A 72089-nucleotide genomic window follows, 5' to 3' on the forward strand; every position below is an offset into this window, starting at 1 on the left:
TGAGTGGGAGACCAGCTGCTTGAAAAGTTCTGCTGTTTGAGAACCCAGCAAGGCACTCAAAATTAGGCTTTCTCCAGCGCACCATGTATTGTGGAACACACTTCCTAGTGTCTGCTTGTTGCCTCCTGGAAGCAGAAGGCATTTCCTGTTCTGTTTAGGAACAGGAATGGAGGAGAGCTGCCATGGCCAGTAGGGAGCTTCTGGAAATGGTGGGGCATAGCTCTGATTTTATTTTAGAGGTATCTGAAGGTCCATGTGTCTTACGCCTGTAATACGCCAGGCTATCCCCCCCTGCTTCCAAACGACATGGCAATTCCCATGGCTTCCTCGGAGGCACTGAATCCAGGATGGCCACAGAACAGGAATGATCAAAACCTACCATCTAAGCTTCCTGAGTGCTGTGGCCTAGCATTGGCTGGGACATTAGCTATGCTTGACACCCGTCTCTGCAGGCTGGGCCCTGGAGCAGGTGTGTTTTCAAGACAGCAATGACCATAGGTGTGAGTGACACAGGCAGACAAGTGTGAGACATGAAAAATACAGGCTTTGGCAGCCTGGCCAGGTGTATCAGGAGCACATCTGGCCACAGAACCCCAGGGGATGCTCTCCTAATGCTCAGAATGGAGCTGAGTGTGCAGGCTTCCCAGGGGCAGAGTAGAAACCCTGTGGAGATTAAACACAGAGACTCCGCGGCCTGGGGAGTGGTAGGGGATCTTCCTGATTCTCTCACAGTCAAGTGGGCACTGAAATTGGAGGAAACTGAGGCCTGCCTGCATGGCTGGAGATAGAAGCATGATATGCGGTTCTGGATAAGAGAGAGGTTTTGAATACAGAGCAAACACTACGAGGTAGAATGTTGGGGTCCTGCACAGAAGGGTACCCCATCTTCAGACAGTGCTTTCTCCTCCAAACCTCATCTGCCAGCACCAGGTGCATCTGTCTAGGATGGCAGCCTGCCTTTAAATAGCAACCTCTATCACACAAGTCACGTGACTCTTGGCTTTCCTTCCTTCAGTGTACCGAAAGAGATCTCTCCATGGCTGTTGCTGGCTTTCACACCTTCTTGACATCTGCTATTTTTACTTTGTAACAAAATGAAGAAAAAGAAAGTGGCAAGTAAAAAAAAAATGTTTGTTTTAGAACAAATGACATTGTTGGGCTTTTGCTGAACTTACTTTAATTTTTTTTAATTACAATTATTAGCACATTTTAGTCATACAAATGAGTGGCTTTGGGGTGGCTTATAAACATGAACACACCAGGCTGCACTCATGTCTACCCTGTCTCTTCTCTGCTTGCCCCAGCTTCTTCCCACCACCTCCCCACCCCTTTATTCTTCCCTAACAATTCCAGTTCTACATTAAGTTCATTATATTATATTTATTTTTGACACACAATCTCAAATAACCTATGCTGACCTCAGACTTTCTATGTAGCCCAGGCTGGCCTTGAACTTTTGATTCTCCATGTCCACTGCCCAGGTGCTGGGATTATAGCTATGTATCACCACACCTGCATTTGCTTCTTATATTCAGTTTCTACATAGGAAAGAAGACATGCTCTTGTCTTTCTGCATCTAATTATATCACTTAGTTCCTTTGAGTTTAGATAAGGGATATAATGTAATGTAAGGGACAATTTAAGCAACATACAATATACATATAGTTGTATATATATTAGTCATATCAGCAGAATCTTATAGCTTCTGGAAATTGGGACATAAACATCTTTTAGCAGTGGGAGATCCATATATATATATATATACATATATATGGATAAATATTATATATGTGCTAAATAGATCAATTCAAGGAAAAATACTCAAGAAAAACAAATATGGATGGCGATCAGATGTGGCATAGTCAGACCATGAAAGTGTCTTCATCATGCCAGACAAGAGTGAACACTATAAGGTAGAATGTTGAGGTCCTGCACAGAAGGGTACCCTATCTTCAGGCAGTGCTTGCTCTTCCAAACACCATCTTTTGCTAGCAGTACAATCCTGCCTTTACAGCCCAGGTCCAGGCAAATGGGAGTGAGAGGATATTATCTTCTCAAGGTTGTATCTCACATTAACATCAAAACAAGAAGCACAACAAAGTCTTCCAACAGACAACTTAGCTGTCATTGTCCATCATCCCAGGTGAGTCTATAAGCTTGGCAATATAGGACTCATACTGCCTACCTATGAGCTATGTGCCCTTTGTATCTCACATTAACATCAAAACAAGAAGCACAACAAAGTCCTCCAACAGACAACTTGGCTGTCATTGTCCATCATCCCAGGTGGGTCTATAAGCTTGGCAATATAGGACTCATACTGCCTACCTATGAGCTATGTGCCCTGAGTTGGGTGCCAGCGAACTAAAAGAGCGGTGTGCTTTACGACACTAAGTGATGCCTCTTCTCCTACTGTCAATTCATTCCTTTCCCTTTCCCCTGCCATATTTAACCAAGGAGGCCACTCCTTAGCCATCTTTAATAAAGGCACACGACAGGCCTCTGTTCACCAATATCTGTGTTCTAGAAGACAGGCAGAGGCAATGAATATAGCAAAAGCCTGGGCAGTGTGAAGAAAAGGAATCTCTCTCTCCTGTGGATCCCCAACTCATAATGATGCTCTCTGTCTTGGGAGGATGAAGGATGAGTGGAGAACTATGTGAGCTCATGTGACAATGACAGTGGGGGATGGAACCTGACTCCCAGGAAGACTTGCTGAGCCCAGGAATCCTGATGGGTTTGTAGGGTCTGGGAACAGATTGCCAGTCTTCTCTGGCAGAGTTTTGGGGAAGGAGCAAGGCTGCAGAGATGGAGTAGCCAATTAATACATCTGCAGAATAAGGATGAGGAAGCTGTAAGAGAGACCAGGGAACACCTGTGGCACAGAAGCAAGGGATATGAAGTGATGGGTGACCATGCAGGAATAAGGATAGCGACCAGCAAGAACTTGCTGAGGAACAAATAAACATGAGAATCCCAAAGAACTGGATTATAAGAAGAACTTGACCTCAGCAGATTTGGTGGACTGAAATTCATGTTTGACTTAAGAAGTAGAAAGAAGGGCTTGGCTCGACTCTGAGGAAAGAGAAGTTAATAGCTGGATCCATGACATATCTGGGGCAAGCCCTAGGGGAGAGATGATTCTAGAGACTCAAGGGATGGGAGGTGGACAGGGATGCCATCAACAGAGGGGTTTTGTTGTTCTGTTTGTTTGTAATGTGAAGAAATGTTTCCTAAGCAAAGCTCAAAGTAACCAGACATGTGGAGAGATAAATGACTGATTCCCCAGGACACTTGATGAAGACTCATGCTAAAAGGATGGTTATGGGATCCAGATGCGGACATGTTTGCAGAGCACATTGTCTGTGGCTACATGGAATCTGGGACGAAGTTCCCCAAGTGTTCCAGTTGTCTCTGGAACCTGATGTTTTCTACCTTCTATCCCATTCTGTGGCTAATCTGGAGAGAAACAGTTTGGAGCCTGCTATGGTGGTGTATGCCTGAGACTCCAGCACTTGGGAGGTAGAAGCAAGAGAATCTGAGGTTCAAGATCACACCAGTGAGGCTGAGGCAGTCTAGACTTCCTGAGGCTCTGGGTAGAAAAAAACAAGGCTAAACAAAATGAAAATCAACTCCAAATGAAAGGTTTTTGGACATTGATCAAAGGATAGATGAATGAAGTCATGAGGTAAATGACTTCAGAAGTTCACAAGCCAGGTTTCAAAGCAATAATTTCTGGAACCTCAGCTTTCATACATAGAGGCACACCTGCAGTGGGGTGAGGGGTATTAGACAATATAGAGCTGCACCTGGAGAGCAACATCTGTATTGAGTAAGGTCTTGGCAGCAACTGGACTTTCTTCATTCTCCGAAGGGAGAAACACTTTGTTATCTCAGTATCCATCACCCTGCCTAATATTTTGTCTTACACATACAGGGGGTGATGGAGAATCGTTTCCTTTGACCTGTTCCAACTCAAAGAACATGAATTGCAGGCAAACAGACAATGCAAACAGCAATGGTGAGAGTGCCTGCCCGAGAGATGAACAGATCAGAGAAAGTTTTCCATTAAACAGTGCAGTTTCCGTCTCTGCCTGTCGGGCAGCGCGAAGATAATCCCAGGCATCAAGGCACTGGAAAGTGCATTTCTGGCTGGAGTGATCACAGCAGCCCTGACATCATACAGCTGCTGCTTTCCATAATCAATGTCGGAGCGGAGTTTATGCACCTTATGAGTCCCTCATGAGATCCCAAACCCGGAACCTGGACGGTAACATTTCCCCCTAATTGATGTAAGTTTGCTCAGGGAATTACATCCTGTTTGATTAATTTTTGGTTTGATTTCCCTCCTCCTGCTATGATTTCCATGGACAGAGTGGTTCTTTTGATGCATTGCATGTGGTAGAGGAAGATGAATTTCAGGGTATAGAGCTGGGTCCTAATGCTAGCCTCCTGATTCGGGGAAAGTTTTCTATGGAAAGAGGCCTGGGTATGACTGTCCTGCAGTATCTCCATATAATGTTTCCATTTCTTGCTAGGAATGGAAGAAGAATTTTATAGCACCCCAGATACTGGATTAGAATATTTATGTGCAAAATTACGCCATCATTACGAGGCCTGTAACAAAGAAACAAAACCACAGACTCAGTAAAAGTGAGGCTTTTGATGTAAGGCTGCATTTGCTCCATCACTCTTAGACTAATTAAACCAGAATCACATAAAGACTTCAGGCTTTAAAAGGTGTGTGTATGTGTCTGTGTGTCCATGTCTGTGAGTGTGTGTGTGTGTGTGTGTGTGTGTGTGTGTGTGTGTATGCGCATGGGCTCCTGGGCAATGGCATTCATGTGGAAGTCAGAGGACAACTGGCCAGAATCAATTCTTTGCTTCCATCATGTGATCCTGGGGTTCTAACACAGGTTGTTAGGATGATGATAGGTGATGTGATTGGCTGAGCCATTGCTAGCCCCCAAACTCAGTGTTTTAAGACTATAAAATAGCTTTATAGCTATTTTTATATTTGTACATGCTCCTAAGGAAATATTGCCTTAGAAATTACTTTGTAAGATTTCCATGAGTCCCCATTTATTTATTTCATTAAAAAGATTTATTTATTCTTATTGTTTATTAGTATAGGCATTTTTTTCTGAATGTATGTTTGTGTTCCACATGTGTTCCTACTGCCTGAAGAGACCAGAAGATCACACTAGATAGATCACCTGGGACTCACATTATAGATGGTTGTGAACCGCTGTGTGGATGCTGGGAATTGATCCTGGGTCAAGTGGATGAACATCCAGTGCTCTTAACTGCTGAGCCATCTTTCCTTTATTGAGCCCCCTTTGGATCTATAGGTCTTAGGAGATGCTAGAGAGTTCCTGGTTAATGATGACTTCAGGATATGGAATGCTCCCCACGGTGAAACTATTCTGTCCTGTTGTTCTATCAGAGTCTCAAATGGAAACTCCTATGTGACATGCTTCCTGGGTTCTTGGGTATCCAGCCCTGTGTGCTGCCATATTTTGTATGTTCCAGTATCACTAAGAATGTCTCCTTTTGATGAATTCTCCCACTTTCTGCATTGTAGCAGAAAGCCTTAGGATTTTAGAATTAAAACTTAGAGTTGATTAGCTTCTGTATCTTTCATTACAACCCAAAGGGTCAACAGCTTCCTTATGGAACTAGCAAAAGCAAACAGTAAGATGATGTGGGTGTTGGGCCTTTCTGTGTGTGGTGATGCCATTGAGGAAATACTGAATTCTCATTCTAGCCTCCTAATAAATCAGAGTCCTAGGGAACAAGGACTGGGGTAGCTTCTCCCACAAAGCATATACATTCATTGTGAGGATAGAGGGAAAGAAAGGGGAGTGGAACTTCAGAGAGCTGAGGAACAAACACTGTAAATGCAGCACAGAGTGACCTCTGTGGTTCATTCCTGGTGAGATGCCCAGGATGGGTGCAGGGGCTGAGAAGCTTGGGCCACCTTTAAATCCCCTGCATTTTCAAAGACCCCCAGAACTGTCATGTGACAGATGGCATTAGTAAGCTGTGCAAGAAAGTGCAGGAGTTGGATGTTAGCCACAGGGCTCCAGGGACTTTTCCCGATCAGGCAAGAGATAAAGTCCTCAATATTTACCCAGCAAGTTCTCAGCCTTGTCTGATTTCAGCAATCACTGCTCAATATTAGTTCTTCAGAAAAATCTTGGTACTTCAGAGATCCAAGTCTTCTACCTAAGACAGAGTTGCTAAGTTTCCCTGGCTATGGGCAAGCTTCTTAAAGTGGACTCAACCCAAATTAGCCAAGAATTGAATAGTAAAGACTCAACAGCAACTGAGCCTATGGTGAATCCATGCTTCTGCCTTCCTCAGGAATCAGTGGTCCTGAGTTTGAAGACATACCCGTGTATCTGTGGAATAGCAGAGGCCACGTGAATGAGTGTGCAGGGGGATCTAACTTAATTCAGAATAAGGACTGGGGATGGTGGTGAAAGGGTGTAACAAAGGGGGAGAGCTGTCTGATTCTGTCTGCAGAGAACTCACACTACAGCCTGAGAAGCTAATATTAGGTTTGTTACCTGCCCAGAGCAGTTCCCATTTATGCCTCTTATCACTGCCTGCTTCATCATAGCTGGCTCTTCCTCTCTAAAAGCTTTTTTTTTTGATTCAGAAAATAAACGGATAGGCCACCTGGCACTGGTAGTTAAATGACATGTACAAATGATTACATGAAAGAAGATAAGAATAAAAAATGTTCTAAGGATTTGAGACAAAGAAGTCAGGCTTTTCTTTAGGATGCCTGGGGGAAGTCTTTCAACATCTCTGTTGCTCAGGTTAGTGGTTAGGGCTTCTGTCGCATTTAAGCCATGGACTTGATCTTGTCTAATATAACCTCATGCAAGTGTCACTGGTGATATGCCCTGAGATAAAGGCCTGACTCACTGGCCTTCTAGCTTTCTATGTGCTTAGACATAAACAGTTTCACTACCCAGTGCAAGGGATTGCCCTTAAGCTCTTGGCTAATTGTTCCTTCTTTATTTTTTGTTTTTGTTGTTGTTGGTGGTGGTGTTTGTTTGTTTGTTTTTTGTTTTTTCGAGACAGGGTTTCTCTGTATAGCCCTGGCTGTCCTGGAACTCACTTTGTAGACCAGGCTGGCCTCAAACTCAGAAATCCGCCTGCTTCTGCCTCCCAAGTGCTGGAATTAAAGGCGTGCACCACCACCACCCGGCTCTTTACATCTTAAAGTAGTTAACTATAATAATGCAATATGGGGTAGGGTTGCAAGTAGCGAATGATAAATGAAGGATGGTATATGTGCACAGCCATTACCTGTACCAGGCTGAACTGGGCTTCAATTCCGATCAGAGCTCAGGTAATTTGTACTATTTATGTGCCTGGGACATTAAGGACAGTTAGAGCTTCAATTTATTTTAAACAGAGAACAAAACATGAACATCGTTTCACTTAGTGAAAATTGAAATTTTCCAGGGGAGGGGATTAAGTATGCATGAAATTAGAAAGGTCAAGTCATTTTTTTTCTTTTTGAGACAGAAGAGAAGGAAATCCATAATTCACATTTTTACAAGGAAGATATGAAGAACCATAGCAGCTCAAGTGAAAGATACCAGCCCACCATTGCTTTCCATAATGTCCTTCTATTCAAATGGTTGTCCTCTTCATCAGCTGACCACTCAGCCTATCTCTAAACACACAGGGAGGGTCTCGTATAGGCCCATCTTCTAGGATGAGTGGCGATGACACCCAAGTCCCCTCTCATCAGCAAATTCAGCTTCCATATGGAAATGACTAGACTCTGCTAACATTTGTCTTCTCCAGACACAACTATAGTCAGCTCCTGGCAAGTCCTCACTGAGTAGGCAGAATGGCAGAAGTCTCAACCCTTCTAGCAAGCACTGAAGGGAACTAGACAGGTAGTCAGCAGTTAGTGTGCTTGGGGTTCAGTTTGGACCTCTGCTTCCCCTTGAACTGAAGAAGACCGTGAACTTCTGCTTAGACACAGTTTAGACTAGTGTTAGTATTAGGATTTGCTAATATAACATGACTCAAAAATGAACATGTGGAAAATGAACATCTGGACTTTGGAGTCTAGTGGTTCTCATTTAAATCTTACCTCTAACACTTTCTATCTGTCAGAACCAGTTACCATTTTCTGGGGGGAAAAGGTGGGGTATCCTTCCAGACAAAGAAAAGATGCTAGCTTCAAAAAAAAAATCACAGAATTTTCCAACATAGAAGGTGAAACCATTTCCTTGCAAGAACAGCCCATCCTTATAGCTTATTTTAAACCAAAAGCTGGCTGGAATACCTACCCTACTTTCTCTTTTCTGCATGCTGTTACCATGATCCCGTCATCACTGCTGAGGCAAATGGTTCACTCTTTCTTTCTTGTTAATTTTCCTCATTGCTGTGACCAGTTCCTTGACATGAAGGGATTATAGGGAAAGGTTTATTGTAGCTAAGGTTTAGGGCATATCCTCTCTAAGCCTAAAATGTGCCCTTGCCTCCTTGAATCAGCTTCTATGTGCTGACTCTGAGAAAATACTTTCCTATTGTCCCACCGAAGCCTGAAAACGTCGTTCTCAGTGGTGCTGATATCTTACTAAACACAGTCAACTTCTCACCTCAGCTTGATCAGCATACACTGATACTTAGCCAAAATCACACAGGTAGCACCCAGTCCAGTTTTCCGCAAAGCCTTGACTCCCTTCTGAAACAGAATTTTGGTGTCTGCTGTGCACATTAGACTCAGCATTATCTTCCATGCTCCCACTAAACCGCTCAGTAAGTTCTAAACACTAAATGGCTTGTCAAGCACAAACAAAGTCTTGCACATTCTTTTAAAAAGACAGCACTGTAAAGTTCATCACAGCAACAGTCCTGCTTCTCTGCTACCACTTCCTGTTCTAGTTTCATTTCCATTGCTGCAATAAAATTTCCTGGCAAAAAAAGCAACTTGGGAAAGAAAGGGTTTTGTTGTCTAACAATGTCAGATTACAGTCCATTATTGTAGGGAAGTCCAGGCAGCAGCTTAAAGCACCATATCTACAAAGCAGAATGAGAATAAACACAGATCCCTTGCTTACTTGCCATCTTAGTGGTCAGTTAGTGTTCTCTGCTTTTATACTGCCAGGACCCAGCCTGAATAACGGTGCTGTCCACATCGGAGCGAGTGTGTTAGGGGCTGGGAGGGTTTCTTACCTCAATTAACAGTCAATATAATCCCCTACAGACATGATCCCAGGAACCAACCTAGTCCCTTATAAAGACCCTACCAGGAGATTCTAGGTTGTTTCAAGATGGGAGTTTAAATAAACCAATGTCTTGTTGTATAACCAGTTAGCAGGCATTGTGGCAACTTGCTCCTTAGAACTGATGATGCAACTTTGAGGCAGTTTTCTGATGCTGAGGCTCAGAAGTCACCCTGTGGGGTCTGAATCTCTCTCCAGGTAGTGTCTCAAGTGATGTGACTTAGATGCCATGGGGTTGTTGTTCACTCCAAAGCTGCTTCGTGTGTGTGTGTGTGTGTGTGTGTGTGTGTGTGTGTGTGTGTGTGTGTGCACGTGTGGTGGAAATATCCTGTACATCTGCTAAAAGGGAAGTGAGTATTTGGTTATGTGAGGGTAGAGACTGGGGAAAACACGTTTGTTTTTCTTACAATCAGAATGAATTCTAGCAGACAGATTCTCCTCTTACTTTGTCTCAGGCAGAGAAATCAGTCACAATAGGTGGAAATTAGATCTTTGTCTTTGCTTTTCGTAAAGAAATGTGATTGCCTGCCTTCCTCAATTTGGTAAGTTCTATAGCTTAACTTCATCAAATTCTCAGGGGTCTATCACAACCATATTCCAAGAGATTAAACATTTTTCTAGTTATTTCAAGAATGATTGTGTTCAATAGAGATAAATACATGGAATTTTTCAGGAATTAGAGGACTGGATGGGTTGCAATTTGACGTTATTTTGAGTTAAAGCATCTTTAAGCCATAGGGCCTGGATTTTTATCTCTTATTTAAAGTTCAGATGGCAAGCAGAAAGTTGAACTTGCCTCTGAAGTAGCCATAATGTCTGGTCCCAAATCAGGAGCACCAAGTCTAGATTAAAAAAAAAATAATAGTTTGCCTCTTCTTTAGTTATTATTAAAATTCTAACTGCACTTAAATACCTTATATTTCTTTGCAAATATTGATTTACATAGAGTATCAAAGCCCTTCTGGGAAACCCTCTAGGGAGGCACAAATCTCTGGACAGTTTTCTTCTGTCCCTTCCTGGGTAATGCTAGAGTCTTGATTCATCCTCTGTGGTCCTTCTTCAACTTTATGCTTACTCCTAGACCAAGAAGTATTGTGTATATATGGTCCTGATTGCTAGTCATTACTTTATACCAGGTCCATTTATCTCATTTTGTTATTAGTCATTGACCTGCATATTAACACCTTACTATTGAAGGAACACTTAGAATGTAAGTCTTGACAGGTAACAGCGTTCTGTTGCCACAACAGTAGATGGATGGGAACGGCAGGAGGCTGCATTTTCATCACCTTATCTACAGTGACCTGTGCACCACAGACTTAAATAGCATTGGTTGTGGCTGCTCATTAGGTGACCTCTGTAAAACTCCAGTGCTCTCTCTTTATGTTAAAAAAGAAAATGCATGCTGAATTTGGGCAATTCCATCATTCTGGGCAACGACTGTTTCCAGACAGCTGGGATGAGATAGTGTGACTTCAGCTTGTTTATCACGCTCAATTTTAAAACTTTGGATCTTAACAATACTAGGGATAAGACAACTGGGGACTGTGCCCAGTTGGGGCAGCACTGGTACTCTGTGTCCAGTGGCAGCAACAATGTAGTGGCAATGCTTTCTGGTATGCAGTGGCAGTGCTCTCTGTCTGGTGTGCAGTGGCAGTGCTCTCTGTCTGGTGTGCAGTGGCAGTGCTCTCTGTCTGGTGTGCAGTGGCAGTGCTCTCTGTCTGGTGTGCAGTGGCAGTGCTCTCTGTCTGGTGTGCAGTGGCAGTGCTCTCTGTCTGGTGTGCAGTGGCAGTGCTGTCTGGTGTGCAGTGGCAGTGCAGTCTATGATGCAGTGGCAGTGCCATCTAGTATCACTGATATCTTTAGGAGGCTAATGCCAAAGCCCTGTGGCTTAGAATATTTTAATTATGTGTAATTATCCATTCACTGTCTGAGTTCAACAGGTACAAGTACAGCTTAAATGAGTGTTTGCTCCCAGGTCTCATGCTGCTACAACCCAGGCATGAGCCAATCTCATTAGAGGCTCAGATGGAGAAGAAACTGCCTCTCAAACCCACACACATTCAAAGCTGTTCATGAAGTCTAATTTTTTAAAACTATTTTTTAAAAAATATTTTTATAGTCTATATGTTTAGGTTTTACCTATATTTATGTATGTGCACCACATATGTGCAGTGTCTGTAGAGTCCAGAAGAGGGCATGGGATCTCCTGGGAATAATTATGGATGGTTGAGCTGACATGTGGGTGCTGGAAACCAAACCTGAGTATTCTGTAAAAAATAGTAAGTGCTTTTTTTCCCCACTGCTTCAACCCCCCCAGTTATAAATTCCTGAAGGACTGCTTCTTTAAGGATAGTGGCAAAAGTTATATTTTTGTGAGTAGGACTGTATTCTAAGGTAACAATAAATAGTATAGAGAGAGCATAAACCAGGAACAAGAAGTGTAAGCAAATTCAAAACCATCCTTGCAGGAATGAACTTTTGCTAGTTGACTATGGATTCATTCCGTCACAAAGAAGTCTCTGATCAGGAAAGACTGAGCCTTCATGAATCAGAAGGGGACACACGGATGTGAAAATGCCGACTTACTTTACTATTCATTTATCTCTGGCTCCCTTTGCTGTGTGGGACATCCTTTCTTCTTGGTCACATAAAGCTAGTTTATCACTCTCTGCTCCATAGCCAGACAGATCCACAGTTTCCTGTGTTAGTCTAGTCTTCCTGCCTCATCATCCCAAGTGCTGGCACTGCCTGCAGGACCCTTCACATCTGGCTTTCTCCATGTGTAGATCTTGAAAGAGAAAACAACTGATTCTCTCATGCCTGTAACCTACAATTACAGGCAAGCAGTCGGTTTGACCCTGGAGCCCCTCGCCCCACAAGCCTAATCACAAATCAAACCAGTAAGAAGCTTTCTCACAGAGAAATTGAAATTTAGGGTATCTTCTCATAATGAATCAAAAGTTCGCTGTCTTTTCATTCTCTCTGACCTATTAAGATTATAAGAAATCACAATGTCCATTGGTGGTCAGAGGGCAAGGGAACAGCAGGGAAAAGGATGTTTATATTTGCATAAACTTTCTGGATAATTTGGTAAAAACACACCAAACAACTTTAGATGTTTATACCCTTTGAATTAGTGATTCCACTTCTAAAAGTAAATCCTAAGGACATAATAATGCAAATGGGAGAGACTGAGCCACAATAATGTTTATCATGCTATTAAAGTAGCAGAAAATTGGATAAATCTAAATTTCCAACAGAAAGAGATTAGTGGAATAAATTTTGGTATATCTGTGCCACAGAAATTCTTTCTGGCTATTAAAACAGTTCATTATGGAGGAGATATTTATTGGTAGGGAGGGATGATCATTAGATGATAATTACATTTTTAAGGTAATCCAACAGGTTATAGCATAATATGCATACTATGACTTATGTGTATTTAATGTGTACGTGTGTATGTGTGTAAGAGAAAGAGAGAGTCTTGAACATAAACATAACCAAATTTTTATAACATCTGTCTTTAAAAGCAGTATTAAGTCTTGTGCTTTCCTTTTCTTATCCTCATTTCTAATCTCTCCATGGACTTTGTATCTGTTTTGTATAAGGAAACAAATCCAGTTTCAGCCTGCCAGATATTAGATAGTCTGCCCATTCTTATCTGGCATTGGCCATCTTGTATAAATGCTCTGAAGTCTGTCTCACCCAACATGCCTACTTTAGAACCTTCAAAGCAGAAGTTTGAAAGGAATGCCCACAGTAAGAACTCATGGATAAAAATGAATTCCAGAACCCTGGTGATCTAACTGTAGGCTCTTTTTCAGAGACGTTGCCTGAAATCATGGAAGATATGGTCAAGGTCACGTCAGCCTGTGGTGATCAAAGTGTGCTTTCAGAACTTAGGTGAGAGGGAGATGCTTCAGGACCTGTGGGGACCAAACCAGAGATGATCTGCTAATCTGAGCTGCACCCAAAGCAGACACATCTGTGGGGACATTCTGTGTTGTTCTGATTGTGGACTGGCACAGTGTTCCTTAGCTTCCATTAGGTCCCGTTATCCACAAACTATATCGCCATTACACTTTTGTTTGAAACACTGATGAATCTAATTCAAACTGACTTACATGATAGGAATTTATTTGCTTTCATTGTTATAAAGTCAGATGTGAAGTAAGGCCCTGGCATGCTTGTATCAAGCCTTCAGTTTGTTTTCTGTAAAAATATCCTTGGTCCCATCTCCATTTACCTGCTTCTCTTTCATCCTGGCTTGCAGAACAACTGCTCTAGTAGTTAAGTCCAAGAAAACCTACATTCACCTCAGTCCTTAATACTCATTATTATTAAACTATCCCAGAAGCTTCTCTTGGGCAGAATGAATCACTATAGTACCTGAATCCTATACAACATTTGGTTCAGACAGTATTATGGAAAATGGGTCCTGGTATTTTGATGAGTTGGGCCAATATTGGCCCTATTTGTCCTCTTGCCTGTGCCTTTAAATACATTTGTACTGGAACACATGCAGAGGTTTACCTAGTGCCTATGGCTTTTTCTTTATCCAATGGTTAAGCAGGTACAAGCACCTGACTCACACCACAGAAAGTGATTTCTTACCCAGTCCTTTGTAGGAATGTTCTCTGACCCTTGGAACAGGCCATGCTCCTAGAGTTGAAGAAGTCTTTCTGATCCAAACTTTTAAGCCACTCTAGAATATAAATAGTAGGTGTGGTGGGGTAATCTACTCTTCTGTGTTTTAAAACCATTGGAGATTATCTTTTTCTGATGTTTGCAGTCAGTTTAATTCAGGTGAATCCCAAGCCCACCATGCAATGTCTTTGCTCACTATTACCTAGAGGGGTATATTTCAAAGATTTCTAATGCCACAAACCTGTGTGGATAATTTATTTTTTAGCAAGCTCAGCCCTACACCCTCTGTCTCACACATACTCCAGTATGGTCCTGCTCTTCTCTGGGTCTTTGGCTCTTCTGGATCATTTAAAGACAGTAATTGTTAACCTGCAAGTCATGACATGTTTGGGGGGTTGAATGACCCTTCCACAGAGATTACATGTCAGATATTCTATAAGCATATATTTACATTATTATTCATAACAGTAGCAAAATTACATTATGAAGTATCAGTAAAAATAATGTGGTTGTGAGTCACTGCAGCATGAGAAACTAATTGTATTAAAAAGCCACAGCATTAAGGAAGGGTGAGAACCACTCTTCTAAAGGTTCAAATGCGGAATGTTTCTGGTAAAAACACACCTGGAGTTGCCTGGGCCTCCCTCAAGTGGATGACTGTGTAGACACCCCCTTCCAAGCACACTCAGTTGAACCTGCAGTATTTGCTTCTACTTTGTAGAAATGTTCTTGTTATATCCAGTATCACTGTGCCTGCTTTCTTCTGAAGGTGACTATAATAGCAACCACTTGCTGTAGGATAGGCTAACATATATATTAATGGATTTTAATATATTTTAAGATTCACATATCTCTACAATGTCTTAATCATAGACATTCACATTAAGTGAAGGCATTCAGACTTAGCTGGGTTCAATTTTCTCTATACTGTCATGGTTTAGTCCTGCATAAAACAGAACTTTGCACCCATATCTGACTATATATATGTTTATATGTTTATATGTTTATATATATATATGTGTGTGTCTGTGTGTGTGTGTGTGTGTCTGTGTGTGTCTGTGTGTCACAGCTTTCAGCTCTGTACTACATTGGATTGTTTGGTTTCGATCACAAAATCAAACATCTCCAGACATTCATCTGGATCCTGTTAACTCTCATTTTATTCCCTCAAGGAACCCATGAAACCAGGCTGACCCCATTCTCCCTATGCCGCTCAGTTCTAACCTTGTCTTCCTAGCTGAGTGCAAAGGATTTTCAAGACAGAGAGGTTCATATCCTTAAATTAGAATTGGCCCATGTCTCTGGAGGCTTTGCTTTATAGACAACTCAGTACAAGAGCTATATAGACTTGGGTCAACTAACTACAGTTCCTCAGGATTTGTTGCTGTTCACACCCCACTACCGAGCTTTATCATCTTCTAGCAGGTGCAGCTCTACAGTGGGTCATTGGCAGCATTCCAGTATCTAGTACACGGTTAGCTACTTCAGGCAATTTGATGGTGGCTTCTCCTTTCCTTGGATGTGTGGATTACAGAAAAACTAGCCAAACAAGCTCAGAGACTAGAACTCTTTTATATTTCACAAGAATAGAAAGTTAGGCTTACCTAAAGATGGAAAGAAGGCATTGAAGTCAGATACATGTGTGAGAACCAGGCCTGCCACTTTCTGGCTCTATAGACTGGCAAGAGACCTCCATTCTTGAGATCACGATTTCTATGTCTTCCAAAATGGAGGCAACAGTAGTAGCCACTGCATAGAACTGTTGGGAACATATTTTGAGATAACAATTTTCATGGGCCAGATGCATATTAAGGGATTGTTAAACATTAGCTTCAGTTAGCAGCTGTGTCCTTTGCCTGCCTTGGCGGGCTTTTTCTTCTTCCTAAGCATTGATTTTAGTTGAGGCTGTCCACATCTTTTTTTTTTCTTTTCTTTTTCTTTTTGGTCCATCAATAACCATGGAGTATAGTCTTGTCCCACCCATTAGTGCCCCCTTGAATTTTCTGGCCTCGCTTTTGAGCTCAGCTAGGATTCTGATGACACCAATTGACCAATTGCCCAGCATGGCTTCCATTAGCGCTGAGCATTTGCCTTCTCCTCCCTCAGAAAGACCCTGTATCCAGGGAAGTGAATGTCAAAACACCAGACCTGTTGCAGAGCCCTCTTTTACCCCCTTCACTTAAGAGTCCTCAGAGGTCAAAAGAAAATAGATTTAAATGTTTCCCAGTCAAGTGTGCAGCCCTCACTGTGTTCCACAATGGAGTCGCAGTGGGAGCAGTCCACACCTTCCCCAGCCTCTGGCCGAACAAATTGATCTAATATTGACTTGCCTGGGGTTGTCTCACATCATTGTAGTCCAGAACAGCAGAGCGCATCTTCCATTAGTTGGAATTAGTGGTTAAAGTTCCTGGGTTACTTTTTTTTTTCCAATGTGAAGAAAAAGGAGTTTCTCTGTGGAGAAGAGAATTGAGTGGTGCACTCACTTTGAGTTCTATTTTTCCCCTTCACAGTTTTCAGGTTGTGATTGATGAAGTCAGTTTTCAATAAAGCCTCTAACTGAACAGACAAATATCTAGAAATAAGTTCAAAGAAGGATGGAGAGAAGAAAGGCTCGCACCATAAATCATTCATTTGATTCCCCGAATGAGCACAACAGTGCGATTCTGCTGCTCTCTCAAAATTACCAGTTGCAGAGACTGTGGGCATGAGCTCTGTGGGCTGGCATTACAGGTGAATAGACTGAGGCATACAGAAGAAACCAAGGGAGTCTCCAACTACATCTAGACTCCATACCCCTCCAGTGCTCTGGAAAATGCCCACCTTACATATTGCTGTTACCTGAAGCTATGTCCTCGATGCCAAGATGTCAATAGGATTAGAACATTCCTCTCCTCAGGCTATTGAGAAAATGGCTGAGAATATGAAGAGTAACATGCCTGGGAGAATATAGCATTGAACATCATAGATTAACAGCAGGTAGACATTGATTGAGTGAACATGTTATTTTTTGATGATGGATGAAGGGTTATTTGATAATTTGGACTATTTGTGGTACATCTTCATGAAATTGACATGGTTAGTTTTAAATGTCAGCTTGCTGCAAGATAGAACTTCTTGGAAGGACTGCCTTAATAAGGAATTATCCATAAGATAAGGTTGGCCTGTGGGCATGTCTTTGGGGGTTAGTTTTGTTTAATTGAAGTAGTAAGATACACTCTGAATAGAGGAGGTACCATTCCATGGGTGGCACCAGAAGCTGAGTGAGAATAAAGAAAGCTAGCCAAGTGAGTGGGCAGGTAGCCAGGAGCACTTGTTTCTTTCTGCTCTTGATGGTGGATGTGATATGACCAGCTGTCTCAAGATCCTGCCTCTGCGACATTTCTGCTGTGTTGCACTGTAATCTGGGACTGTAACTGAATAAACCTCTCCTCCCCTAAGCTGGCTTGGGTCAAGGTGCTTTATCCCAGCAACAAAAATGAAACTAGCATATGGGTGCATCTTCATTTTTGGCTTTGGACCTTGGGCACACACAGCTGCTCAGAATACAGTATTTGTTAGAACCTGCTGTACCATCCTTCCTGCTTCACCCAGGTCTCACTGTGCACTTGTATGCTATAGCCTGACACATCCTACATCTCACTGAGAAGCAAAGGCTAGCTAGTACGAGGAAGTGGAGAATACCTGTGGCACTTGGCTTTCCCTCAGCCCCAGCTCCCCTCACAATCCTAAAGAAGGTAGGCATGGCTGATTGCAATATTACTTCTATGCTTTAGGAAGGTAACTTGGAGTTTAGAAGTTTTATACACTCACTGATGCTCATGTAATAGTTGGACAGCAAAGTCTTCCACTAATCCTTGAGTTCCAGGGCAAATCTACTACAAATGGATCAGAAGAGAGCATGTATGAAACCAGGCTTTCCTGCAATCTCTAACTCCTTTCTGAATGTAATTTCGAGCCAACAACTCAAGTGAAATATTCACTATCAAAAATGTAATGTATTTGTAAATAAGAATCTAATTAACATATCAAACCCAACACACACACACACACACACGGGGGTGGGGGGAGAGATAGAGACAGAGAGAGACAGAGAGAGAGATGATTTTTTTTTGAAATTCCTAAAACACTTTCATATCCTTTATCTCACTTGTTCTTAGAAATAGGCCCGTGAGAGGCCTGGGTCTGAAATGTTCCCATAGGCCATGTGTTTGAGCACTTGCTTCCTAAGTGGTGGCATTGTTTTAGGAAGCTTGTGGAGACTTGAGAGGGATAGCATTGTGCTGAATCACTGGCATTGAGTCTTGAGGCTTAATAGCCTGGCTACCTCTGGTCTATCCTGTGCCTCCTCTCTGCTTCTGGCTGCTCATGTGACCAGCTTCCTTACACTGTTGCTGTCATGCCTTCCCTTACATGTCATGTCTTCTTTCTTACATCACGAGCCAAAGTACCCCCCCCCCTTTCTTAAGTGGGTTGTATTGGGTATTTGTCATAGCAATGAGAAAAGTGGCCAACACAACCAGATTGGGGGGGGAGGGGGAAGGAGAGGGGGGAAGGAGAGGGGGAGAGGGGGAGAGAAGGAGAGGGAGAAGAGGAAGAAGAAGGGGATGAGGAAGAATAAGTTACTGTTATATTATTCATTTTTCTGAAAAAAAATGGAGAAAACTCCAAGTGAAAAGGAAACTTGTTTAGGCCCACATAGACACATAAGCTATAATGTTGGATGCTATGTTCAATTCTGCCCTAAAAATCCTCTCATTTTGTATTACACCTGACTACATGTAGCATTGTATACATAAAATACTTTAGGAAAACTTTTCTATGATATCATTTAATATTATATAGCTCCTTCATTGTGCCAAACTCTATGCTGGATGAATGTGAATAAGTTGTTAATTAAATATCCCAATATACTAAGTATACAGATTATTTCGATCAACAAAAAGGCATTGTGAGATGTTATTCTTGAAAAAAGATAAATAACAACAAATCCTCTGCTTCCAGTTTATACTTGTTACTAGTTGACCCTATAGCCAAGTAATCTCATTCCTCCAAACGTCAGTTTTCCATGTTTCTGTACCAAAAGTAATAACAGAACCTAACTCAGAAGCCTGTAAGGAATATGAAGTAGGTTACTATACATACAGTGCTTGTGGTAATTATTTAGTGAATGTTAGTCATTCATGCTCTACACTAACCTTCATATAAAGGGAAAGTCTCTTCAGTTACTTCCTGATATCATATTCCCAGGCTGGGTTGTTGTCTACCTTTTTCTAGGGAGGCCTAAACTTTTTTCTTCCCTCAAGGTAGGTCTCTTAGGATTTTACTGCTGTGAACAGACACCATGACCAAGGCAACTCTGATAAGGACAACGTTTAATTGGGGATGGCTTACAGATGTAGAGGTTCAGTCCATTATCAACAAGGCAGGAACATGGCAGCATGCAGGCAGGTATGGTACAGGAGGAGATGAGAGTTCTAAATCTTCATCTGAAGGCTGTTAGGAATGACTGGCTCCCACATGGTTAGAAGAAGGGTCTCATTGCCCACCCCCACATTGACACATTTCCTCCAACAAGGCCACACATCCTAATAGTGTCACTCCCTGAGCCAAGCATATTCAAACCACCACAGTAGGGTACCAATTATAGGCCAAATGACTATTCCAGCTTAGTTTGGTGCACCCCTGAGGTTACTAGGGTTACTACCCAGACATAACAGATTCAAAAGCAGGTGCCCCTCTGTAAAGACAGCCCCAGCATCCATAGATCTCTGATGTCCCAAGCAGTTGTTTACTGTTTATATGGCCTAAGATAGGGGCCTCACAAGTTTGATAAATTTCATGAGTTTAATGAGTCTTATGAGCTTCCATCCTTGAAAGCTACACACCAAGAGCACACTTGCATTCAGCTACTTGTTTGGGAGCCCATCAGACTCTGCTTGTAGCTACGCTTCACGGAATGTGTCCTATATATTCTGGAATTATTACATAACTGGTTATGTTCTACCTTTTTTTGATCTTTTATATTTGAAGGTCCTCCTACACCCAAACTGGTCCCAGATTGTTTCCAAACCATATCTCATCTTCCCCTTCATGTGGAGAAAGTAATTTAGGGCCCTTTCTTGAGGGCTATGAGTACTAGATCTTTGAGTACAGCTAGACCTTTTTCACATATATAGGCCATGTCCCATATTTGTAAGGCTATGGGATACAAGGGCCAGGGTAACTGGGAGGGAAAAGTTTTACTTCCTTATATGGATTGCTTTTGGTTCTATACCCGAGTGTATACGGAAATGCAATTGAAGCTGCCATTATATTTTAAAAAAAAAATCAAGACACTCAGTTATAAAACATAGAACATATAATTAACTTTATTGAGCAGAACAAAGCGTTTTATAAAAACTCACTTAGACTGAATTAATATAAGGATGCTTAGCATAATGTGTATAGTTCAAATTACCGCCTACTAATCATCAAGCAGTTGACTGGGAAAGTTGTTAGACTTTCAATCTAAAAACAGGCGGCAAACACTAAAGGCCTGTTTTTGCTTTCTAATGATCAGATAGGGCAAGGGATGTGTGGTTCACAAGCTGGAGAGAAGGCTTCTGCTCAGAGATGTGACGTCCTAGGTTGGTGTCACTGCTCATCACTTTTCATGACTGTCTTTCAGCCACTGTCAGTCTGGCTTCTGGCCCCATCCAGCCACAGTCTTTTTATAGGGAGTCTCTCCCACACCATTATGGGAACAAGTTTCCCCATCTTACCCATATCCCCATGCTAATCCTGATCCCAAATGATGCTGTAACTGTATGACTCAGCCCCACTAGGTGGACTAGCCTGGCTCCCATTGTTGTTTCTGCTGGTAATATGCTTTTTATTTCTTTTTCTGACAGCCTTTAATCCTGGAGTTCTACGTGAGTGTTTCCAAGAACATCAAAGTCTACTTGTTTGATCTCCACGCCTACCATCTTCATATAAATTTTGCTGGACTCATCAAGGACACAAGGGATTAGAAAGCTACATTTATACAATTCAAAGGCCTCATATTGCAGAGAAAGTAGAAAGGATTTGGGACCGAGGATTACTCAACTTGGAGACTAAACACCTCAGGGATCCTCAATAAGCCTATTGCTATAAGCAAGCCAAAAACCTTAGCATTCTTTGACAAAACACTGTTAAGACTATCTTAAGAAACAAAGAGGAGGGAGGGCTATCCGCAACAGCTAGAGAGTTAGCTCAGCACAGGCTGAGAGTTGTTAACAGTGCAGGCTGCTTTTGCAGAGGAACTAGGTTCAACTCCCAACACCCACATGGCAGCTCTAATTCCAGTCCAAGGGGAGCCAATACTTTCTTCTGCTCATATATACATGAGCAAAATGCTCATACACATAAGATAATTAAATAAATCAAAAAATAACTAAAAAAAAAGGAACAAAGAGAAATTTGTTCCTCCTGCAGAAGCCAAGGATAGACTTTGCTCATCTTCATCCAGGTCCAAATGATACCACGAGATTTGTCTTGTGTCCATCTCACTGCTCTACAATCTTCTGTGATGGTGAAATTCTCAGGTGAGCTTATTTCCAGGGATGACTCTGTCCTTTCATAAGTATCTCATTGACTCCAAAGGGTTCGTACGTATTCATCTATAAACCACTGCCAGCTACTCAGTATGTATGATTGCTAGCTTAGTGTAACCAGAGTTACACTGGACCTAATTGTCATTGAACTTGAACAAATTGGACTTTTATCCAGAGATCTTCTGATTCTGCAGTGTCTTCTGGAACTATACCCAAGAGAAAAGGATATCATTCAGGCTTTTAGGGAGACAGTGGCCCAGTATCCTTCTCCTTCTCTCTGTTTCAAGCTCGTTAGTAAATTTATCAGTTACTTTCTAGTGCATAGCAAATATGAGAAAGCACAGTGGCTTAAAATAAATGCAGCCAGTGATTCTGTGTCTTTAGTTCATCTTAGCTGGACTCACCCTAATGCTTACTAAAATAGGTGCTTGGTGAGTTTGCAGCATCCTTGATTGGAATGCCCAGGATGGCTGGGATAAATGAACCTTCCTCTCAACATCCTGTTCTGTCTGAGCTCATTCCTATGATGACTTATGAGTTTCAAAGAACAGAAAAGGATAGCAAATTACAATGATCAATTTCTGGAAAGACATTTGTCTATTTCATATTTGGTAATATCCTATTGATCCAAACAAGCAACAGGACCAAAGTAAATTTAAGGGATAGAGGCCAAAACTATTTTTTGGAAGAAAAAAAAAAAAAACTTCAAAATCACAAAAACCAAAGGCACAAGAAAAGATTAGTATGATTTGAAAAGAGAAACGAAAAACAAAACAAAACAAGGATATTTCAATCCTTCTTAGAAGGGGGAACAAAATACCCACGAAAGGAGTTACATAGACAAAGTTCAGAGCAGAGACTGAAGGAATGACCATCCAGAGACTGCCCCACCTGGGGATCCATCCCATAAACAACCACCTTCTACTTGGCAGATGCCAACAAGAGCTTGCTGACAGGAGCCTGATAAAGCTGTCTTCTGAGAGTCTCTGCTAGTGCCTGACAAATACAGAAGTGGATGCTCATAACCATCCATTGGATAAAGCACAGGGTCCCCAATGAAGGAGCTAGAGAAAATACCCAAGGAGCTGAAGGGGTTTGCAGCCCCATAGAAGGAACAACAATATGAACTAATCAGTTCCCCCAGAGTTCCCAGGGACTAAACCACCTATCAAAGAAAACACATGGTGGAACTCATGGTTCTAGCTGTATGTGTAGCAGAGGATGGCTTCAACGTTGGGCATCAACGGGAGGAGGGGCCCTTTGTCCTGTGAAGGTTCTATGCCCCAGTATAGGGGAATGCCAGGGCCAGGAATGGAAGTGGGTGGGTTAGGAAGTAGGGGGTTAGGGGCGGGAATAGAGGATTTTCTGAGGTGAAACTAGGAAAGGAGATAACATTTGAAATGTAAATAAAATATCTAATTAAAAAAAAGAAAAAACAAAAACCATGTTTTTATAATCTACCAAGATAAACTTGAATGACTATAGAAAAGTGGTTTTGGTTTTTGTTTCATTTTGTTTTGTTTTAATGTTTGGGAACTTTTACCACAACATCTCTAAGAACTTTTCTTAATTGAATTTTTAAAAATTGGATTATTCTATAATAAAACTCTGGACCTTACAACACACCCAATGTTCTTCAGTCACATCCCCACCTTCCCTGAAATATCTATCACAGCTTGGGGTACCCAAAGTGTGAAGGCAAATTAGTCTGGTCCAGGTCGCTGACCTAATTCAGTGTGAGTCTCCAATTCATGCATACAGTAGGAGACTTGTTAATTTATAACGTGCTCCACTTTAAAAGTTCTCATCCTAACTTGATCCAGATTTTATGTTTTTTTTAAACTGAAGTCTTTGATGTATAGGCAAGAGCTTCACATCTTAAATAAATAACAGGTCAAATTCATATTTAGAGACATGAACCCAGAGCTGTGCAGTTTTATCACTAAGATCTACTTTATGCTCGTTTCTAAATTAGAACGCCTCCCAAGGAGCTTGCAAGTTCCTCTTTTTCACGACTCAAAGTGGCTTTCCATGAGTCTTCAGTGTGGTCTTTCACCTTTTATCCATAGCGTGGCCATGGTAACAGTTAGGGCTGTTCTAAGTGCCCAAGATCCTTCCTGTCTCTGAACCTTTGCCCTTTTTTTGACTAGTCTGGACCAGACTAATTGACCTCCACACTTGGGGTACCCAAGCTATAACAGAACCTTTCTGTCTGAGACTCATTCTGAGAGCTCCACAGGGTTCACTTCATCTGGACACTTCATTGTGTTCTCAAGTCACTGGTTTCTATGTGACCTCCTTCAGTAATCCTTAGCATTTTAACACTGTTCATAGGGAAACTGTGTTATTCTAAACCTAGCCCAATCAATGCAGCCATATTTGTCTCTTGTCCGGACTTCTAGACTGTGAACTTTGGGAGACAGTGTTTATTTACAGGCTATTGCAATAAGGTTTGACAGATATAGAAGTCTCCAGATATTTATTGATTGAACTAAAACTCTGTGCCAGTCATGAGTGTCTCTTAATTTTATGGGAGAGAACTACCATATGATTTAATAATAACATGGCATCAATGGCTCACATGCATTGGACAATTATTAGCTATTATACTTTCTTATACCTCATTTAATCTGCCTAAAATTTTATGAGGCAAGACTTAATATTTAAAAATTATAGCAGTGTTACAACTACAGTTAAACTTCCCGATATTCAAGTATTATTATTAATACTTAAAGTATATTAGCTTTCATTTACAAACTAAAACCCAGAACAATTAACTTTGCTAAAAATAGGTACTTTGATCAATTAATGTTTCTAGATACAAATATTAGAAACCCCAAAGTAAGACGACTCAAAATATAGATGATTTTTTTCTATTTGACTTGTAAAAAGTTCCCCAATTGGCACCCCTACAAAATTAGATGCCTCAAAGGGTTAACAATTTTACTAGAATCTTAGTGTTTCAGCTCTTTCTTTCTACCTTACTGTCTGCCAATCCCATCTTCATACTGACTTACCTAACAGTAATTAAAGTTCCAAGCCAACACACACCCAGAACCGCATCAGCAGAAAACAGAAGGGGCTCCATTCTCTAATCACTGGAAGAATCTCTTTCAGAAGCCACACCATGGGTCTCCATCCTTAACCCACTGGCCATACTAGGTCACACTTCTTTAAACCAATCAGTGAGAGGATGAGAGGTTTAAGTCTCAAGATCTGCCTGGGGTTGGAGAGGGAGTCACCAAAGAGAAAGGTAGATGTGAAAAAAAAAAAAAATCAATGGATTCCTGTCAAATGCAGGGGCTTGGGAGAAGGTAGAATCTTAGGTAAGAACTTTCCTTTTGCTGAAGTTTTCAAACCAACAGTTGAAAATGAGAAAGTTTAACTACAGAAGTAGCATTTCTATTATGTTTAAAGTTTAATGTTTCCAGTTCTTTAAGAGTATGTGAGGCTGTTGACTAGGTTTTTATTGAATCTACAGATAAATTTGGGGTGAACTGATGTTCTAACAATATTGAATGGAACATTTTTCCTACTTATTTAGGAATTTAATTTCTTTCAGTAATGTTCTGTGTATTCTGTATAGATTCCATATGTGCATTTGTGATTTTTACTCTTAAATTGTGCTTCTTGATGCCAGTATAAATAGCTCTAGTGGGTTCTTTAATGCTAATTATTTGTTGCCAAATATAGGAATGTCATTGATTTTTGTATGAGTCTGTGATTTCACTAACATAACTTATCAAATCACTTTTGAACGTTCCTTGAGATTTCAATATAACCATGGCAACCAAGAATAAGGATATTTTACTTTGATGTTTCTGATCTATATGATATTTTGTGTTGGTTGGGCTTTTTAAAAAATCTATTTATTGTATATGTATGAATGTTCTGCTTACATGTGTGTATGTGCACCACACGCATGCCTGGTACTTGTGGGTATCAGAAGAAGGAGATCCTCTGGAACTGGAGTCATGGATGGTTATGAACCATCGCATGGGCACTAGGAATTAATCCTGATACTTTGAAAGAGCAGCAAGTGCTCTTTGCCTCTGAGCTATCCCTTCAGACTTGAAGTAACTAGACTCATTTGGGAAGAGAGTTTTAATGAGGAATTATTTAAATCAGGCTGCGCTATGGGCTTCTCTGTGAGGACTGTCTGGATTGTTCTTTGAAGTGGTAAGACTCACTCTGAATGGTAGCACTATTTCCTGAGCTGTGTAGAAGAGAAGAAAGCTAGCTGAGAGTAAGCAAGCAGGTGTCATGGTGCATGCCTGTCTCTAGCCTCTTGATGGTGTGTGTGAGATGAGTAGCTGCTCTAGTTCCTGCCTTACCTTCCCCACAGTAATGGATCACAGCCCGGAATTGTAAGCTAAATGAACCCTCTCTTCCCTAAATTTTTTTTTTTTTTTTACCATTAACAGAAGTGAAAATAGGACACAAGCTACATGATAGTTATTTTATTTCCTTACCCATTTTGGTGGCTAATGCCTCTAACATGATTCTGGATAGAAGTCATGAAAGCTGATATTTTGTCTTAAGAAGCACACAGGTTTTCACCACTAAATATGCAAGTACGTGTACTTCATATGAAAAATGTACTTTCAATACAAGGACATTTAATCCTAATATCTTTACTTGTTCAAGTCATAATTAAATAGTCTTAGTGTTTATTGAGATGATCTTATTATTTTCTTTTGGGAGTATATTGTTACAGTAAGTGATAAAGATAATTGTGAGTGTTACTTGAGTCTTGTATCTCTGAAATAAACCCTGCTTAGCTGTGGCCTCTCACTCATGTATGGGATTTGATTGGCTGGAGCATCATTGCAAATTTTGACTTCTCCATGAAGCCTAGTTCTCTCTAGCTTTCTTTTCTTACATTTCTATTTTGGTTGGAGTAATGCTGGCCTCAAAATGGGTTGAGAAATGGCCTTTCTCCCACATTCTGGAGGAGTTTATATGTGATTGTGACAATTACTGTATTTTACTTCCCAGACTTGTGGGTCCTGGCAAAGAAGCCCCTGAGCTTAGGCTTATTGTGTAGTGTGTGTAATTATTTAACAACTATAGGGATATCTAGGCTATCTATTTTGTTTTGCTAACTTAATTTTTCAAATGTATGGATATCAAATTTTCATAATACATGATACCTGGCCTGGTGGCATTTCTCAGCAAGAGAGTAATCCCTTCATATGTGGAGGCCTTCATTTTAACTGGCAGTGCTATAAAAACAACACTCAAAGGAAAAATACCATGATTCCCGTTCGTATATCTCAGTGCACTCAATTTCTGTGTCTTCTTTCTTCCACTGGCCATTGCTGTTTTCTTTCTCTCCATTTTTTCTCCACTAACTTGCACACAGTATCACCACAGTGGTCACATAGAGCCTTCCCTTTGTTCCCTGGCTTTCTTACTCTTGACTATACTGTTATATTTACTCTGACTGTTGTCTTTTCATGCTTTGGATTTCTTCTTTGCTAGCTGCCTGACATTGAAACTACATTTATTGGTTTAAGAAATTTGTTTGGTTTTGTTTTTCAAGACAAGGGCTCTCTGTGCAGTGCTAGCTGTCCCGGAACTCACTCTGCAGACAAAGATGGCTTCTAACTTGCAGATCTGTCTGTCCACCATGACCAAATGGCTTAAGAAATTTGATTTGAGAACTTACTTAGTATCTAACAAAAATGAGATTCTTTCCTTCCTTTTGTGTCAAAGAATTGACTTTTTTTTCTGAGGGAGTCAGATAATAAATATTTTAGACTTGGTGGAATACACAATGCCACCATCTTGTCCTTGTCATCTCCTTGCCCATCTTTCTTATGTGCAGCCATTTAAAATCACAGAACTTTCTCACTTTGAAGTACATATCATTATAGTTTGTTGACCTTTGCTGTAAATGCTGCCTTAATTATACAACACAAACCATAATACATTGTGATTTTATTGCTATCTAATTCAAACTCTTTTTTAGTTACTGTTGATACTCCCTTTTTGACCTAGATATTATTTTGGACTAGATTGCTTAATTTGCAAATTCTTGGAAAGCACGAAGCCACCTTCCTGGTGTTTGTCTGTAGCTTAATTGAATTTTGTTAGCCGATGTGCTTAACATGCTTTCAAAGCCTTAGAACCTTGTTACTGAGTGTCGTATGGTCTGTCTTGTTTGTACTAAGAAGGAATGTGCTGCGCTTATCTGGAGTGCCCTATATATAAGTGTCAGTTCACTCAGGCTGGTTGGTATAATTTTTATTATTGTCTCAATCCCTACAGATTTTATTTTCTCCTGATGGCTTCATTTATCAAAAAGGATATTGAAGTTCCACACGATAGCCATGGATTTGGAATTATTCTTTTTAAAAAAATATTTAATTATTTAATTACTTATTGCTTAGTCTGTCCTACATGTCTGTATACCATGTACATGCCTGATGTCCAAGGAGGTCAGAAGAGGGAGTCAGATCACCTATAATTGAATTTACAGAGTGTTGTGAACTGCCATGTGGATGCTGGAAACCAAAATGCAGGTGCTCTGCATGGCCAGCCAGTGCTCCTAACTGCTGACCCAGTGCTCCTAAGTGCTGGTCCTGTGCTCCTAACTGCTGACCCAGTGCTCCAATAGCTCAGAATCACTTTACTTCTTTCAGTTGTCTATTTTAAGAAATAATGGGTGAATATGGCATTTGACTGGCTTCTCAAACATATAGGCACTTCTGTTGGTTTGTAGACTTCTTCTTTATGTATGGTAATATCACCTATTTGAAGTCTGTTTTCTTCTGAGATTAGCACAGACAATGTGCTGATCAGTTTTGCATGGTCTGCTTTTCCCAGCACTTTATTTTTACTTTGTGATTCTTTATTGAACATGGACATTATATAATTATTTCTTGATTTTTAATCTCCACATCACAGTTTCTGATCAACTTCCATTTGACAATCCTGTCAGAGTTGAACTCTAACTTACGGTCTCTCCCTTCGATTCCTGAAGACGGGGTTCCTGCAGGTGTCTGTAGTAGGCAGGGAAGTATCTGCAAAGAGGGGAGAGTTAAAAACTTGGTTCAGCCTGTCTTAGTCTGCCAGGCTGGATCAAACTTACAGATCAGTGGTTCTCAACCTTTCTAAGGCTGTGACCCTTTAATACAGGTCCCCATGTTGTGATGACATCCCCCACCACCACCCCAAACATAAAGCTATTCTTGCTGATACTTCATAACTGTAACTTTGCTACTCTTAGGAACTGTAATGTAAACATCTGATATTCAGAATATCAGATATCCAATCCCTATGAAAGGGTCCTTGAACCCCCAAAGGGATCATGGCTCCCAAGTTGAGAACCACTGTGCTGAAGTCTCCTGCCAGGTGCTTTATTGTCAACATATTTAAACACAATATAATTGGGGTGGGGGGGAAGTTTTCTGGTATAACACAATTCCCAGTTCACAAGGAGACAATAATTAAATCAAAACTTAATTCAAAGTATATGGTATTTTTTCTAAGAAGATGAGTTCTAGAGATAGACTAATTTACTAGCTTAAGGGTCTAAGAAAGATCTGGGCTGGTCTCAGTCATAAAGATAAGTTAGAGGTCATTTGCGCTAGTAGCCACATCTGATTCTGGTTGTGGGAGCTTGAGATGGCCTGGCCCAATAGACATCGCAGGTCACCTGGCTATTAATCACTTCCAGTTCCCAGCTTCTGGATGGAGGAATGGGTTTTACATCTTTTCAATTGAAAAGACAATCCTAGGTGCTTAACAGTCCTTCTTTCCCTGGAGATCTGTGGAGGCAAGGACCTTTGTAGTCCCAACAGATCCCTAGTTATACAGATGATCCATGATCATTACTGTTTTAAGTAACGCCTTGCCTTTTAGGGGCATCACTTGGCTTCGTAGTGTTTCCCTTCATCAGTTATTGGATATACCTTGTGCGGTTGTCTCAGGGTTTGCAATGTGGATCTTTAAAACATCACAGTCTATCTCAAAATTTTATAAATGGTTTGTGTATCCTGAGATCTATGCCATCGTCCCTCTACAGTCCTGCGTCTGGACTCTGTGTCGCTGCTCTGCATTGATCCCTCCACATACATGCTTAAATTCACAAGACAGTTACCTTTACCCGTTTTACATACCCATTACTTTTAAGGACACTAAAAATATAGAATAACAATGAAAGAGAGAGGGGAGAGAGAACTTTAATACATTTCTATATACTTAATGCTATCTCTGATATTGTAAAACTCTGAATTTTCCATAGCTATCAGTTTTCATTTGCCCAAAGAAAATCTTGCTGAAATGCTAGCAGTAAATTTTTTTTTCTAGGTTTAAAAAACAAATGCTTTTCTTTTGCTTTCACTTTTGAAGGATGGTCTCCCTGGGCTGACAGGTTTTTTTTGTTGTTGTTGTTGCTTCCCTGCCCCCTCTCAGCATCTGAAAGATGTCTCTGGTCTGAGTACATTTGAACAAGAACTCAGTTGTCATTCTTGTCTTAGCGTCTCTGTGTCCTGCCCCCTCCGGGTTTGTAGGAATTTGATTGTGTTCTACTTTCATTTTCTTTCCATTTTCTCTGCCTGCATGCAAATGAGTGGCTTGCATATATAGATTATTTAAAAAATAAACTTGGACATTTGATGAGATTTTATCAATTTATATCAATTTTGGAATAATTCAGCTATTAATTCTAATATTGTCCCTGACATCCAGGCTTACCCACCAGTCTGGGTTTAGAGACCCGTGCGTGCTGTGCACTTGATCTTCCCTCATAGTGCACTGAAACTCTGTTTGTTTTTTTCCCATTCTTTCCCCTTTTACCAGTAGCAGCTTTTGTGATGAAAAGCTTCAAAATCTACCTCAGTCATGTTCAAGGATACAATACATTATTAACTAGTTGTGATAGTCAATGCTGCTGCAGAATTCTTCTTTCTGAATAACTGAGTTTTCTTTGATCAACATCTCTCCCAAACCCCTCACTGAATCTTCACTATGATAGCCACCATTTCTCTGTCTCTGTCTCTGTCTCTGTCTCTGTCTCTGTCTCTCTCTCTCTCTCCACAAAGAAGTAAATCTCACGGTATTTATCTTTCTGTTATCTGGTTTATTTACCATCACAAAATGTTCCTCGAGTTCATTCATGTTGTACATGATCCCATGGCGTCCTTAAAGGGGATTTTGCCCCAGAACAAGGACTCCTTTCCTTTTCAAAGCCTGAACGGTATTATGTTGTATATCTGCTCCATTATTTGTGTTTGTGAATCCACTCCTCTGAGGAGGTGTGGTATGAGCAAGGCATGTCACATGTAGACGTCTCTTCAACAAACAGCTCTTCATACCCTTCAGATAGAAGCTCTGTAGATGAGATTGTTGAATTTGTGACAGTTCTAATTTTAGTAATTTGAGAATTGTCCATTCTGTTGACTCTTCTAATTTGCATTCCCACCCTGTGATTCAGAGCATCTTTTCTCTGTATTCAGTCAATACGTGTTCCCTTTTATCTTTGTATAATAACCACTCTAGCACGTGTGCACAGTGATGTCACCTGTGGATTTAAATCTGCATTTTCTAATGATTAGTACCATTGATCATTTTTTTAATTTACTGGTCAGCCATATGTTATCTTTTAAGAAAAATCCATGCAGGCCCTCCTCCTGTTTTGAGTTAGCCATATTTTAAATATAGAGTTGTTTTACTCCTTGTGTATAGTGTGGATCCTGACCTTTTATCAGATATATGGTTTGAATAGGTTGTTTCTTTAGCATAATATTTCCTTTACTGTGGAGAAGTCTTGTAGAAATGACAGTGTCTGCTTTCTTTGTTATACATTTAGATCACAAAAAAATGAAGAAAAACAAAACAAAACAAAACAAAAAACCCAAACAAATACCCCTGGCCTAGATCCATCTCATCTGTGTTTATCTTGTGTTTGTAGGTTTTAGTTTTAAGTTTTTTTATTCATCCTGAGCTTTGCAAGTGGAGTGAAATTAGGATCTATTTTCATATTTTTATGACTAAGTATGCCTAGTTTTCTCAGTACCAATTATTAGAGAGATTGTTTTTCTCCTTATATATGTTATATCTTTGTTGAAAATCATAAATGTGTGGAGTTTATATCTGATCTCTCTATTCTGTTCAATTGGTCTAAATGGCTAATTTTTAAAAATCTCAATTCCATGATATTTTAATTACAATAGTCCTGTGCTTGGTTGTGAAGTAGAGACCATGTCTTCTATGTTCTTTTGTTCAAGATTACTTTGGGGTCTTTTGTGGTTTTGTACAAACTTAAGGACTAGTTTTCCAATTTCTACCAAAAAAAAATTGGAAATTTGGTAAGAATTTCTGTGGATTTGTAGATGACTTTTAGTAGCACAAACATTTAAAATATTAATTATTTCTGTCCCTGAACATAGAATATCTTTTTGCTTGTTGTCTTTCATTTCTTTTTTTCTTTTTTTTTTTTTCTTTTTTGTTTTTTGAGACAGGGTTTCTCTGTGTAGCCCTGGCTGTCCTGGAACTCACTCTGTAGAACAGGCTGGCCTCAAACTCAGAAATTTGACTGCCTCTGCCTCCCAAGTGTTGGGATTAAAGGTGTGTGCCACTACGCCCGGCTTGTCTTCCATTTCTTTTATCAATGCTATACTTGTCAGTGAAGGTGTTCACATTTTGGTGAAATTCGTTCCTGAGGGGTTTATAGCAATTGAAAACAGATTTTGTACTTGGTTTCTTTTTTCAGGTAACTTTTTAGTGTAGCAATGCTGCTAGATTTTGCAGGGTGGTTTTATATTTTACAATTTTATAGAGTTTGGTGAGATCTTTGGGATTCTGTCTATTCTTTTGTTTGTAAACAGCCAATTTATCCTATTTATTTTCATGTTATAAAGCACAGAATTTATTAAAGATATTTTTGTTCTTTCATTTTTAGTTTTTTAATTTTTTATTAATCATTCTATTCGTTTACATCTCAGATGATATCCCACTTCCTGGTTACTCTTCCACAAATCCGCCATCCCATATCTGCTCTCTCCTTCCTCCCTTTTGCCGCTATGAGGGTACTCCCCTCACCCACTCACCCTCTCCCACCCCACCACTTCAGTATCCCCCTTCTCTGGGGCATCAAACCTCTACAGGATGGAGGGCCTCTCCTCCTATTGATGTCAGACAAGGTCATCTACTGCTACATATGTATCTAGAACATATGTAGATACATATGTAGATACATATGTATCTAGATCCCTCTTTGTACACTGAATGTTAAACACAATAGTATTTGTTATTGTGCCTTTGAGATCACTGAATTTTTTTGAGCTTTTATTCTTTAGTGCTTAATCTGTTATTCCAACTTGATTTACTTTTATACCTCTAAGTATATTTTTATCACTATAGGTTCTATTTAGTATTATTTTTAGTGTTATTAATTGCCCCTAATTATATTCTTGCTTCAATTTACATATTTAGACATATGAACTAGATTTATAATAACTGATTTAAAGTCATTTGTCTAGTAATCTCATCATCTCTCTTTTGCTTTGGTCTGTGAACTGTTTCCATGTAATTCTGCGTGCCTAGTTCTCCACACTCTGTATCAGTCATGTTGGTTGGATTTATTTTAGAAGCTGGAATACTTTGGGGTATCTCTCACATTACACAGCAAGCTCTGATTAGATGGACTCCTTTGAAGTGTGCTTTAAAGCTTTGTTACTGCTGCTCTAGTGAAGTCTTTAATACCAAGGAGCACCTTTAGTCCAGATTATAAGATGTGTGCCTTCTGAATAGTCTACCTGATAGCTCCACCATCCTTGAAGGAGCATCCTTAATGGAGCTCAGACCTTTATGACACTTAATGTGTTTTCCTCGTTTTGTTTTTTTCTGTGCTTCATGTAGCTTTTGCTCATGCTTTCCTACGTTTATCCAACATCAAGCTAAGTACTTGTGGTGAACCTTCTGGAAGTCTTTAGAAGTCTATGTAGCGCCTTTTCCCTAGTATTGCAAATTATAGCCATCCTGGACAACCATATGCTCTGAATTGTTTCCTTAAATGAGGCAGATTAGATGCTGAGTGTGACTCTGGATTTGCTTTGCACTGTGACATAGAACTACCTCCTGGTGCTAAAGTGGTACAAACACAGGGCTAGTTTTCTTTCTTATGTCTTAGAGAGCTCACAGTCTCACACTGTGTTTTGTTTGGTGTCTGAGAACCATGTTTGCATATTTCTGACTAGGCCTCTATAAGATTGGTGTTAAAATAGAAGCACGATTCTCCTGCCAGTCAATTATTCTTTACTAAATAAAGTACAGGTCTCTCTAGTCTTCTTATGTAATGATATTTGAGAATGGTTCTTTCAAGTCTGAGGAAGGATAAACCAAACTTGTAGGAATGCACAACTTTTTGAGCTACTGCAATCCATAGTGCTGTGGTTTGACCTCAGTCCTGTCTTAGGTCCTAGCTGGAAGCCATACTAAGTGTAAAGAATGGCTTTGTCCTTCATAGGAGGTGAATATATGCCAGTGACAGAAAAAAAAATAATTACAGTGAAACATAATGACACCATCATAAATCTGTGCTGATTGAAATAGAAAAGGCCACTCCTTATTATCTTTGACTATCAGTGTGCAGATGAGGCTGGATAGAAATACATACTCAAATCAATATTCGTTGCTTCTAAAACTAGTAAAATGGCAACCGTGAGCATTTTTGCCTTCCCTGTGCTGGAGGCTGATGGTGAAGGTAGAACCTATAACTATTACTCAGCATCTATAGTCACTGAGTAGGGTCAGTGGGCCCCTGTGGTATCAGAATTAGACCTTATGCTTACAAGCTACTGCCTAATTCAAATACACCTTTGGGGACTGCAGCTCAGGCTATGAAGTGTTATAAAGCATGGTGGATGAACTTTAAAAGTAGCCCTACACAAGGCTAGTCTGCAATGATATTTAAGCATGGCATTATCTATTCCTTTCTTGAATAGGTCTTCCTGACATAGACAAGTATCATGTGCCCAAAGATGGTTTCTAGACCCAAGCCACAGTGGTGGAAGTCCATATAACACTAAGCTCTCTTTTGTTCCTCTCTTCCTTCTCCCTGCCTTCTTCCTCTCCTCTTGTTGACCCCATTTAAACTCTTTGTATGAAAGCCTAGTCAACCACTAATAGAATCATCTAACTTAGTTGCCTGCTTATCCTTGACATATGTGACTATCTCATAGGCCAGGAAGGGCTGACTGCCCAGTGCTATCCATCATCCCAAATTCTAGGTTTTTTGTTTATTTGTTTATATGCTGAATGGATATATATGATGTATTGGTCAATGCTTTCTTCACATTTTCTTATTTTTTAAAGTCACTACACAAAGCAGTTGGTTTTATCTTGGCACTTTTGCACATCTATATTATTATACTTGAATTCTCTCTGGAAAGAAATGAAGATATGGTTATGTCTCAACCTCCTAGAGGCCCAAGGAACCAAGGAAGCATCCAGAATTTGTCTCTGGGATTCAGACTTAAGAAGTTACTAAGTTCTGAGGACATAGTTTCTCCATGAATTGTGGTGTTACCATCTGAGTCTCTAAGGGATGCTAGTTCATCTTATTAGTGGCAAATCTATTCCTAACGAGAAGGTCTTACAGGATGATAGAGGGTCACATGTTCATTGAGCAGAAATATGATGTGAGGCTAGTTGGAAAATTGGAGCCAGCCCTAAATATTTCTTACTTTCGACTCTATAGTGGAGGTGGTAGCTTGCTTTAAAATATGTTGACTATATCTTCTAATTAAACACTAAAAACTACTTTTTAATATATATTCAAAATGATACAATAATTGCTAAATTATGCAGATTTTTATGGTGGGCCTGAAATAAGACTATTTTTTTAAATTGACACCTTGTGCTGATTCGAAGATGTTAATCACTGGGACCCTAATAGGCCTATCAGACTTCTCTAATGTACTCAAATAAAATGAGCAAAATCATTAAATGTCCAAATATTGATTTAAAGTGCTCTAGTTGGTAATGAAATTTGGCTCTCTACTTGAGAAGGCACAGTGGCTGTGTGCTTTAATTTCAAGGAAACAGCTGAATGGTGAGGAAGGTAGAGGTGAGAGAGAGGCACAGGGTTGGGGCGATTGTCGTGACCTTACGAAACATCAGACACTGACTTCATGATTGGAATGGGACCATTGGTTTCAATGGACAGAAACAGTTGAAGGCTCGTTAACCTGATAAAAAAAAAAAGTAAATACTTGTCATATGGGTCATGTGAAGACAGAAGACCCAGATTGCCTTCTAAGGAGAAGGAGGCCATGGAGCATGAAGAACTCCAGACTCTAGGTCCATGCACTCAAAGGTCATCATGAAGTGAAATTCAAAATAAATGTTCATCACAGATGAGGTAACTCTATACCCAAACACCTGTAAATTAATCTCAAATGGCTGCCATAGTAAATTACCCCAAAGACTCTAGCTTTGGCACAAATACACAATTTCAGAATCTAGAACGGAAGTGTAAAGTCAGGGCATCATCAGTACCATGCTTTTCCAGAGGCTCAGTGGGAAAGTTGCTTTGTTTCACTCTTCTAATGGGGGTTGCAGGCTTTCTGGGTTTGTGGACACAAAATTCTAGTCTTAGCCTTTGCTTCTCTTTTGGCTGTGTCAATCTTCTTACCATCACTATATCTTATGAAGTCAGGTTTTCCTGCCTTGAGGGTCCACCTACATGAGCCAGGAAGAGCTCGAGATCATTAATGACATCTACAAAGGATGTTTTCCCCAACAAAGGAACAGTCAAAGGTGCTGTTTAGATTCTTCCATTCAGTCACTAGAGTGTGTTATTCCATGAACCTTGTACATGCCTTTAAGGAGGAGGAAGATGAACCATAAGATATTTTGTAAGTGCTGAGGTCAGACATAAGCTCAGGTCAGGGTCCAGGGCAAGATGGGATTGCATTTAAGACCAGCAGGGATGATAAACAAGGGAAGGGTTCTGGCAGAGGGAACAGCTGCTATTAAGCCTGGGGACAAAGGGAGAGGAGGTAGAGGAGGTAGTTATCTGGGAGGTTGCCACACCCACTCCAGTGGAGTTTACATGACAGATGACTACCACCCAAGAGACTAAGCTCAGGTGAACTGAAACTCAGAGACCAGAGAGGCAAGAACATGGGAGCCCAGAGGGACATGAGGCCAAGCTCAGCCATGGATGGTCTTCCCCATATCTATAAAGCAAAATTCCACATCTAGAGGAGGTACATAAGTATCAAATTATTTGATCTGGAACAGTGTTTATGAGCAAAAGATAAGAAATATGAAAGGAATAAGTATAATTAACTCTGGTGGCATGAAACAATATTAAAATATCAGAGCAAATGGGAGTTTCAATATTCAATAATTAATAATAATAATAAATAACCACTTTGAGTTATAGTTCTCAGGCTGCTTCCCACAAACAAGACATGGGATTAGCTATCTTTTCAAAGTTACCAAAGAAATGTCGCTTGGAATTTTCAAAGATGACATAGTAAAGGAATGGGAGAGAAACAAAGGAATATATACATTGTCAAGTGCAATTTATGATGGCATTATTAATGAAATATAACTTCACCCAAAACCCATGGCAAGAGGAAGAAGTGATCATTTATACTGGTAAAAGTTATAGTTCTGACCATTAAAGTATGGAATATTCAAATATTTTAAAATCTGAAAGGCATTGTACAGGAGGATGGATGTAAACCATTCAAATGACAAATGAATACAAAGAGTGTGTATGCTTTTATTAGTCAGTTACATAAGAGCAACTTTGTATAAGAGCAAGTTTAAACTTTAGAAACAGAATGCTCACTCTTGGAACCGGCAGATGGCTCAGAGGTTAAGAATGCTGGCTGCTTTTGCACCGGAGGATGGTTCAGTCCCCAGCGCTGTGTCAGGCGCACAGCTCATAGTCATCTGCAATTCCAGCTCCAGGGTATCTGGTCTCCTAACTTCCACAGACATCCACAAACGCATGAGGATATACACAACCCAGACACCTAAGCCAAAACAAAACAAACAAATAAACCAACAAAAATACTTATTAAAAATGAAAGAATATTCTTTTATAATCACTTATGGCTCACTAAGAAAAATATAGTTAAACACCATTCACAGAATTCAGAGGAGACTCTGGCCACCTTCAGGAGCACCATGGGGCCCCTACCACATAGAACAAAATCTGGCCTACTATAAGTGAACACTATTTTATTGGAAAACTAGTGGGCTTATTATTATTATTATTATTATTATTATTATTATTATTATTATTATTGAAAAGGCTATATTCTACAGCCACTTTGTAGTAAAGTAAAAATTACAAATGGTTTTAAAAATACAAATGGCTTTATAACTCTAAGAAAATGGAAGGCAATAATAACAGCATCTTAACCCATAGCCCATAGTACTTTAGTTTTATGTGTAAATTCTCTGTCCTTTCCCACACTAAACTGCTCCTTGGCATCCAAATAAGCAACAGCCCCTCACAATAGCTATGATTATCACAAAACTTCCAGAAGTATTGTTGTTCCGGCAGTGACGTATAAACAGTGAATAATGTTATGTATTATGGTTTGTACCCCAGGAGCTGGTACATAACAGGTGTTCATGCACACCTATTGAGCTGCTGAGACACACCCCACCCCTGGCAGCTTTGTGTGACACTCATAGGTTGATCCTACACATGGGGATGGAGACTGCATAGGAGTTTGCATCCTTGCTTTCTTCCTTGCAGGCTGTTTCTCAAGACTCCTCCCTGCTATTGCATCTTACCTATTGTTTTTCCTTAGTCCAAAGCTGGAAATGTACTAATGAGATACAGGTAATAGCCCACATGTTCCTAGTGGCAAGAATCCCTGTCCTTTTCTAGCCTTCCACCCCATTTGTATCTTCCTAAGGTGTATTTACTAAGGGGCAGGTTGAGGAACAGGGACATTCAGGAGTCTCAGAGTCTCCTCTTCCACTTTTACTGTGCTCTCACAGATCTCAGTATCTCCCCTTTCCTGCCTTTAAGATGAACTGAAAAATGAGACTAGGGAAATGGCTCAGTACATCGAGTGTCTGCTGGGCAAGCATGAGGACCGGAGTTCCAATTCCCAGGACCTAAATAAAAAATTCAGGAAAGGTGGTGTGCATCTGTAACCTTAATGTTTGGGATGGGGATGGAGACATGCAGATTCTTGAAGCTCACTTGGTAGTCTTTCCAGCCACATCTGTGAGGTTCTGGTTCAGTGAGATACCTTTGAGTGTCCTCTAGCCTCTGCATGAATATGCCCCCACCCAAAACAATTTAAAGAAAAGAATAGTTGCAGAAACTCTTCCATTGGGTAAGGGGTGGGTGGGTAGGGAAGGTAATGGAAAGGAGGGGAGAGAGGGGGGGACAGGGAGGGAGGAAGAAAGAAAGAAAGAAAGAAAGAAAGAAAGAAAGAAAGAAAGAAAGAAAGGAAAGAAAGAAAGAAAGGAAGGAAGGAAGGAAGGAAGGAAGGAAGGAAGAAAGAAAGAAAGAAAGAAAGAAAGAAAGAAAGAAAGAAAGAAAGAAAGAAAGAAAGAAAGAAAGAAAGGTGCAAAAAAAGAACAACAACAACAACAACAAAAAAGAGTCAATTTTGGCAAGGATGTTGGCGAACCCTTGTACATTTTTGGTGAAAATGCAAAATGATGCAGCTGCTAAGGAAGGCAGGATGGAAGCTCCTCAAAACAGTAAGAATAGAATGACTCTGTGGTTTGCCATTTCTACCTCTGGAGATAAATCCGGAAGAATTTAGAGCAGGGACACAAACAGGCATTCACACACCCAAGTCACTAGCATTATTATTCAACGTACTAAAATATGTAGAGGTCATATTTATCATTACATGAATGGGTGAACAAAAATGTACTGGTACATATGTCAAAATGTCAGGAGTGCTATAACAGAGCACCTTCAGCTGGGTAAGTGGCAGACAATGTAAATTTGTTACTTACAGTTTTGATGGTAGGAACCCAAGTTCAGGGCACCTGCAAAGCTGATGTATGGGGAGAGCTGTACTTCAAAGTTGTTGCCTTCCAGCTGCATCCTCTCATGGTAAAAAGAAGAAATCCTCTTAGTAAAGCTCTTTCTAAAAAAAGATTTGAAGCAGAGTCTAACTATGTAGGCCAGGCTATATATGTGTTCATAAGCTTCTAGCATCAGCCTTGGGAGTGCTGGGGTGCCCCTCAGCCTCTGAGACGGTTTTAAGTAGACATGCCAGCATTGTTATCCATAGCTACTATGCTGGTGAGGTCTCCTGAACTCACTTGTCTTGTGCAACTGAAATGCTATGCAACTTAACTAGAGTTCTCTGCTTCCCAGGAATCCATTCTACTGGACTTAAAAAACAAAGCTGACTATTTTAGGGAAGGGTTTCTCAAACTTCTCCCACTCATCTCCCCTCTCACCTGAGGAATTTTTACGTGAACCTGAATATCCAGAAAACAAAATAGGTATACAAACCAAACATTTTCTGATAATAGGAATTGAATATTAAGACAATTCTCCAACATACATATAATTTTACTATTTATTAAAGACAAAGGCAAATTTGCATGCTAATGAGATCGATGTGCTTGTTTATTTTTACATAAATAATTAAATCTTGGCTGAATACCTGATACTTCAGGATGTCTATAGAGGATCTTCAACATTTTCCAGAGTTGATCCATATTCTGATTTTAGAATCATTAATGCTATGAATGCCACTTGGCAGAAACGTGTTGCACAAAAACATCAGAAATGTATGTAGAGTCATTTCAGAAATTTTTGGAAATTCTGTCCTAATCCCAAGTTCTAATTAAACCAAATTAAAAATCTAATGATTTTTAAAATTGAAACTCAAGAGAACAATTCAGACAGTAGCTTGTGTATTTGTATACGTGCTCTCATGTATGTGTGCTGTGCATATGTGTGTGCAGATGTTAATGTCAGGAGTCTTCCTCGATTGCTTTGCATCTCATGTTTTGAGGCTATGTCTCTCATTGAACCAGAACTTGAACATTGAGCTCAGGACTTGAGTAGTAACTGAGCCTCCAGAGACCCTCCATTCCCCCTCCAGCTCTAGTGTTATAGATGTCCTCACACCTGGTTCCTTACCTGGCTGCAAGGGAATGGACTCAGATCTTCATGCTTCAGTGGCATTTGTTGTTTTTTGGCTTTGTAAGATCTCTTTACTTTTACTTATATGCGTACACTGTAGTTGTCTTCAGACACACAGCAGAAGAGTGCATTGTATTCCACTACAGTCACCATGTGGTTGCTGGGAACTGAATTCAGGACCTCTGGAAGAGCAGTCCATGCTCTAAACCATTGATCCATCTCTCCAGCCCCTAGAAAGCAATTTTAAAAGTCATACATTCTGACACAATACAACTCGCAGATGTACCAGTCGGATCCATACTGAGGAACGACAGTAGGAAAATATACAGTTTTTGCGTTTGATACTAAAGCTTTTTGTTTCTATAAGAGCAGACTCTGTGTGTAGTAGTAAGATCGCTGGTGTTCACCACATACCTTGGAATCTGAGCTAAGGTGTGTTATCTCCTATTGGTGTTGCTTGAGTCATGTCATGCGCAGTATGAAGTGTTTCAGAAGGGCCGCACAGTGAAGTCACTGGTGCTCCACTGCCATTCATTGCCGTAAACTCCTTGGATTATAACACATTTGATTTGCTAATTGACTTTTGATTATTGGGTATATTTTATCTTTACTGCCGCTGAAGTTTTCATGGCCCTCATATTTAGTCACGTGACCTCACATGGTAGTTACAAGCCAGGTTAAGAAACTAGAAAACCAGGAAGTATTCTTCATTCTAAGGCTATCGCATTTCACATAACAGAATTTATTTCTGTTGCTTCATGTTGCAGGATTATTTTCTTTTATAAAGGTTGGATAATATTCCATCATATATACACATACCCACTATATATTTTCTTTGCCTATTCATCTACTGGGGGTCATTTGATCATTTCTACCTTTTGGCCATGGAGCAAAACATTGCTGTGAAGAAGGGAATACCAGTACTTGTTCAAGCTTTCAATTCTCTTAGGTACAAACCACAGAGAAGAACTTTGGGGTCAAGAGAAATGCTCTTTTTGTTTGGTTGTTTGTTTTTGTTTTTTTATTATATTTATTTCATTTACATTTCCAATGCTATCCCAAAAGTCCCCCACCCGCTCCCACACCCACTCCCACTTCTTGGCCCTGGCATTCACCTGTACTGAGGCAGATAAAGTTTGCACGACCAATGGGCCTCTCTTTCCACTGATGGCCAACTAGGCCATCTTCTGATACATATGCAGCTAGAGACACAAGCTCTGGGGGGTACGGGGTAGTTCATATTGTTGTTCGACTTATAGGGTTGCAAATCCCTTTAGCTCCTTGGTTACTTTCTCTAGCTCCTCCATTGGGGGCCCTGTGATCCATCCAATAGCTGACTGTGAGCATCCACTTCTGTGTTTGCTAGGCCCCGGCATAGTCTCACAAGAGACAGCTATATCTGGGTCCTTTCAGCAAAATCTTGCTAGTGTGTGCAATGGTGTCAGCATTTGGAAGCTGATTATGGGATGGATCCCCAGATATGGCAGTCTCTGGATGGTCCATCCTTTCGTCTCAGCTCAAAACTGTGTCTCTGTAACTCCTTCTATGGGTGTTTTGTTCCCAATTCTAAGAAGGGGCAAAGTGTCCACACTTTAGTCTTTGTTCTTCTTGAGTTTCATGTATTTAGCAATTTGTATCTTATATCTTGGGTATTCTAAGTTTCTGGGCTAATAGCCACTTATCAGTGAGTACATATTGTGTGAGTTCTTTTGTGATTGGGTTACCTCACTCAGGATGATGCCCTTCAGGTCCATCCGTTAGCCTAGGAATTTCATAAAGTCATTCTTTTTAATAGCTGAGTAGTACTCCATTGTGTAAATGTACCACATTTTCTGTATCCATTCCTCTGTTGAGGGGCATCTGGGTTCTTTCCAGCTTCTGGCTATTATAAATAAGGCTGCTATGAACATAGTGGAGCATGTGTACTTCTTACTGGTTGGAACATCTTCTGGATATATGCCCAGGAGAGGTATTGTGGGATCCTCCAGTAGTACTATGTCCAATTTTCGGAGGAAACACCAGACTGATTTCCAGAGTGGTTGTACAAGCTTGCAGTCCCACCAACAATGGAGGAGTGTTCCTCTTTCTCCACATCCTCGCCAGCATCTGCTGTCACCTGAATTTTTGATCTTAGCCATTCTGACTGGTGGAATCTCAGGGTTGTTTTGATTTGCATTTCCCTGATGATTAAGGATGTTGAACATTTTTTCAGTTGCCTCTCAGCCATTCGGTATTCCTCAGGTGAGAATTATTTGTTTATCTATGAGCCCCATTTTTAATGGGGTTATTTGATTTTCTGGAGTCCACCTTCTTGAGTTCTTTATATATATTGGATATTAGTCCCCTATCTGATTTAGGATAGGTAAAGATCCTTTCCCAATCTATTGGTGGCCTTTTTGTCTTATTGACTGTGTCTTTTGCCTTACAGAAGCTTTGCAGTTTCATGAGGTCCCATTTGTCAATTCTCAATCTTACAGCATAAGCCATTGCTGTTCTATTCAGGAATGTTTCCCCCTGTGCCAATATCTTTGAGGCTTTTCCCCACTTTCTCCTCTATAAGTTTCAGTGTCTCTGGTTTTATGTGGAGCTCCTTGATCCATTTAGATTTGACCTTAGTACAAGGAGATAGGAATGGATCAATTCACATTCTTCTACATGATAACCACCAGATGTGCCAGCACCATTTGTTGAAAATGCTGTCTTTTTTCCACTGGATGGTTTTAGCTCCCTTGTCGAAGATCAAGTGATCATAGGTATGTGGGTTCATTCTGGGTCTTCAATTCTATTCCATTGGTCTACTTGTCTGTCACTATACCAGTACTATGCAGGTTTTATCACAATTGCTCTGTAGTAAAGCTTTAGGTCAGGCATGGTGATTCCACCAGAGGTTCTTTTATCCTTAAGAAGAGTTTTTGCTATCCTAGGTCTTTTGTTATTCCAGATGAATTTGCAGATTGCTCTTTCTAATTCGTTAAAGAATTAAGTTGGAATTTTGATGGGGATTGCATTGAATTTGTAGATTGCTTTTGGCAAGATAGCCATTTTTACAATATTGATCCTGCCAATCCATAAGCATGGGAGATCTTTCCATCTTCTGAGATCTCCTTTAATTTCTTTCTTCAGAGACTTGAAGTTCTTATCATACAGATCTTTCACTTCCTTAGAGTCAAGCCAAGGTATTTTATATTATTTGTGACTATTGAGAAGGGTGTTGTTTCCCTAATTTCTTTCTCAACCTGTTTATTCTTTGTGTAGAGAAAGGCCTTTGACTTGTTTGAGTTAATTTTATATCCAGCTTCTTCACTGAAACTGTTTATCAGGCTTAGGAGTTCTCTGGTGGAATTTTTAGGGTCACATATATATACTATCATATCATCTGCAAAAAGTGATATTTTGACTTCTTCCTTTCCAATTTGTATCCCCTTAATCTCCGTTTGTTGTCGAATTGCTCTGGCTAGGACTTCAAGTACAATGTTGAATAGGTAGGGAGAAAGTGGGCAGCCTTGTCTAGTCCCTGATTTTAGTGGGATTGCTTCCAGCTTCTCACTATTTACTTTGATGTCGGCTAGTGGTTTGCTTTTATCGTGTTTAGGTATAGGTCTTGAATTCTGATGTAAACAGTCCTATATCCCCTAAAGAAATAGAAGCAGTCATTAATAGTCTCCCAACGAAAAAAATCCCAGGACCAGATGGGTTTAGTGCAGAGTTCTGTCAGACCTTCAAAGAAGATCTAATCCCAGTTCTTTACAAACTATTCCACAAAGTAGAAGCAGAAGGTACTCTACCCAACTCATTCTATGAAGCCACAATTACTCTGATACCTAAACCACAAAAAGACCCAGCAAAGATAGAGAACTTCAGACCAATTTCCTTTATGAATATTGATGCAAAAATCCTCAATAAAGTTCTCGCTAACCGAATCCAAGAACACATCAAAACAAACATCTATCCTGACCAAGTAGGTTTCATCCCAGGGATGCAGGGATGGTTCAATATATGGAAATCCATCAACGTAATCCAGTATACAAACAAACTCAAACACAAAAACCACATGATCATCTCGTTAGATGCGGAGAAATGCTCTCTTTACTTTTCTGTAGACCTAACAGATTGTTTCTTCAACAATTTTACGCCAATGATTTTTTTTTTTCATCATGGTTATATTTAACAACTGGCTTAGAATTCCTGAAAATGTCAGTCAGCACCACAAGCCAGGGCAGGCCATTCTGACACCTGTGATCTGGAGGGCAATGCTGTCATATACAGTTGTTCCCAAACCTGGCTCAGCTGCCACATCTTTTGTACACCTTCCATGACACACCTGTCACCTAGCCTAGACTTTCCCCTCTTCTCTGCCCTGTCTCTGCTGCCCCCATATTTGCCTCTCACAACTCATGCTATAGTTTAGATGTTTGTTTTTCTGTCTTTCACACTCAACACACTGTGACCTTATTAGCTCAAGCATACACATTTTTGGCCTGGTGCCCAGAACAGATTAGGGTCTTCAGTATATATTTGCTGAATGGCTCCAACACATTTGCCTCCTGGTTATGTCTGAGAGGAAAACCAAGCAGACAGCCTCACTCCTCAGATACCACAGAGGCCCCTGAGGCCATGGCCATACAAGGTTTGTACCCTGGAGCAGCAGCAGTTTATAAGGACTAGGTCAAGGCAGAGTTGTATCTCAAATAGTGTCTCTGTCTGAGAATTAACTGTGGGATTCCACAGAGAGCCAGAGTCTCAGAATTCATAGAAGAATTAGGGTGTGTCTTCATCTTAACTAAGAAAAAAAAATGGCTCCCAGATCCTAGATCTGGTGAGGAGTTCTTGGCTCTGCCTGGAAGTTTTGTCCATTCTAGGAGGTGGAAGTCACTCTAAACTTACTCTAAAATTTCTCATCCATTACATCTAAGGGACGAAGACCTTCAGAACATGTTGCTGTGAGGAAGGGGATGGAATGAACGGTAAGGTCCTACCTCACAATTCCTTTTGCCGGTCATGGCTGTTCATAGCATCAACAAGAAAGGACAAACCAGAGCTGGGATTTGAATCTTTCCCATTGGATGGGTCGATTTCCTCCTCAGGCATCTTCTGGACCACTTAAATATCTTATACATTGTCTTTAACTCTCACCTGTACTTGTGTATGTCATACCTGTCTTAGTGATGGCTTTGTGCCTATGTGAGAACAGCATCCCCAAACCAGCTTGCAAAATGAAGTCACATGTGACAGAGAGACAATGCCTTTCAAAGCAGGCTCCTTGGCTGGCCTTGAATATCCTTCCCACTCTCTACATCAGTGGTCTTTAGAAATCCACAAGAGCCTGCTATGCCATTTCAACTTTGGCTTGAGAATTGTTAAGGAATCCCTTCCTGTCTGAGCCTCTTCAATTTTGTCTCATTTCCATTTCTGTTTTGATTCTCTATCCAGTCTCTCCCTCTCCCTCTCCTCCTCCCTTCCCCTCCCCTTCCCTCTCTTCCCCCCCTCCCCCTCCCCCTCCTCAACTTCAGTTAAGCACCATGTGGCAAACACCACCCTTGTGAAGGAGTAGGCTCATCTTTCTGGCCTGCTCAGCTTCCTGCCACTCCATAACCAGGAAGTCTTGAGCTTCTCAGGTCATGCAGGTGTGGGTGAGCCCCGTTAGAGTGGTATACTTATTATACTTAACCCTCAACATTAGATTCTGCTATCTGTGTTTGTGTGTGTGTGTGTGTGTGTGTGTGCACACGCGAGAGAGAGGGAGGCAGAGAGAGAGAGAGAGAGAGAGAGAGAGAGAGAGAGAGAGAGAGAGAGAGCTTGCATACACTCACAATCACTGAATGAAGGAGCGTGTGAAAACAGCGACTTTCCTAAGTGGCTGTTGGTTCTTCTTGCCAATGGGTGCTGTCAGAGGAGAGCCCTACACTGGAGTGGTTATTATGTGCATGATAGTCCCATGTTTCTGAGTTTGCTTTACTAAAAGGCAGCACCGGAAAGCCAGCCTTGTTTTCTCTTGTCCCATGGACCCCACACAGTGACTGGCATTAAGTAAATGCCCATTGATTTATGTGATTGGCACACTGAGACTGGCAACCACTGAGAAAGAAAGTGTCCCCTTGTCCTGAGGTACTGACCTCTGTCCTCTTCCATTGCAAGTCAAGACCTGCCCCAGGCAGCTAGCATTCTTAAAGCAGTTAATTATCATGATAAATGCCCACCCTACCCTGCTGAGCCTTGCATCTGCTGATGGCATATTGTTGAATTAGAAAGCATAACTAATTAAAGGTGACCTCACACCAGGCTTCTGGGTCTCCTGTGTCAGGACTAACCACAAAACCAGCCATCAGTACATGTCTTCCTTCCCTTGTAGAGCCCTCCCTCCTCTCTCTCTCTCTCTCTCTCTCTCTCTCTCTCTCTCTCTCTCTCTCTCTCTCTCTCTGTTAATTTCAAATCCTTTCCCTGCATCAGCGAGCAGATGAGACCCTCCGCCAGCTTTCATCTTTCAGAAAAATGAATAGTGCAGAGAGAACATTATCAAATGAGCTGTTGAAGAAGTCAGTGAATATGTCATTGGGTGTGACTGCTCTCCGAATGAATTTAGATTTATCTCTGTTATCTTCCTGCTTCCCCCTCAATCCCCCCTCCCTTGCTGGGAGGCCCTGGGGCAGGACTGTGTGCTGTGAGTCCTGACCCACAGCTGTCTGTCTTGGCTGACAGGTCCAGCAGTGGTCTCTGAGTATGCTCTGGAATTCGTTTTGTTAACATTGTGACCAATGCTGGACAGCTTTATTAAATGCCCCACACCTGCTGCCTGCGTGTCTGCTGTGGATTTTATTTCTAGGAGCCACATGTGCCTTGGGGACATCAGTAAATACACAGGAGAGGGGCAAGCACACTCCAAAATGACCCTGTACTGCCCCGAGCTGCTGAATGATAGTGTAGAACATCAGCTGTAGAAAGCCATTTATTGTTTGTTTGTTTGTTTTTACACTGCTACATTGTTACATTAAAATCAGCGAACTTTCCTTCTTGGGTCATTCATTCACTCACTACCTCAGTGGCCCAGTCACTCATTCATCTATTCACTAAATATTTACAGAACACTTACTCGTAGGAGGCGGTGAATTGGAGTTCAGCCTAACCTATATAGCAAGTTCCAGGCCAGCCAGGGCTACATAGTGAGAGCTTGTATCAAAATAAGTAAGTAAGGGAAGACTATGGTGAGTACAGTAAAAGTATTCAGCATAGGTGACTGAAAGAAAATGGATAAAAACAAAAAGGAGAGAAATTATAAGAAAATGAGCACCTGGCATGAGAGACACAACAGAGCAAAGAGAGGTGACACACTTCTAAGAAAAATGCAGGAACCCCCACAATTGCAGGACCTGCTTCCTAAATATGAGGATGTATTAAGTTATATGGGAAATACAGGAAATCTTTGAGTGTGACAGAACTTTTCCTGACTCTTGGTGAGCTTAGTTAGCTCTGGGGGTTAGGGTCCCCCCCAAATTCAATAGTCACCAAAGCCTTCCCAATCCAGTCGATGGGTTTTTTGAATTCTTGTCTTGGGATTTATTTGAAGAACACAGTTCACGGGTCACAGAGGTAGAATTTAAAAACTGTCTTATTATAGGAAGCTAGAGCGGGAGAGAGAACGAAAGAGTGTGTGTGTTTGCAAGAGTCCAGGTGTGGGTCACCATCCCGCTGCTAGTCTGGAGGCTTTTATGTGGATTTATCACGAGGCGTGGGGAGGTAGATGAGCTGGTCAGTCCAATCAGCTCTGATTATCAGGTATCCAGTACTTCCTTCCTATTGGTAAAAAGTCAAGAGTAGCTTTCAGGTAGGGGCCTTTCAAAAGGGCCATTCTTAGAATTTCTGCTTTGGGGTCCCTGCCATGCCTGACCAGTTCCTATCTTCTGCTTTCATCTACAGGATGTTTGAAAGTTATCCCTGAAGACCCTCATTGCCGTCTCAGACTGTAATGATGGGAAATGTCTAAAAGCTACAGGTTTTTAAGAATGGAGGGAGCTGAAGCTGTGTATTACACTCAGTAGCCAAAGGCTGGCAGCAGTGCCTCCATCAATAAAAAGAGCCCTCGTTCCCCTCCACTCCTGATGCCTTTTGGAATAAAGTCATAGGATTGCAGTTTTTTCATAATGACTCAGGGAAAACAAAGCATGAGATCTTCACATTGCATTCAGGAAATCAAGGTGACCAGGTGACACCAGGAAAAGCTGTGGATCCCTTTACTTATTTAACAACCTTTAAGCACACTTCCCAGGCAATCTGCTGACCTGAGTTACACAAGCTTTGAATGGGAGCACAGAGAACTGGGTGTGGATGATGACTTCACAAACTGGGGAGGAGGGGGCCAGACAAACTAGTTCAAAGCCCACTGTAATTTCGCCAGGGCTTGGGTGTAGCCAGTGTGAGTGAATACATCGGAGAGGTAAGTGAGAATAAGGCAGAGATAGCACAGAGACAAAGCAGGGTTAGCAGAACCCAGCAATACTATTGAGAAAGAAAAAAAAAAAAAACAAGGATTTCGTTAGCATTCAGTAGTATAAGAGATAAAAAGGAATATCCAATTAACACACCATATAATTGCTTGCAGACATTCTTTTTTATTTAAAGATGAAATAGGAAGAGTTCTAATCAAAACTAGGGTCACAGCCTACATATTAAATGAAAGAAATTGATTGGGTTTTTATTATGCCCTGACTACTGCCAATGTGCCTGGATCACAGATTGCCATAAATTTATACTTATAAACTACTAATTGCCCAAGTCATAATGGTAACAATGGGATAATGAAATCACTCTGATCAAGCTGAAGCCAAATTCCGCTTGACAACATGGGGGCTGTGGGAGGGGGGCAGGAGACAAGCAAGAAGGATGCTCCCCTCCAACAAACACCAGCAGGGAAATACAAAGACCTCTGAGGTCCCGAGTCCTGTGCTAAGGTGGGGGGCTTCCTTTCCAATAAATCACTTAAGAAGGAGGGCGTTTACGTTTTTAATATAAGCACTTGTATCCTTTATTTGTCTTGAAAAACTAATGACTGACTTAATCACATTTGATTAAAGGAGATGTGTTGATGTAGTCATGTGTTTCTGATTGCATTAGGCTTGATTGAAAGTGGCAGGGAGAGTATGTAAGAGTCTAACTGGCCCCTATATCTTGTCACTGGGGCTTGGCAGGCAGGATGTGACAGAATCCTGAGGGAATCACTGTGTTGAACAATGTCATCTTTCAACGAGGGGGAGGGAGTCTCGGGTAGTAATCTGCAAAGTAAAATCAGGGTTTCTGCATGAGAGTTGATGAAGGACTTGAAATGGATTCTCCCACACTTCCATTTTCAGAGGATTAAAAATATTAATAAAAGGGGAAAAGGACAAGCATACACACAGATATTCTCTTTCTAGGGATATGGATACTGAATGGCAAGCTTGGATGGTTTAATTTTTTTCCATTAATATGCACAAGAAGCCAAGTGTTTACATTTGAATACATTAAATAGGCAAGTCCAATTTTCAAATTGAATTTATTGAAAATCTTGCCTTTTTCTAAAGGTAAACACTGATATTATAAAACAAAAACAGACTCCTAAGCCCGACAGTAGAAGTGTCTGAATGTGTAGGCTGTAGGTGGCTTGAGTGAGCTCAGGAGACCATGGACTTAACTGACCTCTACCCGGGACACAGCAGGATGGGGCTCCCCACAGTTGCTCTTCAGCGTAGTTCTTTCTGGGGGTGATGACTTTCACCTAAGGTCATAACCATCTCAGCAGGATGACCGAAGGGACCTCCAGTCTGACTGCTATCTCTACCCCCTCAAACTATGTTTTCTAGTAAATCTGAGAAAAAAACTAAACATTTTCAAGCTCTGCCATGACGGGGAATCTCAGGTGGGCTTGATAAAAACATAGTTTTTGTTTTGTTTTGTTTTGTTTTGTTTACTAATTTCTTTAGTGCTTGTTTATGTGAATGTGGCATGGGTTGTGCACACACATGTGAGTATAGAGACCAAAGGACAACCTGAGTGTCATTCCTCAGGAGTTATCTCTGCCTTGTTTTTCCAGACGTTTTTGTTCATTGGCTCGGAGTTTACCAAGTAACCTAGGCTGGGTGGCCGGTGAGAGCCACCTGTCTTCCTCCCATGTGCTGGGACTACAATTGTGCCACCATACCCTGTTCTCTCAGGGCCGCTGGGATTTGAACACAGGTCTTCCTATTTGTGGGGCAAACACTGTACCAACTGAGCTATTCTTGGTGTTCCACTCCGGAGTCTTCCATTCAAGGAGTCTGAGATGGGCACCAAGAATTTGCATTTTTAACAGGTCCCCGATGGCAGGGGACATCAGAGCTGAGGATGGAGAACTTCATCTGGGAGCGTGTTTTTCTTTTGTTAATGTTTCCCATAGTTGTCCAAAACTTGTCAGCATTGCCCACGGGTTTACTGGGTGTTCAGTTATTTTAATTTTGGTCATTTATGGATAGGAGGTAGGGATTGGGGCACAGATAGGTAGATATGAGACAGACACGTCCAACAGACAGCCAAATCTCTCAGCCTGCCGTTCCAAAGTTTTCTATGACTGAGCTCTGAATGACTTTCCTAATGAATTTCTTGTGCATTTTATAAAATAAACACACATGATAACATAAAGAAATTGGGCAGCATAGGCATATAAAGAGGATGAGAGTGTGTTTTCTGGTGCAGGCACACAGCAGTAAATCCATCTGTACCAGGACGAGTGGGCAAGCACTTGGTAAGCATCCTGGGTAATTTTCTGTATTTAATGTGAGCTTTTCTTTGTGAAAGCCATGCCGTAACTTTCTATGGAAAATAAGTTTAAGAAATCATCTATGTTATGTTTAAAACATGTAACTTATATACCTTTTCTGGTGTGGCAGAGTTTTTAAGGTGGATTTTAAAACTTGTCACTCTCTAAATTCAACCTGAATTCTGACCTGTCCTTCTGCTCTGTCCTTCTGGCCATGAGCAACTGCATCAATAGTTAATCCAGTCTAACTCGCTTGTCCATGATTGGTTGACAGCAATGTTTTGGGCCTGTGACAGTGCAGGACAGTGTGACCAGAATGCATGGCAGAGTGGACTTGTTCGTCATATAGGAAGCAAATGAGCAGAAGAGAGGTTGTGCCATTCCTTTGGGGGCACACCCTCAGCAACACCATGACCTCTCCTGGGCTACTCCCGAGGCTTCTGATATCTCCTAATAACGTGCCTTGAGATTAATCCTTTCCCACAGGAACCCATTTAGGGACATTAAAAGCCCATCCTGTAGTAGAAGTGTTCACAAGCCTCACTCCCCTCTCTACCCCATCCCCTTACCCTACAATGGACATGGTCCTTGCAGGACTCAACTTCACCTCATGAGGCCACACACAGACAGATGCATTCTAGGGTGGGTTTCTGCTTTTTTGGAAAAAGGGGGAAAATGCTTTGTGAAGTATTAATATTACAACCTGAATTTTATAATGCTGACCAAAGTCTATGGAGGCAAAGATCCTGGGTTTATTTTCTAATCCAAATTCTGTTGCTTGGTGACATTCTCATTATGTAGATTGTGTCCTCAAGAAGCTGCTGGGCAGCAAGGCATGCTGGGTCACATCTACAATCCCAGCACCTGGTCTGCTGTTCCTCTCCTCTCTTCTGCTCACCCTTCCATCTGTACTAGAAAGAAGTTGAACTTGACTGACTTCCTCACCACAGTCCCCCTCTTTTCTCTTTAGTCCTCTATGTGCTAACATTTCTAACATCCTCTGACTAGAGTTGACAGAGGTGAAAGATGAGCAACCATAAAAGGAAGTGGGTGCGGCGGGGAGGTGGGGGGAGAACACCAGGAATTGGGGAAGAGGGTGGCTACCAAGAAAAGGAAATGGGGGAGGTGAAAATTAAGGGAGAAACGAGGAAACAGGGCAACAAATAAACAAAATCAGAGCCTTCCCTAGCTGCTGAAAGAGGCTGCTGGCAGCACAGCCCTGGGGAAGATAGACAGACACATTTCTGCTCAGCTATCTTCACACTTACATACAATGAAGGCAAAGCCATAGTTAGCATTTTTAGTAGCTTCAAGCTAATTTAAACTTCATCGTTCTGTTTGACTAGCATTAAAATATCATATAGATTTTTCTCCAGTGGGTTTGTACATCACCGCATAATTGGCACCCTCAATACCTGCTATTACTCTCTCCCGCACAATAGAAATGGTCAGAAAGTTCAGGGGAAAAAAAATCCCCCTTCTGCATCTATTTGATTTCACAACACGGGATGAATGTGAGACAGGGATCTGGTTTTAAATAAATTATTAGCACCATATAATTTCTTGTCATATAATCGAGGGTACATTTCATGTGGAGAAAAAAAAAGGAGAAAATAATTTGCAAATAGATTTCAGCATGAAAACATGTGAGAATAATACCTCAAACAGAACTTCCAGCAATGAAAGATGCTTTATAAAATACGAGTTTTCTTCCTCTGCTCATTTTGACTTTTTTTTTTTTTAAGGGAAAAAAAAAAGGAATTTTGGTTAGAGGTAACTTGTCTCTTTTCTGGTTATTATTACCATTTTTTGTTTTGTTTTGTTTTGCATTTTGGGACCCTACCACATGTTCACTTCATTGTTATTTTACTTTTGGTGAATTGGCATCACTGAGAGTGAGCCAGATCCCTTTTGCTGCCCCTTCATGTTTGGACATTCTACCTCTGGTTGCCTAGTTTCCATGACAGGCCACCTTAATCCATACCATCGCTGCTTTCAGTTGGGGCTCAGGGCTTGAACCCCAGCTTTAGAATCTGCCTGCTGAGTGAGCACGGGTAAGCCATTTACCCTTTGTTCCCACTGGGTCACTAGTCTGTGAAGAAGTGATATAATATCCCTGACCCATAGAGGAAGGATGAGGTTGCAAAGAGCAAAGGCCTTTGGGAGTCTCAACGGAGTATCTACAGTGCAGAGGCTGCTGAATGAAGTCCAGCCTCACCCATATAAGGACATCATCTGTTTTCTGGCTCACAGATTCCTTTTTCCTCTGTGCCATCTGATAGTGAATGGGAATACGTCCCATGGAGACTTCTATCTTTGGTTGCTGCTATGCTCCTAGGGACTACACAGACCAAGGCTTTCCTTCCATTTCTCCCTGGGATGAAGATCCTCACACATGCCTCTGTGACTCTTCCCATACCTACACTGCATCCTGAGTCCAGCACCTTTGTTGCAGAGCAATCATCAGTCCCCAGCCACAGACTGTATGCGGAAGGACCTCTTGTCCGTGCAAGATGGAAATGTTTGCATTGAAGGTCTGGAGGTGTGGGCATCTAGAAGAAGCTTCCAGTTGCTCTCATATTTGGTTCTTTATCCTAACACATCTCTCCTGAGTCTGTGGCAGCTTCATCCTCCAAGCACTTGCTGCTAATGAATTATGCAGCATACCTAAAAACAAACAAAGACACACAGTGGCATCTTTAAATGGCTTCATATATACAGTTTTAACCAAATGTTGATAAATAAGCCACTCATTCCTGTTAATTTTAGACAGCGTTATTAGCTCAAGCCATGCTGAGGAAAAGAGTCTAACAAATGACCTATCAGGAGAAGCTGCTCAGGACCTCATGGAAACCTTCGCCCCATCTTTCTAGTTTGATTACCAGAGGACTTGCTAGTGTCCTCTTACAAACCCGACTCCTTGCATCCAGGCTCAGCTGGCTCCAAGCTACAGGCTTTAAAAGGGGGGGAGGGCATTTTCTAGCAAGCTCAAGCATATCACTTTTCTATTTCAGATTCCTCTTGTGCCCTGATGACATCACAGAACACGGTATCACAAACTGCGCCCTTCAAATTACAAGTCTATTTTGACCAAGACGTCTCTCCCTCCGTCCTGCCGTTTTCTTGTTCACTGTCCACGACTTGGTGTTTTCAGCTCGAGGTTGCACATGCCACTCGAGATTCGGTAAAGCCCTTTTCTCTGCTTCCTCTGGACATTTTCTGTTCTTTGCATTGTAAGGCAAATGTCTCCCTTTCAGGGTACTCTGCCATAACTTAGAAGCCATCTGTCCCTGCCAGTACAGCATGTGGAGTGGACATCTGGCAGACTTTCTTCTCCTGTGACTTTTATAGAGTATCTGTCCTAGTAGACAATGTATTTGACAACTAAGGTTCATATCCTTATTTAATTGTCTCCATGCCTGTGATACAGGCATCTTGGTACCACTTTAAAGGCTAAGTGGGAGGTTAGTGGGTGACGTGTTATTAAATGTCCTTGTGTGAGCTGTTATAAGCCTGTTCAGCATTCTCATTTCCCTATGTTCAAATTCAACCTTCTTTCCTTCCTCTTGGTACTCTAGACTTCCTGCCAATTATACTTATAATCTAGCCCTTATAAGTGATCTTTATATTTCCCTCATCTTTTATTTAACCCCAAACATTTCTCCACTAGCTTCCAGCTCCTTTGCTCCCATCTCAATTCTCACTCTAACTCCTTTCTCCCTTCCCCTTCTCCTTCCCCTTCCCCTTCCCCTTCCCCTTCCCTTTCCCCTTCCCCTTCCCCTTCCCCTTCCCCTTCCCCTTCCCCTTCCCCTTCCCCTTCTCCTTCCCCTTCCCCTTCTCCTTCCCTCCCTTCTTCTCTCCTCCCCCCCTGGGTTAGTTTTCCTAGCCTAGTACTATTCCTTTAGGAAATGCCAAGGCTTTCTTGCTCTGGGCTTGGTCTCCATCAGCCTCCATTTCTTAGGCTGTGCCTGTTCCCTGTTTCCTTGCTCTCAACCTGCCATCTAATTCCAACATATACAGCCTAAGCTCCCATGGTGAAATACATAACTCAGTTTCCGGTCAGGAATCTGCTGGCTTCTGAGCTGATTTGCTTGTAATATCTTGTCTGGGAAAAGCCCCAATTCCATAGTTTAAGTTTCTTGTCCCACGGTGTTTGGAATAAATTCTATAGAGCTATAACGTGACTTTTCAGGGGGATGTGTTGATTATGTGATTGCAAACAATTTTGCTCATTTAACTGTTCATTAACATAAAAAGATGAAAAATTCTTAGAACATATTTTGCATAGATTTCGAACTTAAAGAATTTAATCAAAAGTAAATATAACCTTGAAAATTAAGCAATTAAATATTAGAGAATTAAAGACTACACTGGTGTGATTAATAATTGTGGGTATTTTGTTTTTTCTCTTGTAGGGGAAGGTCCTTAGTGATTAAAACCTTGTACAATCATCAGGGACATAAGTAGAAGTAACTCGGTCCTCAGCATCCAGTGGGAGGGGCAGATAAAGCATCTTGTCCCGTGAGTGTGTCTGAGAAATGTTTACAGACAGAAATTGGGGATAGGAGATCATCCCCAAGAGAAGTGCGAGAAAATTCAGTTGCCAGGAAGTAACGAAAGGAACTTTTTAAGTGTCTGGGAAGCACAGTAACTTTAACTCTAGACACTGTGGCTCTGCTTTCTATTACTCTAATCCCCTTAAGGCCTCACCTATGTCTAATACATCTTTGGTAACTCCAAACCTAACTTAACCTAATAACTTGGCATAACGTATATTCAATAAATATTTTCTGAGTTAATAACATCTCATACTTTTTGAATGTTTATTATATATGGCTTGTCTAAGTGATATATATGTGTAGACATACATACACACACATATATAATATAACATATTATATGTACATATATATTTATATATCATAATAACCTTACAAGATTAATATACCTAGCCTTTTCATTGAAGAGGAAGAAACTGAGGTACAGACTTTAAATAATTTATTCAAGACCACCTATGTAGTAAGGGGTCTAGAAAGTATTTGAACCCATAGAGATTGGTTTTAATGTTTAGGCTATTGGAGAATCCTAGGAGCTCGTTACCTTAAATAGAGGTATGAACCGTGCCAGAAAAGGGGGAGCAAAGTACTAAGAATTATGCTTTGGAGAGGTGTAGTTCCTCTAGAGGGACTACCTTGTTTAGTGCTAGAAAAAAAAGTTTAATCTTCTTTAATCTTATTAGTAACCTGATGTTCTTGTTAGTAGTATTCCTATGGAGAAAGCTGATAATCAGAAAGATTGAGAACCTGAGAAAAGTCACAAAGCTAGTAAGTTAGGGTCAGCTCCTCCTGTCATCTTACTGTTATTTAGAAAAAAAAAATATATATATATAGTTCCTTGAATATTGTTTGAAAGATGACACCCAAATACTGTCTCTCATTTTGCCAACCTAAAATCATCCCAGCAGAAATTATCTTCATCTGAACTCGCTCGGGTCAGTACCAGAGGGGGGCAATGCAACATGGCTGTAGGAAGAGAATGAGTTAGTTTAAAGGAGATGCTCAGAGAGACATGCGGGTGACTCCAGACGTAGATAGGAACTGCTCACCTCTAGGCTAAATATTACTTAGTCTGAAAGGTCCAGAGATGAGAAGCATGGCCTGTGTCATACTCACAGGAGAACTCATTGCCCCTGAGAGGGCTACTGGGCACATTTCTGTTCAGTGTATGCCACTCCCTGCTTCCAGTTCCTGTCCCAGGAAGACCTTCACTTTGATTCACTGAACCTCAACACATGACCACATTGAAGGTCGAAGTACGCCATGACTTGGTTTAGCCAGCCAGACTCAGTCCTGAGCTTTTGAACTGGGAGTGAGGAGCAGAGAGGAGCAAGAGGGCTTTGCCCTCTCCAGAGAAAGTGCCTTGGCTCTGCTTCTTGCAGCAATTTCCTGAGCTCCTTCAGCAAGATGGCTGGTTGGTGCATGGCCCAGGGTAAGTAAGTGTGTATGCTCTCTTGCCCAGCCGAATGTTGTCCTGTAAACATTGGTCCTCCTGTGAAGATGGAGGGGAACCAACAATTGGCTATGTGTTCAGATTGTAGTCAGCTTTCCACGGAGCTAGAGAACTACATATTAAACATGGAGGTGACACCATAGTCAGCAGGCTCCCTTGATGTTCTGATCCCATGATTCCTACCCACTGAGCTGCTTCAGCTACAGGCTCCAGTTGTAGCCGCTGTTCCTCAGCCCCGGAGTAACCCACCTATTCTCTTCCAGTTCTAAGAAATTGCTCATTCGTGCCTGTATCTCTAGCCCTTTACTCCCTTTGCCTAGCAGAAGATCTCCCAGGGACTGTGTCCGTTCAATGTTTAGCCATTTCCAGTTCTCTTAAGATGGACTGAGCTCATGCATGTGGTAAAGGGGGACTTTCCCTAAACCCCCCAAAGCAGAAGGAAGAGATCTGGATGGAAGATTACTTACCTTACAATAGCTGTGTGACACAATCTCTTCAAATTCCAAGTCTGACGCTTATAAAATGTAATTAGAAATGGCACCTACCGTAAGAGTTTCCTGAAGGTGGAGCAAGATAATGTATTTCGAACATGCAGGGGTTCAAGGAGCAGCTCCCTTTGCTTGATCACGTGCCATCTGTCCCATGTTGCTCGTGACACTACGGGAGCACATGAGTAGTGTTCCTTGAATCTTTTTCATGATGCTATATTTTGCTATGATTTTATAAGAGCTGTTTCCCTGCATTTAAAATAGTTCCTATGAAGAAGGCATTAAAGAAATTATGCCTATTCTTCTGCCTTCTGCCTTTTCCAAATGTTTAGCTCCAAAATGAGTGGCTTGTCACATGCTTAGTTGTGGTTCTATTCATTGATTGCCCAAGTTAATCCATAGTGCATATATATGTCACTTCTTTATATGGTGCTAGGAATTAAATTCAGGGCCTTAGGAATTCTCAGCCAGTGCCCTATCTACCAAAAACCTATATCTCTAAGCCCTAGTACTTACCTTTTATTTTGAGCTAGCATCTTACTAAGGTGCCTAGTTTAGCCTTAAACTAATCCCATAGCCGAAACAGGTCATAGGCTTGCAATTCCCTGGCATCAGCCTGCAGAGTAGCTGGGGTTATAGGCCTAGACCATCCATCCATCCCTGTTAGTGACTGGTATTTATGATCTACCTGCCATATACTTTGTCTCTATCTCTCAAATAGTCTTGTGGAGTGTTTTTCACTCAGATTGTTAGAACTCAACTGTTATAGGCTGTTCATGTGCTCAAGGGTACCAGCCTACCTTCATGTATCTCCGTTGGTGACCCTAATTCAGTAGGAGACTTACTATCTAGCTGGCTCTCTAAAGAGTTAATGATACTTGCATGTATTCCTTTACAGTTTGTATACATTTTATTTCTTTTTAGCGATCTAAGTACTGAGTTTATATATCACTGCAGTGCATACTCAGGATTGTTCCTTCCTCAGAAAATAAACACATGGGCTGCGGTAGCTGTAGGCTCTTGACACGCTCAGTGAGACTGGAAGCACTATACAGCATATAGCGTCTCTCTTAACTTCAAGGCCTGGGTCTCTAGTGGGAAGTATCTGGTATTAACAATGGCCCTGGGCTAGTTTGGGTTGTAGCCTAATCTTTGTTTCTGAATTGATGGTACATGGCTGTAATATTTTACCTCTGTGGATTTCAGCATTTTCCTCCGTGATACTAAAATAATTATGTCTGCCTTGATTAACTCCCAGGGTAGTTGTGAAGATCCAAAGATGTGTGAATGTATTTCAAAAAGTTATAAAGTAACATACAAATGCATGATGTTCATATTATTAAATTTAATGCTAATCAAAGTAATTGGGTAGGAACCAAAATGATACTGAGAAATGAACCATTTTAAGTATTGGTCAGATGTTAGCACTACCCAGTTAACTCCTGAAGTTTTTACATCAGGGAAATAATTTGGGGCTGTTGGCTGCTACTGAGGGTGAATTCAGATTTTAGAAGTGTCTAAGTGGATGCTGAATAGTATAGATGTGGACAGTAATCTTCTGTGCCTTAGAAACATGGGCAAACTTACACAGAGGCACATGTATCCTCCCCTCCCTCCCTCCCTCCCTCCCTCCCTCCCTCCCTCCCTCCCTCCCTCCCTTCCTCCCTTCCTCCCTTCCTCCCTCTCTCCCTCCCTTCCTCCCTTCCTCCCTTCCTCCCTCTCTCCCTCCCATTCCCCCTCCCTCCCATCCCCCTTTCCTCTATTTTTGCCCCTTCCCATATACTTTTTATGAAGAAATACCATTCAAGTATGAAATGATGGAATTTTTCTAGCTATGTTTGAAAAGGATTTTTTTTTCAGTGCTCCCAGCAGGTAGGATCAATGCATTAATTGCAGGAAATAACATTACACCATGTGGCACCACAACCATCACGGAAGCCTGATTATCCACAGTCTATGGGTGAAGATGTTAGAGACGCACAACCTGCTTCTGGCCACACTGCTTGTAGATGTTAGAACTAGTATTCACATCTATGTCTGCATTTCCAACCTGCACCCCAGGCTCCCACCAGGCAGCTTCTCAGATGTGCCTTCTTTTGACGATTTCTATGTATCAGCCCCATAAAAACCCCAATTCAGGCTTGAAATAAACTCTCAGGCTCTACTATTGAGAAGTTTGGTCTAGTAGTTCAAGGTAGAGTCCTCCAAAATCTATATGCTTAGTAGAGCTGACACATTTCATGCCACATGATTCTGCTAAGTCCAATATGTCATCCAAGAAAGAACCAAAAGTAACAATAATGTCTCCAATGTAGAACATCCATGACACAGGGCAACAGGATATCTGAGAGGAATCCCCTATGGTGAGGATCCAGTATTGATAGGGAAGCAGTAGCCAAAGCTCTCAAACCACACCCATGGCTCATTGTAATGAACATTTGCAATAAAGATATGTAGACAAAAGGGTACACTGTGACGCACTACATCTTCCACCATAAGATGTTTCTTATGCTTTGTTTTGTTTCGTTTTGTTTTTTTTCTTATTTTTGATTTTCATTTTCTTTTGTAGGGAAGGTTACAAAGGCGGAGGGTGGATGCAAAGGGACAGGGAGATGAGTGGGATTGTGGCACAGGATGTGAAATTTACAAAGAAGCAATAAATAGATAGTTATAAAAATGGGCAAGGGTATTTGAGAAAACTAACAAAAGCACATGTACTCACACTTGCATGCTTGGGTTCTCTCTCTCTCTCTTCTCTCTCTCTCTCTCTCTCTCTCTCTCTCTCTCTCTCTCTCTCTCCTCTCTCTCTCCTCTCTCTCTCCTCTCTCTCTCCTCTCTCTCTCTCTCCTCTCTCTCTCCTCTCTCTCTCCTCTCTCCTCTCTCTCTTTCTCTCTCTCTCTCCTCTCTCTCCTCTCTCTCTCCTCTCTCTCCTCTCTCTCTCCTCTCTCTCTCCTCTCTCTCTCTCCTCTCTCTCTCTCTCCTCTCTCTCCTCTCTCTCCTCTCTCTCTCTCTCTCTCTCTCTCTCTCTCTCTCTCTCTCTCTCTCTCTCTCCAGTCTTTCCTTACTCACAGATACAGCAACGTAAGCGTATGCATCCCAATCTCATCCAAGGGCAGTGGTTGTTATTTCTTTGCATCCCATTGCCCAAAGCAGTGTCTGATGTAAAACTGGTGCTGTAAGTATTTGCTAAATAGGTGGATGAAATTCATTCGCTTCCTTGGCAAAGAGCTAAACATGCAAATAGATGGGGTCTCTGGCTCTATGTTTCCTAATTTCTGTGTAATTTTTTAAGTGGTTAAAGCCTGATGCAGATGTTCTGATTCAGCAACGTGTGGGTCCTTTTCATAGCCCTGTAAACTTCCGCCTGAAATTATTAATGGAAGTTGAAGAGAAAGCATACCACAGTTCAATTCAGATTTGGACTCCTCAATCCCTTTGGCTCATTTCCTCCCAAATTCATGAGTTCAGGAGAAGCTTGTCAATTCTCTGAACGAGACGACTGTGGAAAACCAATTTATGAATCCAATCAGAAGCAAGCAGAAGTGATTCCACTGGTTTGATGGATGTACCTCAACGAATTGCTGCCTCCCTTGGAAGCTGGGAGCTTGGATGAAGTTTGAAGAGGGGACGTAAGAGATCTATTTATGATGCGCTATGACTCCCGAGTGCATGGACCCAGAGGTGGGAAAGCAGCAGTCTGCATCCATTAGCATCGCCAACATCTGTCCTCCCTTCCAGCCACCTCCACTGAGGCCAGCTGACCATGATCTGTCACCAGATCTGGAGCTCAGATTTCCCACTTGAGCAGAGCATCTGTAGCATCGGTATTAGAGCAAATCTTATAAGAGAAATGTAACTGGGGTGGGGAGAACATGTAGGATTTAATTCGTAAAACTCTCTATGATAGCTACCAGGTTGCTAAGGGATTCAGCATTCCACAGGATCAAATTTCATGCTGTTAACCATATTATTCCAAGACAGCAGCACACTTAGGGTCCTAAGTTTTACTGATGTGTGCTGTTATTTAATCTTACACACTCCAAGCCTATAGATTTCCCCATTCAGGAATACCAGACGGTGTTTTTGAATTATCTTGGTAAGGTTGGAATCTGAATAGCCATATCTATCTAATGGAAATATTCATACTCAAAGAAGTTAAATAATGCATCCAGCCATTTAACAAGATCTTGCCTCCTCTAGAGTCTGGGATAATTCTTACCCTACTACCATCCCTTGGACCTTCATAACCATGGAGACATTTCACCTCCACTTCCCTCTGTCCTTGAGGTTTGCCAACTCTCTGTCTCCCTTACCTCCTCAACTTGGACACTCACATATTACATATCCCTTTCATGATAAGTCCTGGGTCTTTTCTCTGCAAATCCTCCTCAAGTCTGGCATCTGATCTTCCATCTCCCCCCAACAACCTTATTTCTCTTAGCTTTTGGTTTAGGAATTATAGTTATTCCCATGAATCCTGGAGCTGCTGTAGAAAGAAAAAGCAAAGGAAGAGATGGTACCTCTGATATTAGAGAACAGTGACTTGGGACATAATGACTAATGGCAATAACATCACAAAGAGGTAACAGTGTCTTTGGGGATTATACCAGTCAAAGGTGCTAAGGAAAACTTGCAGAATTCCAGGCTTGAATCAATTGCTGGGTTTTATGGACTAGTGGCTTAGCTTCTCTGTTATTGTGACTTTGAAGATACAAAATGAAGAGAGTTGTCCCTTTAAGACAAACAAGGGTTCTTGCAAGAATGACAAACATGGACTGCAAGGCCCATTTTCTGATTCCTAAAGACTTCATGAGCACTGACTTCCTTAGCCATGCTGTAAAAGAAGTGGCTTCTAGAAAGCTCCTCAGGGAGGAACAGTTCTGAAGAAAACGAGGTTAGGTCTTCCCCACTAGTCTGCCTCAGAATTGAAACCCTAAAAGAACTACCCCTCACTTTCTCACTGAGCCCTCTGCTGTGCCCAAAGCATGCACTTCACCCATTTCTTGTTAAAATCATCTTCAGAAAATGTTTTAAAGTATAGACTGCAATCCCCTTTTGCTGAGTCACTAAGGGCCACAACCCAGAAGGTCTCTTAGATCTGTAGTACTCGGGAAGTAAGCCTGCTCATAGATGTTGGCTGGCATGTGTGCTGGCCTGCTTTAATAACTAAAATATCTGGCTAAGTTCTGAGCTGCAAAGTTGGGGAGTTTTTGGTGTAATGAGACTCTCAGCCATATCCAATGAGAAAGAGAAGGTGAGGGAGGCACTATACCTGGGATCCTCTCTACACCAAGGCTGTACTCGCTGTCTGCACTGTTTCCAAGTGCCCCAATGACGAGCCAGTGAGCTGGTGATTGTTTCTCTTATTTTCTTTGAGGTAGAAACTCAGAGACGCTGTGTGACTTGCTCAGCGCCGCACAGATCTTGCATTCATATCTGTCAGCTAGCCAAGCTGTTCTCTCCTTTATCATGTTGCCTCACACAGGAGGGGAGAGGTGGCAGGGAAAGTGGTGTTGCAGAGTTTTGATTAAGGGAAGAGCATGTAGCTGAGCAAATCTGCTCTGAAGGTCAAGCTCTGGTCCTAGAGATCTCCTATCATCTGCCCCAGTCTTTGTTTCTGGAAAACAGTTGTCAGGTAAGGCTGGATACCTGTAATCCTCTGCTTAAGGAAGGTCACCTCATGATTACCTTTGTGACACAATTCACTGGAATGAGAAGGATATTCTTCAAGTTTTTCCACAGCATATAACATGCCTCATTAATCAAAATCAAATCAACCTGAGCCCCAGCACTAATAACATGAGTGAGATTAAGGAATTGGTCTCACTGGGGACCCAATGGTCACCATACACTCAGTCTTCAAAGGTACCTACTATGCTTGGGCTTCAAAGATGGGTGGTCACATAAGAAATGAAGGGTGAGGCTGGGCAAGAAGAAAGGGAGGAGAACAGGAAGGAGAAAGAAGATGAGGAGGTAGTGGAGAAAGAGGAGGAGGAGGAAAAGGAGGAAGAAGGAGAAGAAGGAGGAGGAGGAAGAGGGAGAGGAGGAGGAAGAGAAGAGAAGAGAAATCTCCTAAAGCCCTTCTCCCAGGACTTGGGGAAGGAAAGAAAAAGCATAGAATCATGATCCCTGGGGTAAGAAATGGAGGCAAGGACTAGACTGACCTGGGATACAGGCTACAAGTCAAGAAGAAAAGGGGTAGGATGGGGGATGAGAAAGAAAAAAAAGCTAAATCTAAGAGCTAAAGTATCAGACACATAGTCTCAGGCTCTTTTCTGCCAGCATGGCATCCCTGAGTCAAGTTAGACAACCATACAGAGATGAATAAGGAACTCACAGCACAGGTTTTAATGTCAAATCACACAATTTATGTCCTTGTTCATTCCTTGGCTGACTCTTCTGCCCATTTAGCCCATCAATCAATAGTCATCATGGGAAATCTTGACTGTGGACTGAAGAACGCCAGGCAAATGTGCCACCTTGATGATCTCATGCCAACCATAAGCTGTAATTGACTGCTGTGTTACTACAGACCTTTCACCTGAGGGTTCCCAGTGTCTATTCACTGGCTGGAAGGTTTAGGAATTCTTCCTTGTCCATAGCCCAGCTTATGTGAAACAAAAACCACCCTTTCCTCCAGATAAGAACTAAGGCTGATGGAGGGCCTTGGAAGAACAAGAGACTCGTAAGGAGACTATGGCAGAAAGAGTTGGAGCTTAAAGAGTAGATCTCCAAGACTCAAATCTAAGCAGTTCCGTTATCTCTCCACTCCAGAACTTAAAGTATTATCTGTTTTGATACACATGTACAGAGTGGAAGGATTATGCCATTCAACCAAAGCTGCAGTCCAGTCCATGAGTCAACCCTGGAGAATTATATCCTTCTTATTTTCTTTTCACTCCCTCAATATGGCTAGGGTATTTTTGTTTCTGGTATCTTCAAGCTATGCTCTTTCCCATCAAACCCTACTCTTTCTCAGTCTTCTCTTTCAAGGACTCAGAACAGTCGCAAGCCTCCTCTCTCCCCAAGCTGAAGCACTCCAGTGTCTCTCCAGATCTCATTGTGCCAACTCTTGGAAAATGGCAGCTTTCTTTATGTGGTGTTCCCTGCTTGACTGTATGGCATCCTCCTTGAATTCTCTCTATCTAGTCCCTTGAACAATCATGTGCCGCTGTCTCTTGCTCCTAGCTTTTTCCATAGGGGGCAGGTTTACAGGTGAAGACACTGAAGCTCAGAGAGAATGGTCACTTATTCATGGCCCCATGATGCTTAAGAGGAAAACAGAACATGGGGGCTGTCTGTCTATAGCCTGCTTTCTCCTTCATGGAGTCATACAGAATCAGATAGGATGACTGGAATGAGACTCCCATAATCAGGCTTTCATTCAATCATCAATACGGCAGTGTCTTCTCCAGCTGTTTACTGTACACATGACCCCTTACCCTGCCAACAAGGGATCAGAAATGAGCTCTGAGATCAATACTTGTTGAGGACCTCTTAAACTTTTTTTGAGGGGGAGGGGAAGCAGCTCTGCTAGCTGACAAATATGAATTCAAAAGCAAGCTGAGGGCTTCTTAAACTTTCTCTGCTCATCACCCTTTTCACCTGAGAAATTTTTCTGCAGCCCTGGTATATAGGTCTACAAAATAGGTCTTCAAATAAAGTATGTGGTGATTTTTAAAAAAGTCATAAAGATACTTATCTTTGCTAAGCATATAGTTTTAGCATCAAAGACAAAGGCTGATTTACTTTAAGAGTGCCTCTTGATTTTATATACAAAGAATTATTTCTCAGCTGAATATCTGACATCAAAGGAAATAGGTTATCATCAATATTTTTCACAGTTGTTTCATGTTGTGACTTTATAGCCACCAACTTTATACAAATACATAGTGTGAAAGTAGCTGAAGTAAATTTTGAATCACTTCAGAAATTGTTCTAATCCCAAGCTAAAATTCATGTAATCATTTTTTAAAAAAAAATTAAAGTAAAGGCAGGAACTCTAACAAGTTTTCAATTTGAAACATTCAAAAACAATACAACTCTAAGATATGCTAATGTAATATGTCCATTGTGGAAAGATGGTAGAAATATATCAGAAGTCTCTGTTTTCTCACATTAAAACCATTTTGTTTCTATAACACCAGAAAACTTTGTGTATAGAGAAAACACTGCCATTCATAAGGCACAATAGCCTAGGATCTGAGTGGAGGCATTGTGGGACACTTTTGTTGGCACTGGAGGTTACGAGGGCATGCTTGTATGTGAGTATATGTTCTGAACGAAGTCAGCAATGATGTGCATGCTATATAATATGAGCAAGCACTACCCACAACTCACTACACTAAGGTTTAGTCATTGTGTATCTAGAAATGTTTTACTCCTTTAAATATCGCAACCCCAATCAGTGTAATCCCTATAGGGTGGCCAGACCCACAGTTTTAATAGCTGGCATCATTGTGGTCAAGCATGTACTTATTTCCTGTTTTCTGTGTAAGAGGGCTGCAACACTCATGCAATGACCTTTTTCTTCAGTTAGCATAATCATCCCACAGAATAGCATTCGAAATCACAAAGGGCAAATCTAGAGACGGGAACACCTTTACTGTGTTACATGACCTTGACAGCTGACAGAGTCCCACTTAATACAATAAAACACTATTTTTGTTGGAGTCATATATTCCCCTTAGTGCTATTTTTCACTTGAAAAATATCATTTAAGCGTAATTCCAAACACTGTGGCTTTCAGTAGAGTAGGGTATTTTGTACAAATTAATATCACTTGAAATTATACAGTTTCGCTGGGGCACAAGTCCCTTCCGCTCGACTCGAGACTCGAGCCCCGGGCTACCTTGCCAGCAGAGTCTTGCCCAACACCCGCAAGGGTCCACACGGGACTCCCCACGGGACCCTAAGACCTCTGGTGAGTGGATCACAGTGCCTGCCCCAATCCAATCGCGCGGAACTTGAGACTGCGGTACATAGGGAAGCAGGCTACCCGGGCCTGATCTGGGGCACAAGTCCCTTCCGCTCGACTCGAGACTCGAGCCCCGGGCTACCTTGCCAGCAGAGTCTTGCCCAACACCCGCAAGGGTCCACACGGGACTCCCCACGGGACCCTAAGACCTCTGGTGAGTGGACCACAGTGCCTGCCCCAATCCAATCGCGCGGAACTTGAGACTGCGGTACATAGGGAAGCAGGCTACCCGGGCCTGATCTGGGGCACAAGTCCCTTCCGCTCGACTCGAGACTCGAGCCCCGGGCTACCTTGACAGCAGAGTCTTGCCCAACACCCGCAAGGGCCCACACGGGACTCCCCACGGGACCCTAAGACCTCTGGTGAGTGGAACACAGCGCCTACCCCAATCCAATCGCGTGGAACTTGAGACTGCGGTACATAGGGAAGCAGGCTACCCGGGCTTGATCTGGGGCACAAACCCCTTCCACTCCACTCGAGCCCCGGCTACCTTGCCAGCTGAGTCGCCTGACACCCGCAAGGGCCCACACAGGATTCCACACGTGATCCTAAGACCTCTAGTGAGTGGAACACAACTTCTGCCAGGAGTCTGGTTCGAACACCAGATATCTGGGTACCTGCCTTGCAAGAAGAGAGCTTGCCTGCAGAGAATACTCTGCCCACTGAAACTAAGGAGAGTGCTACCCTCCAGGTCTGCTCATAGAGGCTAACAGAGTCACCTGAAGAACAAGCTCTTAACAGTGACAACTAAAACAGCTAGCTTCAGAGATTACCAGATGGCGAAAGGCAAACGTAAGAATCCTACTAACAGAAATCAAGACCACTCACCATCATCAGAACGCAGCACTCCCACCCCACCTAGTCCTGGGCACCCCAACACAACCGAAAATCTAGACCCAGATTTAAAAACATTTCTCATGATGATGATAGAGGACATCAAAAAGGACTTTCATAAGTCACTTAAAGATTTACAGGAGAGCACTGCTAAAGAGTTACAGGCTCTTAAAGAAAAGCAGGAAAACACAGCCAAACAGGTGATGGAAATGAACAAAACCATACTAGAACTAAAAGGGGAAGTAGACACAATAAAGAAAACCCAAAGCGAGGCAACGCTGGAGATAGAAACCCTAGGAAAGAGATCTGGAACCATAGATGCGAGCATCAGCAACAGAATACAAGAAATGGAAGAGAGAATCTCAGGTGCAGAAGATTCCATAGAGAACATCGACACAACAGTCAAAGAAAATACAAAATGCAAAAGGATCCTAACTCAAAACATCCAGGTAATCCAGGACACAATGAGAAGACCAAACCTACGGATAATAGGAATTGATGAGAATGAAGATTTTCAACTTAAAGGGCCAGCTAATATCTTCAACAAAATAATAGAAGAAAACTTCCCAAACATAAAAAAAGAGATGCCCATGATCATACAAGAAGCATACAGAACTCCAAATAGACTGGACCAGAAAAGAAATTCCTCCCGACACATAATAATCAGAACAACAAATGCACTAAATAAAGATAGAATATTAAAAGCAGTAAGGGAGAAAGGTCAAGTAACATATAAAGGAAGGCCTATCAGAATTACACCAGACTTTTCACCAGAGACTATGAAAGCCAGAAGAGCCTGGACAGATGTTATACAGACACTAAGAGAACACAAATGCCAGCCCAGGCTACTATACCCGGCCAAACTCTCAATTACCATAGATGGAGAAACCAAAGTATTCCACGACAAAACCAAGTTCACACAATATCTTTCCACGAATCCAGCCCTTCAAAGGATAATAACAGAAAAGAAGCAATACAAGGACGGAAATCACGCCCTAGAACAACCAAGAAAGTAATCATTCAACAAACCAAAAAGAAGACAGCCACAAGAACAGAATGCCAACTCTAACAACAAAAATAAAAGGGAGCAACAATTACTTTTCCTTAATATCTCTTAATATCAATGGACTCAATTCCCCAATAAAAAGACATAGACTAACAGACTGGCTACACAAACAGGACCCAACATTCTGCTGCTTACAGGAAACCCATCTCAGGGAAAAAGACAGACACTACCTCAGAGTGAAAGGCTGGAAAACAATTTTCCAAGCAAATGGACTGAAGAAACAAGCTGGAGTAGCCATTTTAATATCGGATAAAATCGACTTCCAACCCAAAGTTATCAAAAAAGACAAAGAGGGACACTTCATACTCATCAAAGGTAAAATCCTCCAAGAGGAACTCTCAATTCTGAATATCTACGCACCAAATGCAAGGGCAGCCACATTCATTAGAGACACTTTAGTAAAGCTCAAAGCATACATTGTACCTCACACAATAATAGTGGGAGACTTCAACACACCACTTTCTTCAAAGGACAGATCGTGGAAACAGAAACTAAACAGGGACACAGTGAAACTAACAGAAGTTATGAAACAAATGGACCTGACAGATATCTACAGAACATTTTATCCTAAAACAAAAGGATATACCTTCTTCTCAGCACCTCACGGGACCTTCTCCAAAATTGACCATATAATTGGTCACAAAACAGGCCTCAATAGATACAAAAATATTGAAATTGTCCCATGTATCCTATCAGACCACCATGGCCTAAGACTGATCTTCAATAACAACATAAATAATGGAAAGCCAACATTCACGTGGAAACTGAATAACACTCTTCTCAATGATACCTTGGTCAAGGAAGGAATAAAGAAAGAAATTAAAGACTTTTTAGAGTTTAATGAAAATGAAGCCACAACGTACCCAAACCTATGGGACACAATGAAAGCATTTCTAAGAGGGAAACTCATAGCGCTGAGTGCCTCCAAGAAGAAACGGGAGACAGCACATACTAGCAGCTTGACAACACATCTAAAAGCCCTAGAAAAAAAGGAAGCAAATTCACCCAAGAGGAGTAGACGGCAGGAAATAATCAAACTCAGGGGTGAAATCAACCAAGTGGAAACAAGAAGAACTATTCAAAGAATTAACCAAACGAGGAGTTGGTTCTTTGAGAAAATCAACAAGATAGATAAACCCTTAGCTAGACTCACTAGAGGGCACAGAGACAAAATCCTAATTAACAAAATCAGAAATGAAAAGGGAGACATAACAACAGATCCTGAAGAAATCCAAAACACCATCAGATCCTTCTACAAAAGGCTATACTCAACAAAACTGGAAAACCTGGACGAAATGGACAAATTTCTGGACAGATACCAGGTACCAAAGTTGAATCAGGATCAAGTTGACCATCTAAACAGTCCCATATCACCTAAAGAAACAGAAGCAGTTATTAATAGTCTCCCAACCAAAAAAAGCCCAGGACCAGATGGGTTTAGTGCAGAGTTCTATCAGACCTTCAAAGAAGATCTAATTCCAATTCTGCACAAACTATTTCACAAAATAGAAGTAGAAGGTACTCTACCCAACTCATTTTATGAAGTCACTATTACTCTGATACCTAAACCACAGAAAGATCCAACAAAGATAGAGAACTTCAGACCAATTTCTCTTATGAATATCGATGCAAAAATCCTCAATAAAATTCTCGCTAACCGAATCCAAGAACACATTAAAGCAATCATCCATCCTGACCAAGTAGGTTTTATTCCAGGGATGCAGGGATGGTTTAATATACGAAAATCCATCAATGTAATCCATTATATAAACAAACTCAAAGACAAAAACCACATGATCATCTCGTTAGATGCAGAAAAAGCATTTGACAAGATCCAACACCCATTCATGATAAAAGTTTTGGAAAGATCAGGAATTCAAGGCCCATACCTAAACATGATAAAAGCAATCTACAGCAAACCAGTAGCCAACATCAAAGTAAATGGAGAGAAGCTGGAAGCAATCCCACTAAAATCAGGGACTAGACAAGGCTGCCCACTTTCTCCCTACCTTTTCAACATAGTACTTGAAGTATTAGCCAGAGCAATTCGACAACAAAAGGAGATCAAGGGGATACAAATTGGAAAAGAGGAAGTCAAAATATCACTTTTTGCAGATGATATGATAGTATATATAAGTGACCCTAAAAATTCTACCAGAGAACTCCTAAACCTGATAAACAGCTTCGGTGAAGTAGCTGGATATAAAATAAACTCAAACAAGTCAATGGCCTTTCTCTATACAAAGAATAAACAGGCTGAGAAAGAAATTAGGGAAACAACACCCTTCTCAATAGTCACAAATAATATAAAATATCTTGGCGTGACTCTAACTAAGGAGGTGAAAGATCTGTATGATAAAAACTTCAAATCTCTGAAGAAAGAAATTAAAGAAGATCTCAGAAGATGGAAAGATCTCCCATGCTCATGGATTGGCAGGATCAACATTGTAAAAATGGCTATCTTGCCAAAAGCAATCTACAGATTCAATGCAATCCCCATCAAAATTCCAACTCAATTCTTCAACGAATTGGAAGGAGCAATTTGCAAATTTGTCTGGAATAACAAAAAACCTAGGATAGCAAAAAGTCTTCTCAAGGATAAAAGAACTTCTGGCGGAATCACCATGCCAGACCTAAAGCTTTACTACAGAGCAATTGTGATAAAAACTGCATGGTACTGGTATAGAGACAGACAAGTAGACCAATGGAATAGAATTGAAGATCCAGAAATGAACCCACACACCTATGGTCACTTGATCTTCGACAAGGGAGCTAAAACCATCCAGTGGAAGAAAGATAGCATTTTCAACAATTGGTGCTGGCACAACTGGTTGTTATCGTGTAGAAGAATGCGAATCGATCCATACTTATCTCCTTGTACTAAGGTCAAATCTAAGTGGATCAAGGAACTTCACATAAAACCAGAGACACTGAAACTTATAGAGGAGAAAGTGGGGAAAAGCCTTGAAGATATGGGCACAGGGGAAAAATTCCTGAACAGAACAGCAATGGCTTGTGCTGTAAGATCGAGAATCGACAAATGGGACCTAATGAAACTCCAAAGTTTCTGCAAGGCAAAAGATACCGTCAATAAGACAAAAAGACCACCAACAGATTGGGAAAGGATCTTTACCTATCCTAAATCAGATAGGGGACTAATATCCAACATATATAAAGAACTCAAGAAGGTGGACTTCAGAAAATCAAATAACCCCATTAAAAAATGGGGCTCAGAGCTGAACAAAGAATTCTCACCTGAGGAATACCGAATGGCAGAGAAGCACTTGAAAAAATGTTCAACATCCTTAATCATCAGGGAAATGCAAATCAAAACAACCCTGAGATTCCACCTCAC

General features: G+C 41.2%; 1 long non-coding RNA gene across 4 annotated transcripts; it reads left to right on the forward strand.

Moving 5' to 3' along the window:
- The first annotated feature begins 3937 nt into the window (after positions 1–3937).
- On the forward strand, positions 3938–56164 carry Gm34225. Of its 4 annotated transcripts, none has more exons than XR_869887.1 (4): positions 4114–4292; positions 20804–20824; positions 21403–21478; positions 54375–55118. It is a non-coding gene; the product is annotated as a predicted gene, 34225 (long non-coding RNA). The 4 variants fall into 4 exon arrangements; XR_378439.2 differs by lacking the exon at positions 4114–4292 and adding exons at positions 9686–9805; positions 55776–56164 and having other exon boundaries at positions 20804–21478; positions 54375–54544; XR_869886.1 differs by lacking the exon at positions 4114–4292 and adding an exon at positions 9686–9805.
- Positions 56165–72089: the final 15925 nt, after the last annotated feature.

Source organism: Mus musculus, chromosome 7, assembly GCF_000001635.26.
Source record: "Mus musculus strain C57BL/6J chromosome 7, GRCm38.p6 C57BL/6J".
In the NCBI taxonomy this organism is placed as follows: domain Eukaryota; kingdom Metazoa; phylum Chordata; class Mammalia; order Rodentia; family Muridae; genus Mus; species Mus musculus.